This window comes from Cervus canadensis, chromosome 15 (genome assembly GCF_019320065.1).
Source record: "Cervus canadensis isolate Bull #8, Minnesota chromosome 15, ASM1932006v1, whole genome shotgun sequence".
NCBI lineage: Eukaryota > Metazoa > Chordata > Mammalia > Artiodactyla > Cervidae > Cervus > Cervus canadensis.
In genome coordinates, this window is record NC_057400.1 from 30,841,588 (window position 1) to 30,913,676 (window position 72,089).

Consider the following 72,089-nt stretch of genomic DNA (forward strand, 5'->3'; position numbering starts at 1 on the left):
GAGGCAATGAGAGGAACAGCAGCTGGCCTTGCTCTTTGGATAGCACATATTAACCTTGGGGGAAATGGAGGTTATAATGGGAGTAATGTCGGTGGCTGAAAATGATTTCAAAATGTTTGTTTTCAACAGAGTTTGAATCTTGGTGCCTTATATGTGGATACATAGGCCATGCTTAGAAAAACACAGTGCTATGGATGTTTAATAGTCAAATGATATCTTGTTATCAAAGCCACTTATAGGTACATACATTTTTAACTTGATTTGACTGCTGCAGTGGGACAAGCCAAAATTGAAGCACAGTTGTTTTCAGGACTTGGAAGTTTAAAAATTTCAGCTGCATGGTATTGACTTAGAATGAAATCATTCTTACAATGGCAAAAAGGAGAAAGCATGGAAAAATAGATCATTATTGCCTAGACTTATAATTTGATGTTCACATATTGCAAAGATCACCAGGATGTATTCAACAAGAAAAGAGAATAATATATTTTTTCCGGGGACACCCTATGTAAGAGGAATAGTGTTCTATTTAACTTGCATATAGAAAAATTGGTGTCCTTGTTTCCATAAAAAGAGAAATTGTGCCTAAATATAGGCTAATTGGTGGTGCTTAGTGAGAACATTTGATTGTGTGACTCATGATTTGGAACACCATTTCCCTATCAGAAAACTAGCTTAAGACCCTCCTATCGCTGAGAATGTGTTTAATTAGATGACAGGTTTTAATTAGATAGGACTATTTCAGCCTGCTTACTCTCGGTGTTTATCTCTCCATGAGCCATTTCCCTACAGAAGGATGCAGTAGCCATAATTATTCCAGTCATCTTAAAGAAAGTGTTTTGAAGTACAGTAGTTAACTGTCAAAAAGAGAAGGCTAATTTCCAGTTATGAGAGCATTTTCCCAATGGAAATCTTCCTTTCATCCTGGGTAGACATATTTGTGTTTGTTTTTTAGCTTTATTAGACTCCATTTTCTCCTTCCTAGACAGATAATTTCTCTTGTAGCTGTTCAGAATTAAAGGAATTCCTCAATTCCAGAAATGTTTCCAGCTGTTTTTAGCTCTAGCTATAGTCTGCTGTGAAGAGTTGACTCACTGGAAAAGCCCCTGATGCTGGGAGGGATTGGGGGCAGGAGGAGAAGGGGACGACAGAGGATGAGATGGCTGGATGGCATCACCGACTCGATGGGCATGAGTTTGAGTAAACTCTGGGAGTTTGTGATGGACAGGGAGGCCTGGCGTGCTGCAATTCATGGGGTCGCAAAGAGTCAGACACGACTGAGCAACTGAACTGAACTGAACTGATAGTCTGCTGCTGCTGCTGCGTTGCTTCAGTCGTGTCCAACTCTGTGTGACCCCATAGACGGCAGTCTACCAGGCTCCCCCGTCCCTGGGATTCTCTAGGTAAGAACACTGGAGTGGGTTGCCATTTCCTTCTCCAATGCATGAAAGTGAAAAGTGAAAGTGAAGTCGCTCAGTTGTCTCCAACTCTTAGCGACCCCATGGACTGCAGCCTACCAGGCTCCTCCGTCCATGGGATTTTCCAGGCAAGAGTACTGGAGTGGGGTGCCATTGCCTTCTCTGAGCTATAGTCTACATCACCTAAACAAGTATCTAAGAGCATGGCACATAAAAATTGCCCAGCAAAAGCATAATGGAACTAAATAATTTGAAGAATTTCCCATAATATATGGAATTTTAATAGATGTAAAGAAAAAAAAATGGCCAAATATTTGGACAATTATGGATGAAATGAGCAGGTTGTTTACTCTATTGATAGGTATAAGCTGTTTGGCACCAAACTCCCAGATCTTCCTATCTCCATGGTATTTTCATGGGAAAAGGATGCAAGGGGGTTTTCATTTGGTAATATCACACTTTTGTTTTCTTTGAAACCAGCCTATGACAACATCCTCCCTCTATATTCCCTATTAAAAAGTTTAAAGTCTCTGTGGTTCCCACTGTAAAGGAGAAAGGAGATTTGGGTACGTGCTTGTGAAAATAAGCTGGGCATGTGGGGATGTACTATCTTTGAGTTTTGGCCCCTCAGCCTTTATCTTTTAGATGGAAATAGTCATAGCCCAATGGGGTTATTGGGCTAAACAGTTGAAATGGTGAAATTTCAGCATTAAAAAATTATACAAATACAGTCTTTATTTGACATTATGTTAAAATTAGAGCATATATTGTTGAATTGATTATTTAGTGGGCTTCCCAAGTGGCACGAGTGGTAAAGAAGACTCCTGCCAATACAGGAGACATAAGATACGTGGATCTGATCCCTAGGTCAAAAAGAACTGCTGGAAGAAGGCATAGCAAACCACTCCAATATTCTTTTTTCTGTTGTTGTTGTTTTTAAAAAGAACTGTTTATTTACTGAACCTGGGGCAGATCAGATACAGAACCAATTTTAAATTTACATCTTTTAACTCAGTTTTGAAGTGTCTGGACGCACACACGCACACAAATTGACATGCAACAGTTGTCCTAGGGTAAAATGCAATCACCTTAAACTTGCAAGTATTTTGACCCAAGGTTGAAAAATTGTTTATCCTGGACATGAAAACCTGTAACAAATTTAAGTTAATTATACAAAACTCATTACTTGTAGTTTTCCCCTTGCAAAGATAAAAAAAAAAAAAAGTACAAGTAACCAATATACATCAGTCACAACATAATCCTGGATCATCCCCACACCAAAACCAGATGCTCCTTGAATTTTAAACCCATCATCAGAGACCAAAGAAAGTCATTTCATTTTATACAAATCAAAATTCACATGTGCCAAAAAAGAAAGACCCAAGAAAAACAAAAACAAAAAGCCTAGTACTGACAGTGATATTCAGTACCCTAATTAAACAGTGACCAAAATGCCACTGATCAAAAATAAATAGTGGCTGTGTATCACTGCAAAGAAATCCAAGAGGCTTTAACCCTTTGGCATCGGAAATCCAGATTTTTCCAATTACGTGAATGCCTATCTCCTACATGCCAAGAGTAGAGAAAGTGGATGTGCCAGCATAGAAAGAAAAAGAGTTGCCATTTGCTGAAACATGCAGAGAACTGGCTTTAATAGACTTCTTACAAGGTTAGGCAGAAACCAAAAAATGGTTATTAGTTGCTTATGGCAACAATTTTAAGTGGAGATGATTGAATTCTAAGGTTCAAAGTGAAACTTTGGGGGTGGGGGGTAAAGGTTGTTAGTTTAAGTCTTATCTTTAAAGCAAAAACAAGAGAGAGAAAGTGTAAAAGTACCAACCTGGTTACATACTCTAGTCACAGAGCTCTGCCATCAAGCTGCATAGAAAATGTCAAGATTCAGACTGTTGTTTCTCAACAAAATGAATCTTTCTAGTGACCTGAATTGCAGGATAAGAGATCCCAAGAATGCAGTCATTTTAGTAAAGTACTATCAGTAAAGTACTATCCTGAACAAACTGCATTTTATTATGAAAACAAAAGGAAAGAAAACCAAGGACTCAACACCTGTATTCAGCTTACAGTGTTTGAGTTTTGGAAGGGCCTGAATAATGGAGGCAGAATTCAAATATGAATTTATGCCAATCAAATGTCAAATTTTCACTATAGCTTTCCTTAAAAAAGTGTCTATTAATCTATTAATAGTATCTATTAATCACAAAAAAACAAAAGCTGTGAAGATACAGTTCAGAAAATAAAAACAGAAACTAGTGACAGTATTATGACCAAGATGTTTGGTAAACAGTGAATTATGAATTTGGGATTATGGGGAAAAGGCTTTTAAACAACCCTCCAGACTTCAAAGACTCTCTTCAGGTAGTAGATCTGTCCCAATGTCACAGTAACTAGAACAAGAACTTCAAAGAAGGACCAAAGGAGCACTCTGCTGTTTGTGTTGTCACTGATTGCTCTGTGTATTCTCTCTCCAGTTTCCATGTATTCCTGTTCACGCATCACAGCTGTCATCTCCACTGCCAGCTCGTTAATCATTTCTTCTAGCTTGTTCTTGTGAGCTTCTGTTTCCATGTCTTGTCATTTGGGGGCTTCCCGGATATCAGTGGTGAACATCACTATCTTTGGGAGTCATGGTGGATATCCTATTGCTAAAACAAAAGTTGTATATTCCATCCATGTAAGCAGCAAATGTGTTTTTCCCACTGGACTCCCAGTCTCCTTTATAAATTACTTTATTATCAGGCCCTGTAATCTCCACATCGATGTCCAGGAAGCCACCCTCGGCCACCTGGAAGATGAGGCCCATCTTAGTGCCCGAGGTGACCCGCTGGAGGAAGCACTCCTCTGAATGCGCGTCAGTGCTGATGATGTAGTCCAAGGCCGTGGCCAGGAGGGCAGCCAAGAGCACCAGCCGCTCAGCGAGCGTCACTGTGGCGGGGCTGGGGCCAAAGCCAGGACCGGACTGCGGCCTCCAGAGCCACTGTCGTTGTCGCGGCCACCATCGCTGCCTTCTCAGCCACCGCCGCCTCGGCTCCGCCCGCTCCAGCTGTGCCACCCGAGGGGGCTTCAGTATTCTTGCCTAGAGAATCTCATGGACAGAGAAGCCTGGTGGGCTTCAATCCATAGGGTTGCAAAGAGTCGGTCACAACTGAAGTGACTTAACACACAGGCATGCATATTATCATCTCATTTGCTAACCTGAAATTATCACAACATTGTTAATCAGCTATACTCCAATACAAAATAGAAAGTTTAAAGTTTGAAAAAAAAAGAAAAAAGGAAAACATAAGTCAGATAGCGTCCTTCTCCCTTCTCTACTTCAAATCATCATCAAATTGCTCCCTCTGGTAGGCAGCATTTAGAGCTGGCCCCCAAAATTCTACCTCCTCCTGTGTATACTCTGTGTGATTATTTGGAAAAATAAGCCCTTGAATATGAGCGGGGTTTGTAAATAGGATGGAATTTCTAGCATCTATTTCCTTCCATCTTTCTGTTTACATTATGCATCTGTTCTTGCATGTTGTACACCTTTTTGCATTGTACTTCCCTTATTGTTGTTCAGTCACTAAGTCATGGCTGATCTTTTCAACCCCATGAACTACAGCATGTCAGGCTTTCCTGTCCTTCACTATCTCCTGAAGTTTGAGATATCTCCTCAAATTCATAACCATTGAGTCAGTGATGCTGTCTACCCATCTCATCCTCTACTGCCCTCTTCTCCTTTTGACCTCAATCATTCCCAGCATTAGGGTCTTTTCCAAAAAGTTGACTCTTCACAACAGGTAGCCAGAGTATTGGAGCTTCAGCTTCATCGTCAGTCCTCCCAATGAATATTCAGCATTGATATCCTTTAGGATTGACTGGTTTGATCTGCTTGCTGTCCAAAGGACTCTCAAGAGAGTCTTCTCCAGCATCACAATTCCTTTAACATATTAATAATAGCTGCTTTAAACTCTGGTCTAATATTCCAGCATCTCTGCCATGTCTGTTTCTGTTCTGATGCTTTCTTTGTCTCTTCAAACTATATATGTATATTTGTCTTTTAGTATACCTTATGATTTTCTCTTGTAAACCAGACATGATGTACTAGGTAAAAGGTACTGAGGTAAATAGGTTTTACTGTGAGTTTTGTGTTTATCTGTTTAAAAGCTGGACTGCCTATTGCTTGCTCTAGCTGTTTGCTAGACTGTCTTTATTGTTTGCTCTAACTGTTGGTGTCAGAAGTTAAAATTTCCTCTGTTGCCCTTGTTTTTGCCTCTCCTGTTGTCTTTGGGTTTCCCTGGGGACTTTTTCTTAAATAGGTTCTGAGGCCTGTAGTTCTTTCCATAGTATCTACCTATTACACAAGAACCCTATTGATATTGTGGTAAGGGGCACGGGGAGAAAAAGCATACTATAGTTCCATACTTTGACTTCCAGGTTTTAATGAGTCTGTGCCTGTACCCTTGGGCTGTGACCTTCACTAGTGCTTTGCAATCCCCTTCACCATTAGTTTAGGCAGAAAGGCTGGAGGGAGCTGGAATTGGGCATTTCCTTTATTCCAGATCATTTAGGTTCTGATAAACTCAAGTTGATTAACTATGAGTTAAAATAGTTTTTACTAATAATTAAGCTATTAGTAAAATAGCTTCTCTTGAGGGCATGCCTTGCTAATAAAAAGGGAGTACTCTGGGTTTATTTCAAAATAGTTACTTTTCTCTCCTCCCCTGCTGGAAGCATCAGGGAATTTTTCTGTGATTTTCGCTGTGAGAACCTGGTAGGGCTCCTAGAGATATGTCTCACTAAGGTGTAGGGTCATCCTCCTAAGACTAAACCTGGACTTTTTCATTTGTCCATATTGAGCAATTCCATCAATTACTATTTAGGCTTTCTCAACCTACTCCAGTATTCTCACCTGGATAATTCCATGGATGGAGAAGACTGGCAGGCTATAGTCCATGGGGTTGCAAAGAGTAAGTCATGACTGAGAAAATGATTGAATATTGGTTCCTGTGGATGTTTCTACGTGCAGGTTTTTATTCCCATAAGTTGTGATTCTCTCTATCCACCTGTCTGTGTCTCCAATTTAGGGGGAATTTTTTTTTTTGTCCTGTGACCTGAATTTTCTGTTAGATCTAAGAAAAGTTGTTGATTTTTCATTTTTTCCAACTTGTTTTCTTGTGTGGAAAGGACTGGTGGCTTCCAAAGTTCTTAGATACGAGACTAAAAACTAGAAGTTGTAATGCCACTATTTCAACATGAGGCTTAAAGCACAGACACAGCAGGGGGAAACACCTCCGAGAACTGCACACTGGCTCCCCAGTTCTTCAGCCTGACAGTGACATATCATTTCTATTCATATTTCATGGGCCAAAGTAAGTCATATCATCAATTTTTGAAATGTGAGCAAGTATAACTTTCTAGTGTTCCTGGAAAAAGAGGGCAACCAGCAGTAATGGGGAACATTATTAATGTCTACTGGAGAACTCTAGGTAACATAGTATTTCCAGCTCCACCTACTATCCTGAACTCTTATCACATCATGTTTTCACCCTAGCACTTTATCATACATATTATACTATATATATTATATTTCATTATAATGAAACCTATATACTAGAAACCTATTATACTAGATGTTTATTGTTTGTCTTTCCCCTTCTACTCCCACTAATATGAGAATCAGGGGAACAGAGACTTGGTCTATTCTATTCTATTTGTCTCTTTTTATCCCCAGAGCCTGGGATATTCCAGTGCTTAATATGTATTTGGTGAATGAATTAGTGAATGGATTTTATTTAAAACTTGGTAACCCAGAAAAATAAACCCTTTACATCAGCCAAATCTGGCTCAGAAATTCTTTCCAACAGGGATGAAGCTGCATAGCCCTTGTGCAGAGCCTTTGTCAGGCTAGCTGGGTACATCCTATACTATCAGACATCAAAGACAGAAGGAAAGAGCCTCAGAAGTTCCCAGGAATGTGGTGCTATTTTAAGGCAAGTGTATGCACAGCTTGAGGGAAAATGAATTTGGAAATGAGCTTAGGCATTTCAACAACACAGGTAAAATATGTTAATAACTTGAAAAACAGGTGAATTTAAGAACCTTCCCATCTTAGGTTTATGTTTATAATTAAGGATAGTCAGCTCTCACTCCTCACTTTTTAAAAACCAAAAAGCTAAATCACCTCTTGAGTGTGAAATGTAGGTACAATGCTTGGAACATGCTCCTTCTCAGGGATTAGACCTGCCAGATTCTGCGGTGGTTGAAATGTAGACTTCCTGCTGGTTCAGGTACACCATCTTTGTGCTTTTTTAGGCTTATTGTTCACTCTGAAGTTAATGAGTGCATTCAGGCATGTAATGAAGAACAACACCATCTCACAAACAATTCACTGAAGTCCAAAGATAAGGTGATTTTATCAATTATATTATTCAGTACAGTACACTTGCAATTTATTAAATAATACATAGATTGAGTGGCATCTGGAACACTGTGGTGTTAACATTCATGATATTAGCATATGTATGTGCTGTAAAAAGAAATCTTAAATTGTTGGCATTTGTTACAGTGGGTATAAAGCTTTTGTTTTTCTACTCACTAGAGGAAAGATGAGAGCAATGCAGTTGCGAAGCAAAGGTCTTTCTGGTGTGAAATTCATCCCGACTAAGCTTAAAACATTTGATGACCAAAAGTATTGGTTCCTATAGCAAATGATTTTTATTTTCACCTCCATTAACCTTGGCTAATAGGATGAACACAGACTGGAAGAGGGGTGAATACCCCCAGTTACCCGAGTTACCTGAGCTAAGCAAATTACTTTCTTTTCTTCTCTTTCTTTTCTCCTTCATTTTATAAAGTATGTTACAGAGTTTTCAGAGTGTGTTCATATATATATATATATATATAATTTGATCTTATAAGAAACATTCCAGTGAGATTAGCTTGGTCAAGGATTCTCACTTCTGTTTCCAGATAAGGCACACTGTTGCTTGGAATCTTGAGTGGGAAGAAGATCGGGGTTTGACTCTAACTTCAATAGCTTAAAAAAAATTATACAACAATGATGCTCTGGGCCAGTTTCCTCATTTCAAACAAAAAGATAATTATAATTAATTTGCCAATGTTAGTTATGTGTATGACGAGATAGTTAAATTTTGAAATATTTTGATGAGTCAAAGCCTTATGTAATTGTAAAATAATCATCTTGCTTTTAAGTCCAAGGACTCTGTCCTTAGACCATAAAGCCTTCTTCACCACATTCTTCTACAGAAAAAAATGTCTAATACGAATATATGTGTTCAGCCCTGGAATTTCCATCTGGAAATTTTTAGAAATGAGCCTTCTTAATAGACGTGTAAAGAGTCATTAAGAAGCAGCCATGGTAATTCTGATTTGGCTCTCTCTCAGCAGTGAAGTGAAAGTCGCTCAGTCATGTTTGACTGCTTGCAACCCCATGGACTGTAGCTTGCCAGGCTTCTCTGTCCGTGGAATTCTCCAGGCCAGAATACTGGAGTGGGTTGCCATTCCCTTCTCCAGGGGATCTTCCTAACCCAGGGATCGAACCCAGGTCTCCCGCACTGTAGGTGAATTCTTTACTATCTGAGCTACCGGGGAAGCCATCTCTCAGAACTGCATCAAATTAATTTTTCTATATGATGATTTGTTGGTTTGTTTCAATGTTGTTCTGTTTTCTAGCTCATTAATAAAGACAGTCCTCGTACTTTTGACTAGGTTTTGCTACATAGGGTTATGATCTTCAAGGACAGAAGTATTAATACAATAATGAATGACTGTTTTATATTCCAAATTATGTTCTGACTCTTTCTTCAAATATATAGAGCAGGGGTTAGCAAACTTTTTCTGTAAAGGACCAATATCTGCAAGACATATGATCTCTGTAATGAATACTCAACTCTACTGCTGAATAGTACAAAAGTAGCCATAGGCAACGTGTAAATAAATGGATGACCATGTTCCAATAAAACTTTATTTTTGGATATTGAAATGTGAATTTCATATAATTTTTCCACATCATGAAATATTCTTCTTCTTTCTATTTTTTCAACTATTTAGACATGGAAAAACCAGTTTTAGCTTGTAGGCCATGCAACAACAAGTGATGGGCTGGATTGATCCATGGACAATGTTAAACACTGACCTAGAACACAAAAGAAACATTCATTGCTACTGTAGACACTACTCTGTTCAAATAATTCTTTGAGCTAGAAAATGTTTCTAGGGAGTCTATTCTCACAACACAAACTCCCAGCACTGTCCACAAAGGCAGTATTAAACAGCAGATGTCTAGAAGTTAGTCATCTTTGCACAGGAAAAATAGAAATGTTTCCTCATCAGAAATTTAGAGACCCCTGCTTTATATTCAAAGGAAAGAAATTAATCAGCACAATTTGGTACAGAACTTGCAAAATCTTAGGTCAAAGATATTCTCACAGGGCTAAGTACATTACCAGTCTCAATTTGGTGCTCCATAAATATCTGTTGAGTTAATTGGAATTCCTGCGAAGCTCCTAAGTTCTCACTTATTATGTAGAATGAAGTGAACGTAGCCTATAAGTGTCTATTTAGAAGACAAGGGGTTAATACAATGAACCTGTAAGTAGCACTCTTCACTGCTATTTATGAAGGGTGATTACAAAAGACTTAAATAACAGTGAAATTTTACAAAAGTGTTAGGCAGTATGACAAGGTGTACATAATATCTAAATGATTAGCTGTTACAAGCTTGTTAATACCGGTGACTAAGCTAATCTATGACTATAAACTGGATATCTATGGAACCTGCAAAATTCTTTCAGATTGCCATTGTGTAATTTAATCATAGTGAAGCAGCTAATTACTGCTGTGTTCCATTGCCTTGGAAGTTCACACATGTTCTCAACTCCTTTGCCTCATAGTCAATGCCAAAATAGGTTAGTACCTAATTAATCTTTAGTGTTTTTTCATGTATGCTACTTTTATTTCTATAAGTTGTAAGATTCTTTTCAGCAGGATCATATCACATGCTTTAGTAGCATAATGGTTAATAGCAGGACTGTGGATTCAGACTGCTGGGGTTCAAATTTTGCTTTGACATTACTAGCAATGCAGCTTGGGACACATTACGTAGTCTCTCTTTGCTCTCAGTTTATTTATAAATAATGATAATAAAAGTATTTATTTGCCTGATTGGATTGAATTGCTGTCAGAGTTAAATGAATCAATGCATGCAAGGCACTCAGAACAGTTGCTGGCACACAGTAAAGATTCACGAGATGCCAGCTAAAATTAGACCTTTGAGTCCCAGTCTGATGCTATAAGATTCTATTTATAAGCTGATGACTTTTCCAGTTCTGATCCCTCCATGGGACGCCACTTAAGTTATCCACTTGGAATACTTACACACCTCCACTTTGAAATAGAATACTCACCTCAAAATTATCATGCCCACAAAACACACTTGTCTTCTTTCCCATCCCAAGTCTATTCTCCCTTGTCTTTCCCTGCAATATGCAAGACAACTTCACTCTTCTAGTTTTTTGGGCTAAAATACAAATATGATCCTGAGGTCATTTTGATCTTTTTTAAAAATCTTTTTTTTTTTTTAATGAAATTCTTCATTAAAACGTAATTTTTAAATGAAATTATTTCTTTCTTTTTTCTTTGGCTGTACCATACAGCATGTGGGATCTTAGTTCCCTGAGCAGGGATGGAAACTGTGCCTCCTGCAGTGGAAGCAGGGAGTCCTAACCACTAATTTGTCTGGAAATTCCCTTGACTTCTTTCTTTTTCTTACATTCCACATTCCATCTATAAGGAAACTCTGTGAGTTCTAAAAGAAATATATCTAAATTCAACTAACACACCACCTTACTTATTCTCCTAGTTCACAATTACCTTTTGCAAAAGCTGTTATTGTAACAGTCTGCAAACTTGTATCCCTGCTTCTGTCCATGATCCCCTGCCGTCTAATCTCCGTGTACCAGCCAGGCTTCCACATCCACAGCACCTACGTTTATTTACTGATGCTTGCACATGGTCACCAATCAATAAATAAACTAGAGGAACACTTGATTGAAATATTTCAATGCTAATGGACTTATATTCTTAAAGTAAAGGAAAGATATACCCATCTAAATGCAGAGTTCCAAAGAATAGCAAGGAGAGATAAAACATTCCTAAGTGATCAATTCAAAGAAATAGAGGAAGACAATAGAATGGGAAAGACTGGAGATCTCTTCAAGAAAATGAGAAATACCAAGCGAATATTTCACGCAAAGATGGGTACAATAAAGGACAGAAATGGTATGGACCTAACAGAAGCAGATGATATTAAGAAGTGGCAAGAATACACAGAAGAACTATACAAAAAAGATTTTAATGATTCAGATAACCGTGATAGTGTGATCCCTCACCTAGAGCCAGACATCCTGGAGTATGAAGTCAAGTGGCCATTAGGAAGCATCACTACAAACAAAGCTAGTGGAAGTGATGGAATTCCAGTTGAGCTATTTCAAATCCTAAAAGATGATGCTGTGAAAGTGCTGCACTCAATATGTCAGCAAATTTGGAAAATTCAGCAGTGGCCACAGGACTGGAAAAGGTCAGTTTTCATTCCAATCCCAAAGAAGGGCAGTGCCAAGGAATGTTAAAACTACTGCACGATTGTATTCATTTCAGATGCTAGCAAAGTAATGCTCAAAATGCTCCTAGCCAGGTTTCAACAGTAAGTGAACTGACAACTTCCAGATGTTCAAGCTGGTTTTAGAAAAGACAGAGGAACCAGAGATCAAATTGGAAACATTGGTTGGATCATAGGAAAACCAAGAGAATTCCAGAAAAACATCTATTTCTGCTTCATTGATTATGCCAAAGCCTTTGACTGTGTGGATCACAACAAACTGTGGAGGATTCTTAAAGAGATGGGAATACCAGACCATCTCACCTGCTTCATGAGACCTGTATGCAGGTCAAGAGGCAACAGTTTGCACTGGACATGGAACAACGGACTGGTTCAAAATTAAGAAAGGATTACATCAAGGCTGTATATTGTCACCCTGCTTATTTAATTTATATGAAGAGTACATCTTGTGAAATGCTGGGCTGAAAGAAGCACAAGCTGGAATCAAGATTGCATGCTAGGAGAAATATCAGTAACCTCAGATATACAGATAACACCACCCCTTTTGGCAGAGAGTGAAGAGGAACTAAAGAGCCTCTTGATGAAGGTGAAAGAGGAGAATGAAACAGCTGGCTTAAAACTCAACTTTCAAAAATCTAAGATCATGGCATCTGGTCCCATCACTTTATGGCATCTGGTCTCATCTCTTCATAGCAAATAGATGGGGAAACAGTGGAAACAGTGAAAGACTTTATTTTCTTGGGCTCCAAAATCACCACAGTTGGTGACTGCAGCCAAAAAATTAAAAGACACTTGCTCCTTGGAAGAAAAGCCATGACCAACCTAGACAGTATATTAAAAAACAGAGACATTACTTTGCTGACAAAGGTCCATCTAGTCAAAGCTATGTATTTTCCAGTAGTCATGTTTGGATGTGAGAGCTGGTCTATAAGAAAGCTGAGCACTGACGAATTGATGCTTTTGAACTATGATGTTGGAGAAGACTCTTGAGAGTCCCTTGGACTGCAAGGAGATCAAATCAGTCAATCCTAAAGGAAATCAGTCCTGAATATCCATTGGAAGGACTGATGCTGAAGCTGAAACTCCAACATTTTGGCCACCTGATGCGAAGAACTGACTCATTGGAAAAGACCCTGATGCTAGGAAAGATTGAAGGCAGTGGTAGAAGGGGACAACAGAGGAGGAGATGTTTGAATGGCATCACTTCCTCAATGGACGTGAGTTTGAGCAAGCTCCAGGAGTTGGTGATGAACAGGGAAGTCTGGTGTGCTGCAGTCCATGGGGTCACAAAGAGTCTGACATGACTGAGTGACTGAACTAAACTAAGCTGTACAAAGATATGAACTGATGGTTTGAGGTGATCCAGAAAAGGATCAGGATATTTCCTTTTCTTCTTTAGCATCGACAACAGAATCCACTATTTCCTATATGAGATTTTTCAGAAAGGCATGGCAGGTGAGGAACTTTGACTGTTAATCTCAAAGCACAATTGATTCATCACTATTGATCTAAAAAGAAATATATATACAAATACACATGTAGCTGAATATAGGCAACAATCTGGTTTTCCTCCTTTATTGTAGTCTTTGGCTACTGGTGATCCTTCTGCCTTTCCATTAGGGAATGGGAAAGACAGAGAAGGACAAGAATCAGTGTAACATTTAAACAGCAGTGCTATGGTATCTGTGATAGCCATCTCGAAGTGATGTCATGAGTAGTTGCTGTTTCCTTGGCAACACTGCAGTGGTAAACAAAGATATTTTCTGAATGGCTAGAGGAAATGTGGCTTTTATCCCGTCTCACACACTGCTGTCCCCAACCCCCTACCATGGGTAGAAAGGATTTTATTTCCTTTTGCTATGAATTTTCCACCTTGGGGTAGAATAAGTGAGGTGAGCCACTGTTTTCTTTGTCTGTTTATTATTATGCTCCACAATTTTACAATGCTGGAAATTCTGTTGAAACACCCACTCAATTTACAGACTATGATGTTGCATAGCAGATGCTAAAATACCCTGTTGTGTGGAATTGCTAAGAATGCACGAAAGGAAATTCTGTGATGTGAGAGCTAAGGGTCATGACAAGTTTGACAAGATGAGCTTGAATGACCTTACCTTATGTGGCCACACAGCCGAATCTACTAGTAAGGTTCTCAGAAACAGATAAGGCAGCTGAGGAATGGCTCTCTTGAGACAAATGCTTAGCTGCTGTAACCGGAGTAGAAAAAGTAAATCTAGGACGTTTTAAAGTATTGCTTAACGAGTAAAATAATGTAATGTGAAGAATGATGGAGGACAAACATGGGTTTTTATAATTTCTCTATAAGATGCATAACAAAGATGACAGACAAATCATTTTGTTTTATAAAAACAAATAAATCTTTTAAAATTCAACTGGGAAATGAGAATGGAAGGAAACATAATGTGCCAAAAAATGCATTCATTAGAGTGTTTATTGGTGAACTGTGGCTGTTTTTCATGAGATAGTGACACCCACTCTAATATACAGAGAGATGGAATTTTCAAAGGTGTATTTGCTTGAGATATTTGCAGTATTTCTCACTTAAGAAGGACTAACTCCTGTGAAAGGAAGGTTTTTTATTAATCAAAATATAAATGTAGATAAGGTATAAATGTCCTTATCAGGCACATCAGCCTAGATAGCTTATTTCCTATTCCTGGGAGGAAATTAGATGCTTGGTGGGATGCAGAAGCAGGTGAGCACATTTTCATTGGGGTCAGGATTGGGAATCAGTGGTTGGGACCTAGGATTTGGGTGAAGATGAGTCTAAATGGACCTTGGCTAACAAGCCTGGGTTAAAGCCTGTGATCTGGAGAGAAAAAGTCCAAAGGGCAAGGAACTGGGGACCAGTGTTGTAAAGGAAACACTTTTGTTCAGAGATAAAGCCGATTTCTCTGTTAGCTGAACCATAGCCTGAAAAAGCGATGTTTGGTATTTATGAGCTCCGTTTCTCAGGCTACTGAGAACAAGTTCCATGACTGTGAGGAGAGGAAGAGAGAAAGAGATTGACTTTTGGCATATGAGAATACATGTCCCTCACTAACTCAATTGTGATTATCTGCCAGAGAGCCGAGCTCTCTGTCTATGGCAACTGAGAGGTTATAGGAAAAATACTATGGTGATGGGCAGCAGTAATGGCAGAGGGGAGATGAGAGGACCATGGAGATGAGAAGAGAAAAGGGGTAAGAGAAACAAGAAATGAATACTTTTTAAGTTTCTCATGTGTTTCTTCCTTTGTTTCCTTTCTACCTACTACTTCATGATTGCTGTAGGTATGTACATGGAGTACCTTGATTTGTGAGCATCTGTTCATCCGATTTGAATTTAATACTCTCTAGGGGAAATTCTGTAATGCAATGAGCATAAAATGAGTTGCAGAACCATTAGTTGCAGCAGAGGTGGGGAGGGGGTCTTTTACCTGAGGTGCCGCTTTGAAAATGTCCTTTGGTACTCATGGCTTTCCTAATTAAATGCTATCAACCCTACAGATGGTAAAATGATGTATGTATTCTGCTCAATTCCCTAAACAAGGAAGCTTTCAGCAGAGGAGTGCAATAAGAATATTCTTTGAAAAAAGAGAGAGCCCCCACTGGGATTCTATAAACTTAAAGTAAATGAAACCTGAACATTATTCTTAAAAGACTATATGAATCTTTGATTTATATTAAAAGATTGAAAATTACAAAAAAGAAACTTGTTTTTAAGGATATTTTAAAAGTTTTCCAATCCAACTCCCAACTCCAATCTTTTCCCTAATCAGTGAATTTAGGAAAAACCAGACATGTTCATAATTACTAATGATTTTTAGGGAAAAAATTAAAACCTATAATACAGTTATTATTACTATGGCTATTAGATAATTTATCAGCCAAAGTGGGGCATTTTAAAAAGTGTAAGGAGGCATTTTAAAAATAATTATATTAAGACAGCTTGCATAACCTATGACTGTCTTAAGCAAACCAGACAACTGAAGTATGACCTCCTAAGCCTTCATCCTACAGAAGTGCACGTTTAGTTCTGGAATCATTGCTGCAAATTTTTCTACAGATTGGAGGAGAGGTCACCATGGCATTAATTGGGTTCCCCACATTTTATGAACGTTTTATGAGACCCAGGAAAGTTAACTTCCTTGTGGACTCCTAGCATCCTCTGCACCATTTTTCTCTTATCTCTTAGAAGTATCCTTTCTGAAACTCAAGATCTTATCACCTCCCTGAGACTAATTACAACCATAGCAGTAACACCCCCGGGACACCGTTTCAAGGCTACAATTGTTTCCATAGCACTGTGCACTTAATAAATTTTTCCAGGCCCCAAGGCCTGATTGTCTGCAGCACGGTCATATTCAGAGTGGTATTCAGTATGAGGTTATAATATTTCTTTCTCAATAATAGGAAATAAACTAAATGTACCTTTCAGTATATCCATGGGGATGAAGTCTTTGAACAGGTTAAGGGATTGTAGTTGTAAACTTACTGTGTCTTGCCATTGTTTATTTGGTTGTTTAAAAGAAAAATTGGTTAATAACATTTTAACTCTTGAAAGGACTTTTCCTGAGTGCTGCCTTTTTCTGAGGTTAATGCCTTTCATGCTAGCTGTATTTCAGCAAGTGTCTTCATTAAGAAATTGCATAAATCCTGCTTTTGGAGTAAAGTTCCATACGGAAGATGACACATCTCTGTGATGTCATAAGTTCCTGAGGGGGTTTTCTAAAGACTTTTGCTGAAGGCAATAATATTCAATCTGGGTGTCCCCATTTCCTCTTTTTGTTTTATTCTGTGCAGCTGTGTTGGAAGCAAGCAGAGGAAGTAACCAAAAGTGGATCTGGATTAGAATGGTTCTTGAACTTCCCTTTCCAGCATCTGTCTTACTATGGGGCAATTCAAACAGGAGGCAGCCTCACAAACAGCCCTTTGTCAGAACTAACAGCATGTTTTTCTTCTGAGAAATGCCCTTTTGCCTAAAGTGAGTTTTAAAAACTGTGGCTCATCTAAAGTAGAAATGTTTGACCTTCATTGGAGTACACTGGTGGTGGTAATGTCCCCAGTTCCTCAAAGTGAAAACAGATGTTTGCAGTGAGAGGTTGACATTGCAAAAAGTATTTTAGATTCACGTAAAAATATCCTTAATAAAAGAATAGTTTTTTTTTTTTTTGAAGAAACAAAAAGCCCATGGCCCATGTTTTCACCATTTTCGCAGACTTTTCCATCTTTCTGATTCCAATGTGATAATTATTTAAACTTATGTTGACTCAGTGAAGCATCTTTGGTTGTTTTAGTGTTTGAAGGTTATTAGAAGATGGAAACATCTTGAGATGTTATGTTAAATTTTAGTCAGTCATCTATTTTTTCCCCATAATCTCATTTTCTTAACACACAGCATTCTTTTGATATTCAGTTGATTTCTTATTGTGACTTTTTTCAACTTGGATTAGCCAGACAAGATTTCACATTTTAGAATGCTCATTGTGACTTTTACCTTGTAAGTCTCATCACCTCTGTTTTCTTATGTACATTCAGTTCAGTTCAGTCGCTCAGCTGTGTCCAACTCTTTGCAACCCTATGGACCACAACACACGAGGCTTCCCTGTCCATCACCAACTCTCGGAGCTTGCTCAAACTCATGTCCATCGAGTCTGTGATGCCATTCAAACATCTCCTCCTCTGTTGTCCCCTTCTACCACTGCCTTCAATCTTTCCTAGCATCAGGGTCTTTTCCAATGAGTCAGTTCTTCGCATCAGGTGGCCAAAATGTTGGAGTTTCAGCTTCAGCATCAGACCTTCCAATGTATATCCATGATTTATTTCCTTTAGGATTGGCTGATTTGATCTCCTTGCAGTCCAAGGGACTCTCTAGAGTCTTCTCCAACATCATAGTTCAAAAGCATCAATTCATCAGTGCTCAGCTTTCTTATAATCCAGCTCTCACATCCCTACATGACTACTGGAAAAACCATAGCTTTGACTAGGTGGACCTTAGTCAGCAAAGTAATGTCTCTGCTTTTTAATATACTGTCTATGTTGGTCATAGCTTTTCTTCCAAGGAGCAAGTGTCTTTTAATTTTGTGGCTGCAGTCACCATCTGCAGTGATTTTGGAGCCCAAGACAATAAAGCCTGTCACTGTTTCCATTGTTGCCCCATCTATTTGCCATGAAGTGATGGGACCAGATGCCATGATCTTAGTTTTTTGAATGTTGAATGAAAAGCATTCAACTTTTTAATGCTCCTCTTTCACTTTCATCAAGAGGCTCTTTAGTTCTTTGGTTACTTATTTCTGACTCCTAATTCAGAAATTACTGCTTTGCCAAAAAATTATGTTTTCATTTTTGGTTGCTTTTGTTTGGTTTTGCTTTGTTTCCTTGACTATAGTTAAGACAATGATAGATGTTTATTTATTCTATGTCTTTGTCATCTTTGGGCAAATTCTGTAGCTGAACTACTCCCCACCAAACATGCATATACATAGATGATGGCCCTGAAGCATGTCTCTACTTCAGGGAGATATAGTTTTAACCAGTAACAAGTCTTCCAACTCAAAACACCTAGGTTGTTAGTCCTGCAGTCACTTTAATCAGTGGAGTTTCTCACAATCTGTTTCAGGGCCTCGTGGTTGGGATTGTATCTATGTATTAGCTATGCTGTGAGTAGCATACTTGCTGAAATATGTATCAGTGGCTTTGAGTTCCCTGATTGCATGGAGGAAGGGGAGAGAGGCGGTGAAGCTCTGTGACCATCTGATTCCCATGGAAGTTTTCCTTGTTTGCTGCTAGAGCACTATAAGGCAAATGCTACTCCTTTTAAGAAATCCCAGCTGCAGACAGAGCTGCTGACCACAATAGAGGCCGTTGCCAAAGCACTCTGTTGGAGTGCTGCTGTGGCCCAGAAACAGTTGCAAACAAGCATCAGTTTGCAAAAAAAGTTGGAGGTGGGTGGTAGAAATTAAAGCTTATGAGAAGTTTTAAGATAAATGGAATTGCACCTATGGTTATGTCTATATAAATACAGTTTGCAGGTTTAAAGACCAAGTCTGCGCTACTGTTCCTTTTGTTCAGGCTGGGTTGGGGAAACACGTCCCTTGGCTTTGATGACATCAGGTCTCATTGGTGGCTGTGTACTATTTTATTTTAAAAAACGTACATACTGTTAAAAAAACCCAGTCATTTATAGTTAATAACTTGGTTACTTTGTTCAGAGAAGGTAAAGTCTGATATTATAGCTGTGGGCAGGACACACAGGGTGTCAGGTTGCTTTCGTTCCATTTTATGTTGCTAGACTCTGTGTCTTTGGGGAAATACCTTCACATTCATTGTTTTCAGTTTGCTGTGACTCTAAACATGTCATTAATCTCAGGCTGTGAACAGAATATTGCAATGGGAGGGAAAAAGCATATGGCTAGATGTCTCAGTATCATGCTTCAAGCTGCAGGCATGACCCTGGGGTGATGACACACACTGATGGAAATCAGGATGCAGATCTTTCACTGCAAAATGAGTTAGAAGAGAGAGATTTTTGGTGAATAGCCATTAAGAGGCTTTTAAGGAATCAATAAATGACACTCCTTTTTTTCCCCTCCTGAGATTGGAACCTATTGAAAAAAAAGATAGAAGCCAAATAGAAAAAGAGACCAAAATAATAATTTTTATGTAACAAAGTTGCATCAGAGAATATAATTTACTGTGTGGCCAAATGGACATTTAATATTTTCTGTACTCTCCATAATGGATTTAATCTAGCACTCAAAACTGCTGGAATTCCTTTTGTAGGGATCGGGACAGCCCACATGGTTGAGAGCAAAGTACAATGCTCTCTTGTACAGCCAGCCAGCCCGGTAAGGGAACACAGCCCACAGGGGGCTTCTCCCAAACTCACATCACACTGACTCACTCATCCTCCCAGAGGGAAGTGTGGGAAAGGACTCAGGACAGAGGCCCAGGGAGAAAGAGGAGGAAGCTCCTCACAGAAATATGAGGCAAGAAAAGTTGAGACCCCTCCCCCTTAACATCCATAAGCAGCATAAAGAGAGAGGAGAGTGTGAATCATCACTGGTGCAGAGAGAAAGGTCAGCACCTTAGAAGTTCTAAGAGGGAGGTAGACAATGAGCCAACTGGATATAGGGGTAAAAACAGGTAAGAACAAGAATGTGTGGAGAATAGAAACCAGTGTTTATGGCCATTTTTGATGGTTCCCATGGGCAAGTAAGAGGCTGAATAGCACATATGATAGGTTTAAAGGGCTAAAAGTACAAAGAGTCCAAGTTCTGTTGAGGGGCAGATCGTGATGGATCTTGCTTATTTGGAAGCCAAAGGGCTGCACCCTAAGAGAAAGGGTAAACTAAATATAAACACGTTCTCAGAAGAACTGCAGCTCATTTTAAGATCCCTTTGAGCATGATCCCAGAATTCTGGTGATAACAGGCAACTGACAAGTGAACGCAAATACTTTTTGATAGATGATAACACCATCCTAGTCCTCAATTTATTTATACAAACAATATTATAAATAAAATGTCTTGTACATAGTAAAAAGTATCAGTGCATATGCAGAGACAAGATAACCTTAATAGGAGTGAATGAAAATACCAAATAATAGAAATAGATCTTTAGGATTTCAGATATTGGTATTATCAGATATAGATATTTAAGATAACTATGCTTTTTATTGTTCAAGGAGAAAAGAGAAAAGACTGAGGATTCTGGCAGGAAAAAAATAGGAACTTTAAAAAGTAATCATATTGAAGTTCTAAGTTTCAAAATACAATAACTCAAATTAGGAACTTAATGAATGGGTTTAGTTGCAGATTAGATGCAACAAAAGGAGGAATTGGTGAGATGGAATATAGGTCACAATAAATTATACAGAATGACTCAGGGAGAGACTAATGGAATTGAATAAACAGAAAAGATATTAAGAGAAGAAGCAATAGGAAAGTGAAAAATATGTAATTGAAATCTCAAAGGAAAAGGAGAGAGAAAACAGGACAAGAACAGTATTTGAAAAGAGAATAGCTGAGAACTTTTGAAAACTGATGGAAGAGACATCACATAGCCCTGAAAATCCTGGGCAGCATAAATACAAAGAAGGATTATCTTTTTACATAATAATAAAATCATTGATTAGAAAAGGCAAACGAAATTTAAATCAAGTGAGGGCAAGATTCTTGTCAGTTGTAAGAAAGCAAAGTAAACAAAGGATCAACAGTAGTGCTGAGAGCATACAGTAGAATCTTCAAAGTCTTGATATCTGATTGAAAAAAAAAGCAAAACTACCAACCAATAAATAAACTACCAACCTTGTAGAAACTATGCTTAGAAAATTAAAGTGAAATGAAAACATTTTTAGTTAAGCAAAAATAAAAATACTTTTCCACCAGCAGATCCACACTGAAAGAAATATTAGTGAGTATTCTTTAGACAGAAGAAAAATGACTCCATGTGGAAGCTCGGAGATTACTCCCAAGAGAAACAAAAATGGTAAATATATCATTCAATAAATTAGTGTTATCTGTGTAAAAATAATAAACTTTTATGTCATTTAATATATACAGAAAGAATTAAATTATAACAATGTCATATAAACTGAGAGAATGAAGTAAAGTGTTTTAAGAGTCTCACATTGTCTAAGGAGAGGGTAAAAATACCTATTAATGTATTTTATAAGTCTCTAGGGTAAGCACTGAAAAAGAAGTAAAAAAACATATAACTTCCAAGCTAATGGAGAGAGGTGGTAAAGTAATAGAAAATATTCCAAGAAGAAGAAAAGAAGCAAATAAATAACTAAATAAAACAAAGCAAAGACATGGAACAGGTAGGATAAATAGTAAGAAGCAAGTAATACAGTAGATTCAAATTTTACTTGGAAAGGTAAAGTTAAATAACAAACAATTTTGCTAAAGAATAAAGTGAGAGAAATTAGTCCACCTATTTCAAGACTTACTATATAGCTAGAATAATCAATACTGTCTGGTATTGGCATAGGGCTGATGTTTAGATCAATTAAACAGAGTAGAGAACCTAGAACCCACACAAATATAGGCAATTGATGTTTAACAAAGACACAGAAGCAATTCAATAGTTAAAGCCTATTTTTTTAAACAAATGGTGTTAAATCAATTGTATATACATCCACCCCCACCCCAATAAAAATGAACCTAAACCTTATACAAAAGTTAACCTGATTGATCACAGATTTAAATGTAAACATAAAATGATATAGAGGGTAGAAGTTAACATAGGATAAAATATTTAGGAGAGAGGGCCTTGGGAAAGTTCTTAGACATGACACCAAAAGATCCATAAAAGAAAAAAGGCAAAAATCAGTTACCTTTCATCACAATTAAAAACTTTTGCTGTGCAAAAGACAACATGAAGAGGATGAAAAGACAAGCTACTGACTGGGAAGAAATATTTGCAAACCATATATCTTACAAAGAACTCATATCTAGAAAACAGAAGAATTCTGGAAAACTCAAATGTAAAGCAATCCAATTAGAAAATGGGCAAAAGATATGAAGAGGCGTTTTCACCAAGAGGATATATGAATAGCAAGTAAGCATATGAAAAGATGTTCAACATGACTGGACATTAGGAATGTGCAAATAAAGACGAAGATGAGACATGACTACATACCTATTAGAATTGCAAAAATAAAAGAAAATAATGACAGCATCAAATTCTGGCAAGTATGTTGAGAAACAGATATCATACATGGAAGTATAATATGTTACAGCCACTCTGAGAGATTGTTTGGTAGTTTTTAAAAAATTAAGCATGCATGTACCATACCTGTTATCAATTGCATTGCTGGGTATTTGTCTCAGAGAAATGAAGGCATATTTCCACACAAAAATCTACATATGATTGTGCATAGCAATTTTGTTTGTGATAGCCAAAAAGTGGGTAAAACCAAAACATCCTGTGATAGGTAAGTGGTTAAACAAACTTGGTACATTCATACCATGGAGTCCTACTTGGCAATAAAGAAGAAGAAACTATTGATACATGTAATAATTTGCATGAATCAAGGGGATTATGCTTGCTGAAAAAAGATCTCAGAAGGGTTACACACTACATGATTCCACTTGTGTGACATTCTCAAAACGACAAATTTATAAAGATGGAAAGTAGATTAGTGTTTGCCATGGTTTAGGGTGGCTGTGACTGTAAAGAAGTAGCAAGAAGGAAACCTTTGTGGTGATGGGACAGTTCTGTTTTGTTTGCAACTGGTTGCATAAACCTATACAGGTGATAAAACTATATATTGTGTACACACATTGCACCAATGTAAAGTTCCTGGTTTGGATCTTATAGTTTAATTATATAAGGTATAAACTGAATGAAGTGTACAAGAATCCTTTCTGTACTATCTTTCCAACATCTTATGAATCTGTAATTATTTCAAAGTGTAAAGTTAAAAAACTGCACATAGTTATCAATAATTATATTAAATGAAGTGGATTAAATGCTTCAATTATGAAACAAAAATTACCTGACTAGATTTTTGTTTTTTTAAGCCAAAGCTTGTTTACAAGGGAGTATTTTAAAAACATTAAGATACAGAAAATTTGACTGTGAAAGGATGGACTCAGTAACTAAAGAAAGGTGGTATAACTGTATTATTATATAAAAATAGTTGAAGCAAATACTGCTTATGAATAATCATATGGTTTTAGAGATCTGTTCTTTTGGGTATTTGTTTTAAAGAATCTGCCTGCAATGCAGGAGACCCGGGTTTGATCCCTGAGTCAGAAAGATCCCCTGGAGAAGGGAATGGCTACCCACTCCAGTATTCTTGCCTGGAGAATTCCATGGACAGGGGAGGCTGGTTGGCTACAGTCCATGGGGTTGCAAACAGTCGGACACGACTGAGCAACTAACACTTTTACTTTTTCTGGTGTTTTAAAATTAGCCAGACAATAATATTACTATGAATGACATAAAAAAGCAAACAAACAAAAAAAAGCAAACAAGCAAGCAAAACAAGCAAAAATTCATGCCTCACTTAATATGGAATGCAACCATTTCCCTCTCTCACACACATACACCATGTTATAAGAGTTGAACATCAACTTAATTTTTAAGAACTTAAAAACTGGTACTGCATTATTGTGGTTCATCTCTTGACTGTTTCCTAACACTCTAACCTAGTTTATTCTATACAGATGAGTTTGTTTTGTTTTCTTTTCTTTTATTGTCTGGTTCTATTTCTATCTGCCCTATGGACTAAGTGTTCAACAACCTTTGGGGAATAGTATATATCCTATTGTTTTAAGCTTGCTTGTTTATTCTCCTGTTTTATTAGTATCCATGTCTAGATTTCATAAATGCCTCTATTGATTTTGTACTTAACACTCCTGGTATCGTAAAACTGTTCAGAAAACTGCGCTGTTATTAAAATGCAGAAAGTAAATGGATCTCTGGGAAGAAGAATATTCAGTGAACATCTAGAGAAGGAACTAGTCTTTATAACCATACATAAAAACAGCCATTTTGCATGTTAAAATCAGCTTACTCCTGGGCAATCTCTCTCATGGATAATATTTTTTTCCCCTGAGAAACTCTCTAATAATGATCCATCATGAAGAAATCCTATTTGAAAATGAAAGAGCAAAAAGATCCTCTGAGATTTAAATGCCATATAAATTTATCTTTATACTTCTACTGTTTAAATACCAACTGCTACTTCTCAACTCAGGAGCAAGGTGTTTACTGTTATTATTATTATTAATAATAACTTTAAGATAATGATTAATTAGACCATTTTATATTTTTGTTAAGTTTTATATTTCATAAGGCAATTCTCATAAACATTTTTATATTTGATCTTCACGATGTGCTAAGAATTATTCATGGCCATAGTTGTTATTCCCATTTGGAGAAGAGGAAACTAAGGTTCAGGGGTGTTGCCTGCCTTACTCTAAACCACACACCGTATTCAGTGGCAGAACTTGGTCTCAGATCCAGTCTTCATGCCTTCTGGCCCAGCAGTGTGTTTCCCTTGTCACACTGCCTTCCTTCCTTTAGTGATACAAGGGCAGTGGGTCCTGCTTTTTTAAGAGGATTATCTCAGGAAGAATGCACATACCCCTCTCTGGCACCTTCCTCATTCTATGCTCCTGCTTTAGGCTTCCTTTCCCTGGGAAGCCCATAGTGCATGGGGACCATACTGTAATTTGCCTGCTGCGAATTTGTCTTCCTTCAGCACATTATATGGTTGTTTCTGCAGCAGCATGTGGTCCCATTGGCAAATTCATGGCTGGCTGATTGCTATTTTTCTTTGCCTCTCAGTGTCAGTTGAAGCCAAATCGATTAAATAAAATCCAAATCAGGCAGAGTGCAGTGCCAAGCACAGCCCAGATGAAAAGCCCTGACTTTGAAAATAAGATTGGCCATGTTATCAACATTGAATATTCTGATAAAATTTCACTGATGAAATGCAATTAAAGACTGCTGAGGAATAGGAATGAAAACAAAGTGTTGGTTTTATTCTCAGTTTTAAAAAGAAGACAGCTTTATTTGGATTCACATCCTAGTCTAATTATTGATTTCATCACCACAAATGAAAAACAGAAGGGCTATAAGGAACGTAAGATCCAATAAAAACATAGCAAAAAAAAAAAAAAAAAAGTGGGGAGGGAGTGGAAGGAATGTGGAGAAACTGTATACAAGGGGTATAAGGAAGAGTCACTTTCAGAAGAACTTTTTGTAACTAGGAAAAATAGAGGCTGCAGTCACTTGCATTTCAAAAATTTCTGTGCATTCAAAGCCTAGTGCCTTTCTTAAAATGAAGCTTGAGAGTTTCACAATGACCGGGATGCAGCTAAGCTATTTCTGGACGATGGGATTCATCTAGCATCACAGGGTGGCCTTGTGCACACAAAACCACTTAAAATCATTTTTTCTCTGACTAATTTATACGTTAAAAATAAATTGCCTTAGAAGGGTCTGCTTTTTGGGGGTGACTTTTGGAGGGTCTGTGCTTTTAACAATTCTATAGCAGAATTTGCTATGTTATATACAAAGTCAGCCTTTGATATGTGTAGAACTTAGACAAAGTCAAACAGAACTTCAAAGCAGATGAATCAGGAAAGCAATTTATGAAAGTAAGGCACCAAGCTTTAATAAAAGGAGCTGAGGATTTTTGAAGGGAAGTTTGGAAAGTAGGGAGAGTTAGTCGTAGGAGTGTGAGGAAGAGTAGGTTAGACTAACCGCTGAGCTGGCCACTGCCCAGATCCCTTCAGTTGGGCTGTGTTTCCAAACTTCAGTCATTCTCAGAACATGTCCTTGATTTTTTCCACATCACCCTTGAAACTGCTCAGTCTTTTTATTTGAATTTCTTTAAAGCAATTTTATGTGACATATTGTAAATGGAAAACCATTAATACCTGATATAGACAGAAAGACGTATAAAAGGAAATATAATAACAGTTCCATTCAATTCTAGCAGTATATACTATTGTTTGTGGTAAATTCTAAGTTTGAGGCCTCACCTTTTTGTTCTTGCCAGAAAAGGAAATAAAGATGCAGCTGTTGTTGTTCAGTCACTAAGTCGCGTCTAACTCTTCGCATCCCCATGGACTGCAGCACTCCAGGCTCCTCTGTCCTGCCCTATTTCTCAGAGTTTGCTCAAATTCATGTCCATTGAATTGGTGATGTGGTAGAGGCGTTTTAAACTTATGTCATCATTAAACAGACTCTTTTTCTTTGATGTAGTCTGACGGTTTAAAGGAACACTGTACATTGAATAATAGTCTTATTCAGTGAATAAGTACTGTTCTTACTGTTTGGTGGTTTGATTTTTATTTCAAACAACAAAAACCATTATTAGGAGAACATGAAGTAAATGACTGTAAGTATTCATGTAAATAATATGAACTGATCACTGTAAAGTCATTTCCAAATATCATTGCTTGGGTGAATCAGGCCCACTCTCCACCCCTCCCCATGTACAATTTGCATCCTACTGATCAAGATTGAAAGATTCAAAGCAGGAAGCCTAATTGGCTTAGAGAATGCTTCCATTTCTTGAATAGTGAAGGCAGGGTGTTTGAGCAACTCTTCCCCAGGAGTGTGTGCAATAAGAGTATGATCTTCAATTTTGTGTGTCAACTTGACTGGGCTGTGGGATGCCCAGATAGCTAGTTATACATTGTTTCTGGGTTTGTCTATGTGAGTGTTTCAGCAAGGGATTACCATTTGAATTGGTGGATTGAGTAAAGTAGGTGACCTTCCCCATTGTGTGTAAGCATCATCCAATCTGGTGAAAGCCTGGATAGCGCAAAATATGGAAGAAGCTTGAGTTTACTCTGCAAATTATGTGATAATGTTTACATTATGACATTTAATGTTTTTTGCTGTAATAGTAACTATTGAATATAACTCCATTGCAATACTTGAAGATGATATATATACACACATATATGTATGTGTATATAAAATTCTTGGTTAAATTTGACAATTAATAATTCCAGTTGCCTTAGTCTCAGTGGAGGAATTCTCCAAATTGAATTAATTTAAAATCACCTAAGAACTATAATATTTAAATAAAAACTTTAAATTTGTGAGTAGAAAATAAATTATGTAACTTCTTAATTATATCAATATAATTAATGATTGTATTGAAAACAAGTAAAAATTAAGTTTTCTGGAAAGTGTATAATAATTATGATTTAGACCTTACTTTATTTTTTATCTATTCAAACACTCTCATTCCAGCACATACCCAAACATATGCAATAATATTTTATTTAGGCATCTTTATATTTTACTAAATTTCAGTCATATAAAACTCACAGATTTATAAATATTCTAAAATATTTGGTTCTGTAAGATTAAAGAAAAACCCAAATGAATGTTTTGGCCAACCCAATATTATTATTTTAAAGATATAATTTCCCTAAGTAGTATATTTCAGTCAATAACTATTTGTGACTTGCAAGTTTTGAATATGTTGCACTTTGAAATATTTGTTGTTGTTGTTCAGTAGCTCAATCTTGTCTGACTCTTTGCAACCCCATGGACTGCAGCATGATGGCTTCCCTGTCCTTCACGATCTCGCAGAGCTTGCTCAAACTCATGTCCATTGAGTCAGTGATGCCATCCAACCAACTCGTCCTCTGTCATCTCCTTCTCCTCCTGCCTTCAATCCTTCCCAGCATCAGGGTCTTTTCTAATAAATGGGCTCCTACAATCAGGTGGTCAAAGTATTCGAGCTTCAGTTTCAGCTTCAGTCCTTCTAATGAATATTCAGGATTGATTTCTTTTAGGATTGACTAGTTTAATCTCCTTGCAGTCTAAGGTGCTCTCAAGAGTCTTTTCCAACGCCACAGCTAAAAAAGATTAATTCTTCAGTGTTCAGCATTCTTCATGGTCCAATTCTCACATCCATACATGTCTACTGGAAAAACCATAGCTTTGACTAGACGGACCTTTGTTGGCAAAGTAATGTCTGCTTTTTAATGTGCTGTCTAGGTTGGTCATAGCTTCTCTTCCAAGTAGCAAGGGTGTTTTAATTTCATGGCTACAGTCACCATCTGCAGTGATTTTGGAGCCCAAGAAAATAAAGTCTGTCACTGTTGCCATTGTTTCCCCACTGTTTGACATGAAGTGATGGGACTGGATGCCATGATCGTGATCTTAGTTTTTTGAATGTTGAGTTTTAAGCCACATTTTTCTCTCTCCTCTTTCAATTTCATCAAGAGGCTATTTAGTTTCGCTTCACTGTCTGCCATAAGGGGGTGTCATCTGTGTATCTGAGGTTATTGATATATCTCCCAGCAATCTTGATTTCAGCTTGTGCTTCATCAGGCCAGCATTTTGTATGATGTACTCTGCATATAAGTTAAATAAGCAGGGTGATAGTATGCAGCCTTGATATACTCCTTTCCCAATTTGGAAACAGTCTGTTATTCCATGTTCTGTTCTAACAGTTGCTTCTTGACCTGCATACAGATTTCTCAGGAGGTAGGTCAGGTGGTCTGGTATTCCCATCTCTTTAAGAATTTTCCACAGTTTGTTGTGATCCACACAGTCAAAGGCTTTGGCATAGTCAGTGAAGCAGAAGTAGATATTTTCCTGGAACTCTCTTAGTTTTTCTATGATCCAATGAATGTTGGCAATTTGATCTCTGGCTCCTCTGCCTTTTCTAAATCCAGCTTGAACATCTGGAAGTTCTCAGTTCACTTACTGTTGAAGCGGGCTTGGAGAATTTTGAGCATTACTTTACTAGCATGTGAGATGAGTGCAATTGTGCAGTAGTTTGAACATTCTTTGGCACTGCTCTTCTTTGGGATTGGAATGAAAACTGACCTTTTCCAGTCCTGTGGCCACTGCTGAGTTTTCCAGATTTGCTGGCATATTGAGTGAAGCTCCTTCACAGCATCACCTTTACGATTTGAAACAGCTCAGCTGGAATTCCATCACCTCCACTATGTTTGTTTGTCGTGATGCTCCCTAAGGGCCCCTTGACTTCATACTCCAGGATATCTGGCTCTAGGTGAGGGATCACACTATCACGGTTATCTGAATCATTAAAATCTTTTTTGTATAGTTCTTCTGTGTATTCTTGCCACTTCTTCTTAATATCATCTGCTTCTGTTAGGTTCATACCCCTTCTGTCCTTTATTGTAACCATCTTTGCATGAAATATTCCCTTGGTATCTCTCATTTTCTTGAAGAGCTCTCTGGTCTTTCCCATTCTATTGTTTTCCTCTATTTCTTTGCATTGTTCACTTAGGAAGGCTTTCTTATCTCTCCTTGCTATTCTTTGGAACTCTACATTTGATGGATATATCTTTCCTTTTTTCCTCAAATATTTGGAGCAAGACTTCTAATAGAAAGACAATAGCAAATTTAATCGAAAGAAAGCAAAATGAAGGGAAAAATAGATAAAACAAGAAACTAGTAAAATAGAGAACAAGCCTACCATTTATTGGTCATTTTTGCCTTCTTTCATTTGTCTTCCTCAATCACATGAGGCATTTACAATTTTATAACCTTAAATGCCTCATGTGATTGAGGAAGACAAATGAAAGAAGGCAAAAATGACCAATAACAGATATAAGTGGAGACATCACAATGAATTCTATAAACATTAGAACCATGGTAAGGGAGTATTATGAGCAAACTTCAGATGAAATGTAGAAATTTCTAGGGAAAAAAAACTTAAGCAAAGTTTAATCAAGAAGAAATAACTGACTGAATTGTTGTTAACCATTAAATTCATTTATTTTGTCATTAAAATTATGTCCCAAAGGAAGTTATAGGCTTAGTTGGCTTCACTCATGAGTTCTACCAAATATTTAAGGAAGAAGTAATATCAATCTTACACAAACTTTTCCGTAGAAAAAGAATGTCTTTCCAACTTATATTATGAAGCTAACATAACCCTGGTTCCAAAACCTAACAAAGATATTAGAGAAAAGAACAATAATAAGGCAGTCTGACTCATGAACCAAATCCTGCAGCATATGAAAAGTGTAATACATCACAAGCAATTTTGACTTATTCCAGTAATGCAAGGGTGATTTAATATTCAAGAGTCAGTCATTGTTATCCATCAAATTAACACAATAAAGAAGAGAAATGATATATATTCATCTCAAGAGACACTCCAACATACCATTTGATAGAATTCAGCATCCATTTATGGTTCAAATGAATAATTCTTTACCGTATTAAGGATAGAAAAAAAAATTCATTAGTCTAATAAATAATGTTTACAAAATACTTAAAGCAAACATATTTAATGGTGAAATGTTGCAAGCTTTCACTCAGATAGGCATACAACTTCTATTCAACAAAGTATTTGCAATATAATAAGCTAATAAAAAGAAATAAAGTATATAGTATTTAGAGCATAAGTTAAGCATACTGTTATTTGTGTTTGATCTGGCTGCATAATTAGGAAAGCCAAAATATCTACACATGAATTATTGGAATAATAAATGAATTTAGTTAGCAAGGTTGATGTGTAAAAGTCAATGTATAAAACTGAATTATTTCCATATAACAGCAAAAAACTCAAAAAGAAATTAAATACCTTTACAATAGTCAACCCAATTACCTAACTGATGAAAGATTAATTAATATGAATTACTATGAAATTATATGGATTTTATTATATTCAAATAAATATAATTTATTACATAAAATATATTTATTTTTATATTTATTTTATTTATATTTATTTTTATATAAATATTTATATTTATAATAATATTTTTAATTTATTTATTTAATAATACTATTTATAATATTATATTTATTATATTAATATTTATATTTTATTTCTATTTCTATTTTATTTTATTTCTATTTTATATTTATTATATTATTTAAATTATATTTATTACATAAATTATATTAATTCATAAATTAATATAAAAGATTCCCTACACATATTTGTGTATGTATATTCATATATTATTGAGAGAAACTTAAGGAAACTTACAAAATGGAAGGACACATAATGTTTATGTAGAAGAAGATTCAGGATGAAGTCCAGAAAGAACAATGTATATATAGACACTTAATTTATGATATGTGATGTATAGGCTGCTGGGGAAGGATAAGCTTTTCAAAAAGTGATATTAGTTTATCTAGATATTTTTCCAAATAAATACACAAATATAAAGGAAAAAAGGAAAAATAGTTAACCCCTATCTCACACTGTACACAAAAATTAATTTCAGGTTCATAAAGATCTAAATATGAAACATAAACTAATGCAGCTTGTGTAGGATAACAAAGGAACACATTTTAATGTTGTTAGGATAGGAAAAGATATTTTAAAAAGGATACAAACATATCAACCAAAAGGGAAATAATCAATATATTTAATTTAAAAAAATGATTTCTATTCATCAAAAAATGCCATTAAGAAATGAAAAAGCAAGGCAATCAAAATGATAACAAAGATGTTATATTCAGAATATGTAAAGAACTCCTTCAAATGAATAAGAATTTCTGCCTAATAGAATGTTGAGCCAGAATCTTGGACAAGCACTTAGAAGTTAGATAAATGACTGTTAAACAATCCTGTCACTAATAAGGAAAATGCAAATTAAAATTATATCAAATATTGTACAAGAACTACTAATGGATAAAACAGATTACAAATATATTCCTACAATGAAATACAACTTAGAGATAAAAAGGAGCAAACTACCAGCACATGTGACAGTGTTCAGTTCAGTTCAGTCGCTCAGTCGTGTCCACTCTTTGCGACCCCATGAACCGCAGCACACCAGGCCTCCCTGTCCATCACCAACTCCCAGAGTCCACCCAAACCCATGTCCATTGTGTTGGTGATGCCATCCAACCATCTTATCCTCTGTCGTCCCCTTCTCCTCCTGCCCTCAATTTTCCCAGCATCACGGTCTTTTCAAAGGAGTCAGCTCTTCTCATCAGGTGTCCAAAGTACTGGAGTTTCAGCTTCGACATCAGTCCTTCCAATGAACACCCAGGACTGATCTCCTTTAGGATGGACTGGTTGGATCTCCTTGCAGTCCGAGGGACTCTCAAGAGTCTCCTCCAACACCATGGTTCAAAAGCATCAATTCTTCGGCGCTCAGCTTTCTTCACAGTCCAACTCTCACATTCACACATGACCACTGGAAAAACCATAGCCTTGACCAGATGGACCTTTGTTGACAAAGTAATGTGTCTGCTTTTTAATATGCTGTCTAGGTTGGTCATAACTTTCCTTCCAAGGGGTAAGTGTCTTTTAATTTCATGGCTGTAATCGCCATCTGCAGTGATTTTGAAGGCCAGAAAAATAAAGTCAGCCACTGTTTCCACTGTTTCCCCATCTACTTGCCATGAAGTGATAGGACTGGATGCCATGATCTTAGTTTTCTGAATGTTGAGCTTTAAGCCAACTTTTTCACTCTCCTCTTTCACTTTCATCAAGAGCCTCTTTGGTTCTTCTTCATTTTCTGCCATAAGGGTGGTGTCATCTGTGTATCTGAGCTTACTGATATTTCTCCCGACAATTTTGATTCCAGCTTGTGCTTCCTCCAGCCCAGCGTTTCTCATGATGTACTCTGCATATAAGTTAAATAAGCAGGGTGACAATATACAGCCTTGATGTATACCTTTTCCTATTTGGACCCAGTCTGTTGTTCCATGTCCAGTTCTAACTGTTGCTTCTTGAACTGCATACAGGTTTCTCAAGAAGCAGGTCAGGTGGTCTGTTATTCCCATCTCTTTCAGAATTTTCCACAGTTTATTGTGATCTACACAGTCAAAGGCTTTGGCATAGTCAATAAAGCAGAAATAGATGTTTTTCTGGAACTCTCTTGCTTTTTTGATGATCCAGGAGATGTTGGCGATTTGATCTCTGGTTCCTCTGCCTTTTCTAAATCCAGCTTGAACATCTGTAAGTTCACGGTTCACTTATTGCTGAAGCCTGGCTTGGAGAATTTTGAACATTACTTTACTAGCATGTGAGATGAGTGCAATTGTGCGGTAGTTTGAGCATTCTTTGGCATTGACAGTGTTGGATGAATATAAAGAGCATTATGCTAGGTGAAATAAGGCAGACATAAAAGACAACATACTATATGACTTTGTTTCTGTAAAATTCTAGAAAAGACAAAATTATAGTGGCAGCACATCAATGTTTGCTCAGGTCTGTGGGTGGAGGAAGGAATTGGCTATAAAGGGACATGAGAAAGCTTTTCAGAATGTTGGAAATGTTCTATATTTTGTGTGTGGTGGTGGATACATGACTATTTTGTTAAAAATCAGTGAAAATTCATACCACAAAAATTATAAGCAATGAAAATAAATCAATCAATATACCAATATCAATGCATTTTAAAATGTAATGTTGAGAAATAATAATAATAAGGGCATTTATATGATAAACTTAAAAAAACTCTACAATATTTTAAGTCATGATAGAGGTCACCTTTGGGCAGAGGGAAGAGAGTAAGGATTGGGAAAGGGCATGAATTCAGAGAGGGTCTCCTGGGAATTGGCAGGGTTTAGTCCTTCACCTGGTAGTAAGTTCATGAGTGTTCATTTTTTGATGAGTTTCTGAATTATTGTTTATGTTTTCAGTATTTTTCTGATAATTATGACAAGTGTCTGGTGTTGGAAAGGTGGGAAGTAGGGACATGATTAAATGTGTGGTTTTATTTTATTTTTATTTATTGTTTTGAGAGAGGAGGTACTTGAGTAATATTACTTTTTCATGAGACTGATTCACAGAGAAAAATAGAAGGTAAATGATTTGAAGGGATCATTAATACTGCAAAATCCTTGAGGAGAGAGGATTTAGAGTTTAGCTGAAAGAATTGCCCTTTGATTAATCAGAGGAAGGAGGAAAGTGTGCACATGTAAGTTTGTGGTTGGGAAGCAGGGGGAGTTCCTGCCTCATGGCTCTATTCTCTGTAAATTAAAAATAGGGTGACTTTCGGGGAGCAAGTAGAAAGATGAGTAGATTTGCAGTTTGAGAAGTGTAAAGAAGTTTGGAAAAGTATTTGCAGAGAGGAATGTGAGACTGACCTGGAATTCACTTGTTAGTGTTACCAGCCCAAAATGCCCTGGTGAATTGAATATATTGTTGGGGGTCATATGAGAAGGACCCTTGTTCTGGACTCAGACTAGCAGTGTGTAGTTTGGCTTCTTTAATACACTTACCGTGGCTAAATTCCTGATCTCTAGAGGCACATAGGTCATACATGAAATCACTGTCGCTGTAAATAAGTAACCACAACTGGTTCTGGGAGTAGCTCACAGAGTTGGAGTCATAAATGAGATCTGCACCTAGTGTGGGCAAGGTGAGTGAAAAAGAGGATCATTTGCCAACAATGACAGATATCTTGACAACAGAGTGTTCTTCAAATACAGCCTATGTATAAAATTAGAAGAAACATCCTCATACCTGAGTTATTTGTCTAAGTCATAGAATTAAAAACCAAAGAACCACCAGAGTATGAGATTATCAGAAGTGGCTAGATGTGGATATTATTTTGCCTAATATGGATTTTAAATTCCTAGGGAAAATTAGCAGGAAAGTGTGAATGAATCAACAGGAGTAGGTCTCCTATTTATATCTACTCTTTGAAAGTAATTCAAAGCAGTTGTCACAGAAGAGGATTAGCCAGTCTCTTATTCTTGTGTGTATAATCATGTAATCTTGTTCTTAATAATATTTATACTAATCTTGTGTATTGGAAGGGATATCATTCCTTTGAGAGTAATTATAGTTACTTTATCAAAATAAAGTGACACCCAGCTCAAACTATTAGGCAACAGTAAAAGAGATGAACATTTACTATAATCCACTAAAATATATATAAAAGCAAGTAAAAATTTTAAATAACCTCCTGGCATTGAAACCTTATTACATCTGTATTTCGTTTCATCTACACATTTTCTTAGGGAACTATTGAGAAAAACAAAAGTAAAAATAGGTAATCAGATAAATGACAAGCAATAATTTAAACACATTTTTCTTTTTCCCATTAGCTCTTTCTTGTATAAGTTGACAAGTGGATAAGGGAGAAAAAGAGGCTTTGGAGAAATGTAACGCAAAGACTCAATGTCAGGCTCAGATGGAGAGCAAAAATTGGTAGATCCACTTGAAAGTAGGTCTTCAGATTTAGGGTTAATTATTAAAAAAGAAAGATTATAATAAAAGTTTGTGTATAATTAGTGATCAACTATGCAGTCAAAGACCTTAGATGCCCAGTGAGAACTTTGAGTTCATTTTGCTAACTGAATTTGCTTTATTTTATGACAGCAATATTTGATTGTTTTTCAAGGTTAAACAAAAAAGTATATATAAATGAAAGTTAATATCCTCAACTCTCTTTATTCCACATTGAGCTAATCAGTGTTAAATGTTTGCGTCTTTATTTTCAGATATTTCAGTGTTTATTCAACCATATACAAACAGGTGTACTCTCTGTTTGTGTGTATTTAAAAACAAACATGGAATCTACCTGAACAGATTACTCTGAAATTTGGTTTTATCACTAAAAATCTATTATGGCCATCTAGTCCAACAAGTGGGTATAATTTTATTCATTCCCATCAGTATTTGCAGATTACATAATATGCACATGTACAATTAGCTACTACTATCAATATATTCTACTACCAACATACATGCAAGTTATTTTATTTTAAGAAATTGGCTCCTGTGATTATTGAACTAGACAAGTCTGACATCTTGGACAGGGTGACAGGCTGGACACCCAGGGAAGAGCTGATGTTAAAGCTCAAGTCCAAAGTCAGTGTGGAGGCAGAGTTCCTTCTTCCTGGGGATACCTCAGGTTTTTCTCACAAGGCCTTCAACTGACTGAATGAAGCCCACCCACATTATAGGCTTTTCTCAAAGTCTCCTGACTTAAAAATACCACCTAAGTATTAATACCATTCATTCATGGCAATATCATGACTGGTGTTTGACCCAAAACTGGGTGCTATGGCTTAGCCAAGTTGGCATATAAAATTAACCCTCACACTATGTATATTCCTCTGGGATTTGCTTTTTTCATTCAACATTTTGTTTTCCAAATTCTTCCAGACTGTAGTTTTAATTCATTCAATTTTTGTGCTATGTAGTATGCCATTGCATGAATGTATTACAATCTATTTATCCATATATTCCCATTGACAAACATTTGAGTTATTTCTTCTTTTTTTTTTTGGTCACAGTGTTGCATTGAACATTTTTTATTATAACTCATTGTTCAAGTACATGAGTTTCTTTACATTACATACCTAGAAGTAAACTTGCTGGGTTTTAGGATATGCACATATTTAGTTTACACAACAATGCCAAATTGTGGTTCAGAGTGATATGCCAGTTCACACTCCAACCACCAGTGAGAGTTTTGCCTGTTGTATCTCCTCTTGGTCTTGTCAAACTTTTAAATGTTTGCCAGGGTTTTAGTCAAAAATGGGACTCCTGGATTCTCTCATGAAGTCTGCCAAATACTAGCTGTGTGGCTACTGTCACAGAGCTCTAAGAATCCTGCCAGCCTTCAATTATACTGATTCCAAACCCTCATCTTAAACTACTCAGGTAGATAATGTCAGGAATCAAATCAACTTCACACCAACTTACTGTGTGCCAACACCAAAGACATTTAATTTAACTTGTTTCAGGATGTTTGCTGGGTTAATGAGCTAGAATATAAATCAAGCTGTTGGGTGTCAGTTTCTTTGTAAGGAGCCTATATGGCTGTTTTTACGCAGGACATTTGAGTAGGAATGGAATTACAGTTTGCCTGCGGCAATAAATAGAATAGTTGCCACTGAGTTTTTTATGTTAAACAGGTGTTATAAAGTCATTTGAAATAGTACCATCCACTACAGGTTTCTTACTATTTAACATATTTTCTATTGGTGGACTGTGAATTTAAGGGAACCAGGGACAGCTGAATGAAGCCTGAAAATTTGAGAGCTTTGTTTTATCAAGTGTGATTTAAAGAAGCCTTTTATGGGAATTTTTAAAAAGCAATTTTCTCAATTTCTTATTTCAAAAGGCATAATTTCACAAGCTATCTTTTAGCATGAAAGCCTGTGCTATGTAAGCACACAAAAATACTTAAGGTAAGAACATTTTTGGACTTCAAGAAGAATCAGTGATTCCATTTCAACCATCTCTTAACTAGTGTCCAATGGAAGGAATCTAGATGAAAAGGTTTCCATATGAGTGATACCCATAGGGATGACCATCAAGAAGTTGGTATAAAAGTTGACTAAAAGAAGCCTGTGTGTGTGTGTGCTCAGTTGTGTCCAACTCTTAGCAACCCCAGAGACGGCTGCCTGCCAAGCTTCTCTGTCCATGGGAGCCTGAGTCTCCAGGCAAGAATACTGGAGACAGTTGCCATTTCTTCCTCCAGCGGATCTTCCCAGCTCAGGAATTGAACCTATGTCTCCTGTATCTCTCATGGTAGCAGGCTGATTCTTTACCACTAAGTCACCTGGGAAGCTCAAAAGAAGATAAACTCTGTTTTGAGTTAGACCAGGGTGAGCATACTTCTCTCTAAAGGGCCAGATGATAAATATTTTAGATTTTGTTGGCCATGCAGTCTGTTGCATCTGTTTATCTCTGACATAGTAGCTTGAAAATAGCCAAAAACAACACATAAATAAATGAGCATAACTGTGTTCCAGTCAAACTTTACTCAAAAAAATCGATGGTGGACTGGGCTTAGCTTGCAGGTTGTAGTTTCCCAACCCAATTTAGGCCTTGAAGGAACTGATATTATTTTAAGCATAATGCACAAAACATTTGTGCCTATATTCTCTCCTCTTGCCAATAAAGACTCTGATGGTCTGTATCATGAGGTAACCCTTGCTGTTCCTTCTTATGATTATCTTTTCAGAGGATAATTGCACTGGGTTTTGTTTTGAGCTATTGGAACTGCATTTAAAAAGGTTAATGCATTCTTTCTAAGGACATAGTGCATTTCATGGGATTGCCTATAAGCAAGTTTTGACTGATTAAATCTGTTTATTTTTTGATTGTAACAGTCCCTCCATGAGGTAGGAGAAAGTGCTGCTTAGCTAGGCTGGTTAAGGCTACAGATTTGGCAGGTGTTTAAGTTTTTAAGTCAATGGCCTGCAGGGAGTGGGTGAGCCTTTCCCCTTGCACCTGTGTCCTGCTGGCAGTAAACATTCCTCCCACTGCTTACCACATGCCATCTTTAGGAGGCAAAGTGCACACGTCGTGACTTACCACAAGCAGTTCCTCTCCTGCCTCTTTCGAGATCAACCCAGCACAGTATACTACACAGTCTATGAACCTGAACTGACAAGTCAGGAAATTTAGGGCTAATAATCATGAGGAGTGATCCCAGACTTTTCATGGGTATTCAACTGGTGAATGAAAGCCAGTGGCTGTATTCTGCTGGACCATGGTGTATATACCATGGGATGTGGTCTGGAAGGAGGGTGATGTGCCCTTATATCTCTCAGGAGCCCTTTGTCTTCTTTCCATCTTTGTACCACCACTCACCATCTTTCTCTTAGACCCCTAGAAACCTACTAAATCTTCTCACTTCCCTCTAATGTATTCTCTACACAGCAGCGAGAGTGACCATTTAAAAATGCAGTTCTCATCATGCCACTGCTTGACTTAAATTTCTTTTTTTACTTCTCATTGCCCTTAGAAGAAAGCCACAATTATCATGACTTTCTCGCAAGATTATGCATGTTATGACCCCAGTTCACCCTGGAACTTCATTCAACTCTACCACATCTGATGCTCCTGTGTTTCTGTTGCACTTGTGTTATTTAGTTCCTTGAGCTAAGTCTTCAAACTGGCTCCCACCTCTATATATGCTTTTGTCCTATTGATCTTCTGTTTACAGTTTTTATTTCTTAAGTGGAGAAGAGGGTACAACCCACTATAATCTGTTTTATCCAAGTCACATTGTATAGGATCTCAACTTGTTCTACCAGTTACTGCAAGTCTGATATGTGGCTTATTAAATTTAGTAATTATTATTTTTGGCAGTGGGTCTAGAAATGTAGAGAAGAAATTCAGTGATTTTAATCAACAGGATATATGTACATCATCTTATGAAATATCAAGTAAAGAGTACTTGAAGCAGATGTTGCCAAAGGCAGTGACTTCCAAAATTTGGCAAATCTGGAAATTTCCCTGATAAATTGTGCTGAAAAAACAAAACAAAACAAAACAACTTTCATGTAAAATGTATAGAGATTTCAGACAAATATAGGTTTATGTTGGCTATAATTTATCTTGTGCATGGCTTAATTCCCTTATCTGAGAAACAAACAATATTACTTCAGCTCCCCCAATCCCTAAATATAGGGTTCATGCTGCCTTGTAGCAGATTTTTAAGATCACCATAGGCTTTTATGAAAGCACAGAGATTTCAACCAACATAGTTTCCAGGATTTCCATCCACAAAGAAGTATGGCATCCAGGTTTTTGTTGTTTAGTCACAAAGTCCTGTCCAACTCTTTTGCTACCCCATGAACTATAGCCTGCTAGACTCCTCTGTCCATGGCATTTCCCAAACAAGAACTAGAGTGGTTGCCATTTCCTTCTCCAGGGCATCTTCCCTACCTAGGGATTGAACTCGCATCTCCTGCATTGGCAGGCAGGTTCTTTCCCCCTGAGCCATGGGGTAGGAAAGCCCGTGGGATCCAGGTGGGAGATTGTTAAATTCTGATTTAGTCTAACACTGAGGGGAGCCATTTCAAGAAGGCAGTCTCATACCCAGGTGACTGACTCACCAACAGTGGTCCTACTACAGACCTGAAGATAGCTCTGTACCTGAGAATTTGCCTACAGCTCCATCTGGCCTTGGTCCTATTACCAGCATTGTATGCTTGGGGACCTGGGAGGAGTCAAGCCTACCAATGAATCATGTAACAGGCATACAGACTTAGTCCCAGCTGTGAACCCTAAAGTGGTCTGTGAACCTTCTCCACCCCTTTTTAGCTGCAGTCCAGGTGTCCCTAGAGGTAAGCCCACCAAACTTGGTCAGACTGTAGATTATGAAAGGGCTCTTAATTTGGTTCCAGTCCTACTCACAGTCAGCCAGCAATCTTGCTAGCAGGGAGACCTGGAAGGAAACGCTCCTAAATAAGACCCAGAAAATCCTTAAAGTGTCCTTTAAAGACATTTAACTTCAGTCTCTTGAATTGCAATCAAGAGCAGTCCAGCCAGCCCAGCCCCCTGGAGGAAGACATGCCCATCTCTGCCTCCAGAGCCAAGTCTGCAGACCTCAAGCTTGGCTGTGGAACCTGAAACAGTCCTGAGGCTTTCAGCCACAGTCCAGGGCCAGTCCTACCCACTCAGGGACCCATCCAGTGATCAGCCAGAAACATTCCCAGGGACCTGGCTAGACCCACATTCATCCGAATACCTGGTAATAAGGTTAGGCCCACCATCTGAGAACTCATCTTTGGACGCTGAAGCAGACCCTTGTTCCAGTGCCACCCTACAGAACAAAGTACTGGAGGCAGTATCCTCCACCCAAGGATGAGACAGAATCCATGCCTTCCCGGATGCCTGAAAGCAAGCCCACCAACAGCAGAACTACTGTACACCCAGAGACAGCCTCATAACTGAGTCCAACCCAGTATGACTTCAATTCCAGAGATAATCCCTTCAGCCTAGAGAACTGACAGAAGGTCTTTACCTTCTGAAAACAGTCTAAAAAGATTGGAACTTTGCTCCTTCAAATGCAGACACCAATGCAAGGCTATATGGATCGCAAAGAATCAGGCAAGTATGATACCATGATACCACCAAAGGAAACTAATAAAATTCCAGTAACTAACTCTAAAGAAATGGAGATCTATGATTTCATGACAAAGATTTAAAAATAATTATTTTAAAGAAACTAAATGAAATGCAAGAGAACATGGATAGACAACAGAATGAAATCAGGAAAGCAACACATGAACAAAATGAGAAGTTTAGTGAAAAAAAAATAGAAACCATAAAACAAACAAACAAACAGAAATCCTGGAGCTGAAGAATACAATGAAAAAATGGAAAAAGTCAATAGACAGATTTAACAACAGACTTGATCATATAGTAGAATCAGCAAACTCAGAGATCATTTAAAATTAGCCAATTAGAGGAACAAAAAGAAAAAGAATGAAAAAGAGAAAGCCAAAAAACCTATGTGAACTTTGGGATGCCATGAAGTCAATAAAATATATTTAAAAAAATAATAGCTGAAACTTTCCCAAATCTTGGGAGAGATACCAATATCCATATACAGGAAGCTCAAAGGACCCCCGGCAAGATTAACTCAAAGAACATTAGTCTAAGACACACTATAACCAAAGTGGTAAAAGTCAAAAACAAAGAGAATACTGAAAGCATCAAAAGAATTCCCTCATCACAAATAAGGGAAAACTGTAAGACTATCAGTTGATTTCTCTACAGAAAGCTTGCAGGCCAGGAGGGATTGGGATGATATAGTCAAAGTCCAACAAATTGGATAGCCTAGAAGAAATGAATAAATTGCCAAAAATATATCACTTATCAAGACTGAATTATGAAGAAATAGGAAATCTAGACAGACCAATAACAATTAAGGAGATCAAAAATCTCCCAAAGAAGAAATGCCCAGGACCAAATGATTTCACTGGTGGAATATACCCGATATTTAAAGAAGAATTAATGTTAATTCTTCTTAAAATCTTCCAAGAAATTGAATAAAGAAGAACACTTCCAAACTCACTTTATGAGGCTGAGACTACTCTGATACCAAAGTCAGATAAAGACACTACATGAAAACTACAGACCAATATCCCTAGTGAATATAGATGCAAAAATTATTGGCAAAATACTATCAAATTGAATTCAACAGCATATTAAAAGAATCATACACCATAATCAAGTGGGATTTATTCCTAAGATGCAAAGATGGCTCAACACACATAAATCAATAAACATTATGTATGTGTGCTTAGCCGCTGACTAAGTGTCTGACTCTTTGCAACCCCATGGACTGTGGCCCACCAGGCTCCTCTGTCCTTGGGGGTTCTCCAGGGAAGAATATTGGAGTTGGTTGCCATGCCCTTCTCCAGGGGACCTTCCCAACCCAGGGCTGTAACCCAGGCCTCCCACATTGCAGGTGGACTCTTTATAGTCTGAGCCACACACACAGGGAAGTCTAAGAATACTGAAGTGGGTAGCCTATCCCTTCTCCAGGGGATCTTCCTGACCCAGGAATCAAACCGGGGTCTCCTGTGTTGCAGGTGGAGTCTTTACCAGCTGAGCTACCAGGGAAGCCCAATAAGCATGATATACTACATTGAAAGAATGAAGGATAGAAACTATATGATCCTTTTGACAGATTCAGGCAGAGAAAGACAAATACTGTATGTTCTCTCATGTGGAATCTTAAAAAAGCTGAATTTCATAGAAACAAAGAATAGAATGATGGTTGTCAGGGCATGGGGAGAGGTGGGGAAATGGGAAGATGTTGGTTGAAGGGTACAAATTTCCAGTTATAAAATAAGTAAGTTCTGGGGATGTAACATATAGCATGGTCAATAAGTATATGTAAAAGCCCCCAACTTCATTAGTCATCGGGGGCACATATATTTAAACCTCTGTGGTTTGGTAATCACATACCCATAAGAATGCCTAAAAATTAAACAGACTGACCTTATCGAGTGTTGGTGAAGAGGTGGAGCAATTAGAACTCTCATTTATTGCTGATAGGAATGTAATTTGTTACACCTACTTGGGAAGACTATTTGTCATCATTTACTAAATAGTAAATATGCTCATACCCATGATTCAGCATTTTTCCTTTTGGAATGTCCTCTATAGAATGTTTGTATAAGTGTATCAGAAACATATACAAGAATATCCATTGCAAAGTTATTTGAATTATCTCCAAACTATCTGAATGCCCTTTAATAGTAGAATGATTAATATCTTTGGGCCATTTATAAATTACTTTTATAAGTAATGTATAATGTTACTTTTCAGCAATGAAAATAAACTACAAACATATATAAAATGGATGCTTTTCATACTCTATTGTTGAACAATAGAAGCCAGGCACACAATCACATGTATAGTATAATTCAGCATATATAAAGTTCACAGAGTGGCAAAATTAATCACTGGTGCTAAAAATAAGCTACTGTTACCTTTGAAGAAGGAGGAAAAATAACTGACTCAGAAGGGGCTTACAGGAGGCTTCTGGTGGGGGGGGGGTGATAATATTTTATTTCTCATGGATCCATTTTGTATTTTCACTTTGAGAATTCTTCAAGTTGCTTACTTATACTATGTCCTCTTAAAAATACAGGTAAATTTAACATTAAAATAAAAAGGAAAAGCTGTTTCTGAATCCTACGTTTTTGTGTTTTCTATAATGCGTGTCTAATTTTATTATTTATTTATTTATTTTTTTTGCATGTCTAATTTTATACTAAGTAGATGGAAGTAATTGATTGACCTTGGATGTTCAGTAAAGTGATGACACATTCCCTGACATTTGTGTTTGAAGGTTAAATTTGAATTTAGATCTGCATCATAAGCTTGAAACACTGAGTGCGTGCAGGTTTTCAGTGTTTTTCTATTATTTATGCCATTTCACTCCTTTTCTATTTCTTTTAATCAATAATTTTATGAAATGATTGACGCAAGGACCTAGAAAATCTTCGTGTAAACTGAATTGATGATTCTTTCCTTGCTGTAATAGAGGACATCATTCTTCTTTTATAATGCTAAATGCCATTCAAAGACAGGAATATTTATACTTTTGAGCACAGCAGTTGGTGCTGTTATAGGTTCAGATTATTCCTCTCATCTCTTAAAGGTTATGGTCTGGACATGGGGATCTTTTTCAAGACATACATCTTAGTTGACTGTCTGAAGCAACTGCTGAATCAAATAATCATTTTCCAGCAAATGCTTTGAAGCCTTTAAATAAAAGCATTCCTATTACTGTTAAGACAGTTATAATTTTAATTATAAATCTAGACCTGAACCTTAATAAAAAGCCACTTCCATGCATCTGAATTTTCCAGGGTTAAATTACCCTTTATAGTAATATGTTCCTGGTGGAGTATGTTATCTGGATTGGATTGAACTAAATTTTTCTGTTACAATGCATCTTTGTCAACTTATATCTAATATAAGCATCATGTACACTGTGAACAACTAATAAAATATTCACTGACTGACTGCTGACATCACAGAACTGTGTTTTTGGCATTATTTCATTATTTCCATTAGCCTTCAAATTTTTCAAGCAATAAATATACTCATAATTTCTTCATATATGATAATTTGGAATATTTGGATTTATAAACAGCAGTGCGATAGCATGTAGGTAAAAGAGACAATGTTGTTGTTTGGTCACTAAGTCATGTCTGACTCTTTGTGACTCTATGGACTGTAGCCCACCTGGCTTCTCTGTCCGTGGGATTTCCCAGGCAAGAATACTGGGGTGGCTTGCCATTTCTTTCTCCAGGGAATCTCCTGAACCAGTGATTGAACCCATGTCTCCTGCATTGCAGGTAGATTCTTTACCACTGAGCCACCAGGGAAGACTGAAAGAGGCAATGGCCTACTTAAAATGTAGTAGACTTTCAGAGTGTTGGGAGAAATCCTCCTACCAGTATAAACCCAAACATTGACAAGTTATTTTTACTTTAAGTTAAAACAAAGGGTTCACAGAGAAGGTAATTGTTAAAGAAAAAATATTTTTATCCCTTAGAGGGTAACATATTTATTTATTTTCCTTTTGATATAAACCTAGTTTACAGTTTAGAATAAGATTTAAAATTTGGTCAAGGTGAGGACTCATGTGTTCTACTCCACTGTTGGAACTCTTCCTTGTCAGTCACTCCCCCATGATTTCCTAAACTCACACCTCCCACCTGCAGGCACACAGGGCATGCTGGTATCCAGGGTGGGTGCAGGACTTGTGGATATTTTACTTATTCTCTGCTTCTTTGCACTTGCTGAAATCTCAACCAGTGTCAGAAGTGAAAATACATAAATAGAGAACATCAGAATATGGGAAATTGATTCTGAATGAGGACAACATCCTGTGACTTTAACCCAGACGACTTTGGTGTTGGGTATTTTATCGCATTTGACTAGAATGCTTTTGCTATTATCTCAGTCAACACTTATCTACCCTTATCCTGAATAATTATTGTATTAGTAGCTGGCATTTGTTGGGTGCTTTTGACATACCAAAGACAGTGCTAGCTCTTTATTTTGCCCTATTTAATTCTTTTGAAAAATATGGGAGCTTTATCCCCATGTAACAGATTGGGGAATTGAGGATCCAAACAATTAAGGAATTTGACACAGGTTTTCAAGAAGGTAAATGGTGAAGCAGCAAATTGAAATCAGGTCAACTTCATCCAGATCTGGAATCTCTAAACCTCACATACACTGTCTCTCCAGTTCTTTTCCAGACCGAAAATACAGGTTCTGGGCTTCCTTTTTCTTTATATACCTTGCACCTGTCTCATCGCTGAAACAACTCATGTTCAGCAAGTGATTAATGAAATGGAATCCTACCGAGAGCTGCAAGCTCTTCATGAGAAACTGCTTGGTTATGGTTTATCAGTCGTATTCTATTTGCCGAGGCTGCCTTAATCTAGAAAACACTTGGTTTATGAAATCTCCCGTTGGGCAAGGCTTGGCAGTGGCTTCCAATGACCAACCAAATGTTTCCCCCTTTCCCATTTATCACTAAGGAATAGCATGGAGGGCTTCCTCGGTGGTTTAGTGGTAAAGAATCCTCCTGCAGTGCAGGAGATGAAGCAGATGTGGGTTCGATCCCTGGCTCAGGAAGATCCCCTGGAGGAGGGTATAGCAACCCATTCCAGTATTCTTGCCTGGAGAATCCCATGAACAGAAGAGCCTAGCTGGCTACAGTCCATGGGGTCGCAAAGAGTTGGACCAGACTGAAGCGGGTGAGCACACTGCACAGTAGCATGGAAGGTCTCTGGGGGCAGGTATCCAAGAGCTTTTCCTTCTCGGGTGCTTAGAATGAGGACAGAGGAGAAAGGTGAAATAGTGGAGTGGATGGTGACACTCAGTGCTGGTTGACCTTTGCACTTCAGACTGGGGAAAAGAGGGCATTTTATCGGGCCAGAGGGCATAGCTGTCTCCTGAAGACGGTTGGACTGACAGGGCTGAGTAGCAGTTAAACAGTCAGTAGTTACTTAAGTTCCCAGTGATCTGCTTGCAGCCCACTGATGGCTTTTCCACTTGCATGCCTTCTCAAGCAGTGGCTTTCAGAAAAGAAAACTCAAGAGTAATTATGTGTCAGAAATACCTGGCTTCACAGTGGGGTATGATCAAACCTGTGAACTGCACCTTAATCCATTTAACCTCCTTTTTCTCTTGGTTGCATGAAACCACGCTCACTGGAAGAGTCTTTTAAGTCATTCCCTTTTATCCCCTCACCTTACTGTCCTCAGACTCTCGTAATCCTCCTTTCAATCTCCTTCGCCTTTGAACCATGCCTCTCACTACCTCAAACGGAAATATTTACTCCACACCCAACCTTTCAGAATTACTCTTTGGCAAATATTAAAAGTTTAGACTCTATAGGCACACCTGTTATGGGATGTTAGTGATAAAGGTTTAATGAGATTCAGTAGAGAAATTCACTGAAATACACACTGGAACTATTTTAGCCTGTGTGGTTAAACTCTGGCTCTGAATCTATTTAACGATCCCTTTTGTACTAAGTCCAGCTAACTTCCATCTCCAGTAAACCAAGTGTTGATTTGTTACTGTGGGTTTATTGTCCTATGTGTGATTTTTAAAATTCTTATTGGCTGTTTTTTAGAAGAAAGAAGGAGGGAAGCACACTCAACCTATAGAAGCCTGAGTCAAAGGTTAACTCCTGGGGTAACTTTAGGCCGAGGACACAAAAAAAGCATATAGAAAAATGTGATGGCTCTTTGATTTTCACACTTGGCCTTAAATTGGTGATTAATCATGCTCAGACTTTCTTTGTCTCTTTCCAGTGCATAGATGGCATTCAGTAGGGTGTTAAATATTTCATTGTCCTCATAGTCACTGCTTTCCTTAAACTTGTTAACATCTGTAGGGAAGAGGCTTCATAATCTCGATGCTTATATTCTTCTTACAAACACATTTCCTATCCCTTTGGTAAATGACGTGTCCTCCCAAACCTCTGATGGAGTATCACCAGGTGATTGGTATTCAGGTGTTACACTTGATATGCCCATTTGCTCCATTTGTTCTACCACCCACAGCCGTAGTCCTGAAATTCCTCCTTTACTTAGAGTGGGCCATCACTTTCTCCAAGTTTCAAAGAGCTATTGTAGTAGCAGCGTGTTATTCTGATTTTCTGGAGTTCTTGTTAGGATGTTAAAACCCATAGTACATGAGAGTGTCCCCTTAATGATAAACCATCCCTTGTCCATCTCTGTATCCTGAGCCCCTCCCCCATACTGACCCGACACCTTCAAGGCCCAGCCCCATACAGACTCCCAGCCCCATACAGATCCAGCTCCTACTGGCACATATTGACCAGATCCTGTGGTTCCTTCAACATATCATCTGTTTTCTCCCTTTGCAGGCCCAGCATGTCCCCAGGTTGGTTCATATCGTGACATGACCCAAGTTATTGGTCTGGTGACAAGGAGAGAAAGCAGGGTGAATCCTAATTTGGGTGAGGGGCAGCATGTGTAGTCTTCCTAGGGAAAGGCCTTTGTATTGTCTTCAGTCAAAAGCGAAGACTAGCTTTGCAAAGGGAGAAGCAAGTCCCTTTTACAGGTCCAGATGGCTCAGGAGACTTTAGGATTTCAAGTTTCTTGAGTGCATGGATACTGATAGTTCTACTGCAGTCTCAGAGCCTTTCCTAACCATTGCCCTGACCTTGGCCTAGCACTGACTGGAAATGAGAATTCAACTTTCCCTAGTGCTCCAGTACCCTTGTAATTAAGTTTTGGACCAAAGGCTTAGCTTATTCTGCCCTCCTAGAGATCAGAATCATCATATGCTGCCAGCAGGCTCTTTGATTTTCACACTTGGCCTTAAATTGGTGATTAATCATGATCAGACTTTCTTTGTCTCTTTCCAGTGCATAGATGGCGTTCAGTAGGGTGTTAAACGTTTCATTGTCCTCATAATCACTGCTTTCCTTAAACTTTTTAACATCTGTGGTATTGCACCCAGGTGTCACCCCCCTTCCAAAGGTGCCACTGCATTTCTGTTGACCACCAGTGAGAGTTGTAACAATTGTATTGCTATAGCATGCCATGGAATAACTTTAAATACTCCTCATGTGTAGTGAGGGCTTCCCAGGTGGTGCTAGTGGTAAAAAAAAAACAAACAAAACCCACCTGCCAATGCAGGAAACATAGGAGACCCGGATTCGATCCCTGATGGGGGGAAGATTCCCTGGAGGAGGGCATGGCAACCTACTCTAGTATTCTTGCCTGGAGAATCCCTTGGACAGAGGAGCCTGGTGGGCTACAGTCGATAGGGTCGCAGAGTTGGACATGATTGAAGTGACTTAGCACCCATGCCCGTGTATAGTGGTGGGGTCCACTTTTAAAGTCTAGTTTTAGGTTTTGCTTCCTTGAACCACTACTGGCGCCAACCTTCTCAAGTTGAGTTCCTGGGGAAACAGACTCTGTGAGGGAGACTTGCACTCATTACATTCCTTGTTGTTTAGCAACAACCTCTGTGAGGAAGTAAAGGCAGCAATATTTGGCAGAAGTACAATTGCAAGGAAATCCTCACTCCTCCCACTACAAGCTTTGGAGCTAGGCAGCCCTTTAGGGTTGTCCTTCATGGACATGAGCTCTGACTTTATACCTCTACACTGACCAGTCATTAGAATTAGGATGCCCTAGGGAGAGGCATGTTTCTTGGGCAGAGGGCCATTCCTGGGTGGAGTTTTGTCGGCAACATTCCCTGCAGCTGGCAGAATGAGTATGTCAGTTTCAAAGGGGGATCTGCCAGTCCACCTTGACCATGTCTGGGCAGTGAGTAGACTGATCAAGTAGTAAGGGACTTTGGGGCCAAAGGAAACCTTAAGAAACATCTAATGTTATCATCTTTGCTTATAGCTTCTTCATCATGGGCACATCTAGGGCAAATGAAGGATTCTTGATTTACAGTCCAGGACTCTGCTCTTTTTACCTCATGATGTTTACATTGTGTGTAGGTTATGCTATGTACCATAAGTGTAGGGAAGTAGATGGGAAATAATCATAATTCAATGTTACATTGAAATAATTTATTAAAATATTTTAGCTTTTGCCATTGCTAGGGAAAAGATAGAGTTTAATTTAGGCAATGGACATGCTTCTAAAACATCTAAACAAGAATCACATTCTGAAACAACTGTCTCTATTGTCCAAAGGGTTGCTGCTGCCCCTAAGGGAACCAAAGTAAAACAGACAGATAACTGGATGCTTTTAATATGTATCAACATCACCCTAGGGATGCAATCCAAGGCATTCATGGCTCATTTATTTCTCGGTTCTACACTCCTCTTCCTCCCATTTCTGGAAAAATTTCCTTCTACACTTTTGACATTTTTGTATTGGTGTACTAACTTAATTTCACCAGATCAAAACATGTTTGAAAGTATTTATTATTTTTAAAAGGAAAATATTCATTGAAAGGATGACAATATTAGTTGTTCTTTACTGCGAATCAACTGATAGTTGTTTTTGCCACTTGACTGAGGCTGTCTCCACTGAGAGAATGGGGTTTTGAGTAAAAAAAAAAAAAGAAGCCGCTCATGATCACTGTTATGGTGAGGGAAAGGTGAAAGGTTGGGCAGGTGCCTTGGAGAAGGACATGGGCGGCTGCTGCCTAAGGTGAGAGTTGAAAGAGGTGGAAGAAGAGTACAGATGAGACGTCAGTAACTAGCAGTGACTGTAACTGTCTAGGGTCATGAGTGTAAGTGAACTAACTTTACCTCTTTCATCTCTTTCCTATACCACTGAGTCTCCTACTCCTAACATCCTAAAATCAGGCCAGTGTAATTGCTACCAGTTTTCAGCCACAGTGGGGGTTAAATAGGTCTTTCTGGGATAATCTGAGCACTAACTACTATTTATTTGATAAAAATATAGCCTGAGCTCCAAACCACCAATTTACAGACTTTCATCATGGACATCAACAGAGGAAAGACTTGCAGAATCTTGTTCTTTGCACTGAATTACATTCAGGAAGTTTCCATCTTGTTCCCAGATTGACATCCCAGTGCAAGGTGTATCTTTTCTTCATGCTTCAGATGCTCTATAAACAGCTACAGACAGTAGAAATATTACTTATTAAATAAATCCTGTGATGAGAAATATTATTTCTATAATTTGAATACAATACCTAGTTGTGGATGTGATGGGTGATGGAAGTAAAGTCCAATGCTATAAAGAGCAATATTGCATAGGAACCTGGAATGTTACGTCCATGAATCAAGGCAAATTGGAAGTGGTCAAACAGGAGATGGCAAGAGAGAACATTGACATTTTAGGAATCAGTGAACTAAAATGGACTAGAATGGGTGAATTTAACTCAGATGACCATTATATCTACTACTGTGGGCAAGAATCCCTTAGAAGAAATGGCGCAGCCATCATAGTCAACAAAAGAGTCCAAAAGGCAGCACTTGGATGCAATCTCAAAAATGACAGAATGATCTCTGTTCATTTCCAAGGCAAACCATTCAATATCACAGTAATCCAAGTCTATGCCCCAACCAGTAATGCTGAAGAAGCTGAAGTTGAATGATTCTGTGAAGACCTACAAGACCTTCTAGAACTAACACCCAAAAAAGATGTCCTTTTCATTATAGGGGACTGGAATGCAAAAGTAGAAAGTCAAGAGATACCTAGAGTAACAGGCAAATTTGGCTTTGGAGTACAAAATGAAGCCGGTCAAAGGCTGACAGAGTTTTGCCAAGAGAATGCACTGGTCATAGCAAATACCCTCTTCCAACAACACAAGAGAAGACTCTACACATGGACATCACCAGATGGTCAATACTGAAATCTGATTGATTTTATTCTTTGCAGTCAAAGATGGAGAAGCTCTATACAGTCAGCAAAAATAAGACCTGGAGCTGACTGTGGCTCAGATCATGAACTCCTTATTGCCAATTCAGACTCAAATTGAAGAAAGTAGGGAAAACCACTAGACCATTGAGGTATGACCTAAATCAAATCACTTATGATTATACAGTGGAAGTGACAAATAGCTTCAAGGGATTAGATCTGAGAGTCAGAGTGCCTGAAGTACTGTGGACAGAGATTCGTGACATTGTACAGGAGCCAATGATCAAAACCATCCCCAACAAAAAGAAGTGCAAAAAGCCCAGATGGTTGTCAGATAAGGGCTTACAAATAGCTGAGAAAAGAAGAGAAGATAAAGGCATAGGAGAAAAGGAAAGAATACCCATTTGAACACAGAGCTCCAAAGAATAGCAAGGAGAGATGAAAAAGCCTTTCTCAGTGATAAATGCAGAGATAGAGGAAAACAATAGAATGGGAAAGACTAGAGATCTCTTCAAGAAAATGAGAGATACCAAGGGAATATGTAATGCAAAGATGGGCACAAATAGGACAGAAATGATATGGACCTAACAGAGCAGAAGATATGAAGAAGAGGTGGCAAGAATACACAGAAGAACTATACAAAAAAGATCTTCATGACCCAGATAATCATAATGGTGTGATCACTCACCTAGAGCCAGACATCCTGGAATGCGAGGTCAGGTGGGCCTTAGGAAGCATCACTACGAAGAAAGCTAGTGGAGGTGATGGAATTCCAATTGAGCTATTTCAAATCCTGAAAGATGATGCTGTGAAAGTGCTGCATTCAATATGCCAGCAAATCTGGAAAACTCAGCAGTGGCCACAGGTCTGGAAAATGCAGTTTTCATTCCAATTCCAAAGAAAGGTGATGCCAAAGAGTGTTCAAACTACTGCACAGTTGCACTCATCTCACAGGCTAGCAAAGTAATGCTCAAAATTCTCCAAAGCAGGCTTCAACAGTACGTGAACCATGAACTTCCAGATGTTCAAGCTGGTTTTAGAAAAGGCAGAAGAACCAGAGATCAAATTGCCAACATCTACTGTATCATTGAAAACGCAACAGAGTTTCAGAAAAAACACCTACTTTTGCTTTATTGACTATGCCAAAACCTTTGACTGTGTGGATCACAACAAACTGTGGAAAATTCTTAAAGATATGGGAATACCAGACCACCTGACCTACTTCCTGAGAAATATGTATGCAAGTCAAGAAGCAACAATTAAACTGGACATGGAACAACAGACTGGTTCCAAATAGGGAAAGGAGTATGTCAAGGCTGTATATTGTTACCCTGCTTATTCAACTTATATGCAGAGTACATCATGCAAAATGCCGGGCTGGATGAAGCACAAACTGGAATCGACATTGCCAGGAGAAACAACAATAACCTCAGATATGCAGATGACACCACCCTTATGGCAGAAAGCAAAGAAGAACTAAAGAGCCTCTTGATGAAAGTGAAAGAGGAGAGTGAAACCGTTGGCTTAAAACTCAACATTCAGAAAACTAAGATCATGGCATCCAGTCCCATCACTTTATGGCAAATAGATGGGGAAACAATGGAAACAGTGAGAGGCTTTATTTTTTGGGGTTCCAAAATCACTGCAGGTAGTGACTGCAGCCATGCAATTAAAAGATGCTTGCTCCTTGAAGGAAAGCTATGACCAGCCTAGATGGCATATTAAAAAACAGAGACATTACTTTGCTGACAAAGGTCCATCTAGTCAAAGCTATGGTTTTTCCAGTAGTCATGTATGGATGTGAGTGTTGGACTATAAAGAATGTTGAGCACCAAAGAAGTGATGCTTTTGAACTGTAGTGTTTGAGAAGACTCTTGAGAGTACCTTGGACTGCATTGAGCTCCAACCAGTCAATCCTAAAGGAAATCAGTCCTGAATATCCATTGGAAGGACTGATGCTGAAGCTGAAACTCCAATAGTTTGGCTACCTGATGCGAAGAACTGACTCATTGAAAAAGACCCTGATGCTGGGACAGATTGAAGGTGGGAGGAGAAGGGGATGACAGAGGATGAGATGGTTGGATGGCATCACTGACTCAATGGACATGAGTTTGAGTAGGCTCCAGGAGTTGGTGTAGAACAGGGAAGCCTAGTGTGCGGCAGTCCATGGGGTCACAAAAAGTCTCACATGACTGAGCGACTGAACTGAACTGATCTTCTCATAGCATTTGTGTGAGAGAAAAAAACATTGTTTTTAGAGATAGCAGTTACTTCTAAAAGATGACATTGTTAGGAGAGGAATAAACTCTTCTGATGGAGAAAAATTCCAGTGGTTTTGAGATAAGCACTTTCTCCCTCCACCATGCCTAGCGAGGCTTGCAGAAGATTGTATGGAACAGGGAACAAAGAACCAGCTTTCTTCTTAGCTTGCAGTAACAAGAACTTGGGTATTGAATGCAAGCCACTTGGGTGTGGGGTGCCAGGAAAGTGGTAAGAGACAGGGGAAGTGTCTCTGTAGAGAAAAGAAGACTTGTACTTTGGCAGTAGTTAGAACTCAGGGAGACAAATGGCTTATGAGAAACTCCAGACTGTGGTAGCTATGGAATATCAGGGTTGTGATGTCTAAAATATAACTTAAAGTTTCCTTCCTTTCCCCTCACTTATACTATACTCAGGCTTCAGTAGAAGGTGACTATGTACACTTGGCTTGTGTACTGGTCCTTTAGGAAAGGTCAGAGGAAGGACAGGGGAAACAGAGGGAAACAAGGACAGCAGTTGAGGAAGATGAGTCAGAAGAAGAAATTTGGAACAAGTGGTAATCAGAATACAAGTTCCTCGGAAATCCTTTAACAACGTGGAGGCCCTGATCTCCCCACAGCATGTGAGATAAAGGCTTGAATTATTTGCTTTCGGGCGTTAAAGGACATTTAACTCCAGGATGCTGGAGGCCTTAGAAAAACAAGTTACATTTATAAATTTTATTTTCATATATTGAGTTTTCAGCATTAAAAAGTTGCATTTTGATTATAAAGCCCATATTTCTCCATTCATTTGTTTTGGCACCTCTTCTCTAGAAGAGATTTTCTGAATCTCTCACTTCCCAAATCCAGGCTGAATGGATTATTTCTCTGCAGTCAATATGGGGGCCTGAGTATTTAATTCTCTGCCCAGTACTTTATGCTGTGCAGAAATAGGGGGCTAAGAGGCAGCCCAGGTTCCGGGACCAGACAACCTGAGGTGAGTCCTTTTATTTCCTCCACTTATAAAGTGTACAATCTTGGGCAAGTTACTTAACCTTTCTGTGCCTCACAATTTCCCCATTTAAAGGAAGATGGTATTAGTACCTATAGCATAGAGTCTCTGTGAGGATTCAATGAGTAACAAACACAAAGCACTCGGAAGAATGTCTGACATACAGTAAATATTAACTTACTATCATCACAAAATAAAAGTCTTATGGAAATATTTATTGAGTGGGTAAGTACAAGAGCAAGTGCTTGAATTCCAGGAGTTCTTTTCTGTCTCTGTGCATGTAGGGGGATCCACAAATGTGTTACCTGGATTAAGAGATCCCTGAAGTTGGGAACTGTGCCTTCCCAGGGGTGTTATTACAGGACTCAGCGCTGCCGTGCACAGAAAGGAGAATGCTTGCCACTGTGTGATGATGAAAGTAGCCAGCTTCGGCTGCTGTGGTTTTGGTCTTGTGGAGTGTACAGAGCAAGTATATTGTTTATCATGATCCAGAACTCCCAAGAAGTATGGAGGAGAAGAAGAGTGTCCTTAGATAGTAAGACAGTCGATTTTCAAATGCTGTTTCTGTATTTGTGGGTGTGTGTGTTTAGTCTCTCAGTTGTGTCTGACTGTTTGCCTGTAGCCTGCCAGGCTCCTCTGTCCATGAAATTTTTTAGGCAAGAATACTGGAGTGGTTGCCCTTTTCCTCCTCTCAGGGGATCTTCCCAACCCAGCGATTGAACCTGCATCTCTTGTATCTCCTGCATTGGAAGGCAGATTCTTTACCACTAGCACCACCTAGGAAGCAGTGTATTTGTGGGTAATATGTATTAAACAGGCCAAATTCAAGACAATCAGAACTTGCGGAATACAGAGCACTGACAAGCAAAAAAAAAAGACATGAATTCAAGATTGGACCTGTTCTGCTATATACTAATTCTGAGATCTTGTGTATTTCCACCCATCTATCTATCACATGATTTGGAAGCAGCTTACAAAATATTATTTAAAAGAAGTCAAGGTCAAAGACAAGGGCAAACGGGGAAAAAGACCATTGTGACTTACATGACAGACAAAGTTCACATCATTGACAGTTAACACTCTGACAAAGTAATGAGAGAAAGAACTACCCAAGAGGTAAATGACGTGAATGATCAATAAGAGGAAATATGATATGAAATGATATCCAATCTAAATAATAACCAAAGAAATACAAATTAAGACAAAAATGAACTTTGAATTTTCTTTATTAAGCTGATACTGTTTTTAAAATATGAGGACAACTAACTACATTCCCGGATAACAAGAGGAAACAGAAAATAAGCATTTTTCTAAACTGCTGATGGGAATAAAAATGATTGCAACTTTTCTGAAAGACAATTTGGCAACATTTATCAGAAGTCTTGAAAATGTACATACTATTTGACCCAAGAATTCAACTCCTAGGAATTTTTTCTAGAGAAATAATAGGACTAATATGCAAAGTAAATCACACCAGAATGTTCATTGCAGGTTTGTGTAATTAAAAATTAGAAATAACAAATACAAATCACTGGCAGATTGAATAAATTATGGTATGTTCATACAAATTTTAAAACCATTATATTATTTATTATATATTACACATGATTCAACATATTAATATTGCTAATATATAAGCATTATTATAATAGTAATTAAATTATTAATATGTAAATGATTAATTTGGGCTTCCCAGGTGGCTCAGATGGTAAAGAATCTGCCTGTAATGGGGAGACCTGGTTTAATCCCTGGGTTGGGAAGATCTCCTGGAGGAGGGCATGGTAACCTACTCCAGTATTCTTACCTGGAGAATTCCCATGGACAGAGAGGCCTGGTGGGCTACAGTCCATCGGGTTGCAAAGAGTCAGAGATAGCTGAGCGAATAAGCACACACACACAAATGATTAATTATACTGATATATTAAAAATTATTTATAATATATGATATATATATTACAGAAAGATCATACTATATTACTAGTTTAATGAAAAAATATTAGATTACAAAGCAGTATGCACAGTTCTGTCCTATTTTTTTTTAAATATGTGTGCCCATGTACACACACAAAAAATAGTGCTGTTATTAATGCCTATTTTTGGTATTGAGATTATAAGTAATTTTTTTGTTTCTTATTTAAACTGAATTCTTTTAAGGCAGCATGAATTACTTTAATAATTAAAAAAATACTATTTTCATTTTGATAAATAAAGCAAAAAAGGGAACTAACAACCCAGTACTAGATGCTACAACTTCACATTACTACCTTGCTTAAAATCCACAGCAACACCTACAGTAGCCACCAGTTAAGTCTTTTGAATATCTCACCTTGGTCAGGGTGTACCAGTCTGCAAGGAAGACAGCCAACTTTTCCTTTGAGGTGAATTCTGAACACCCCCATGAAGAAACTGCTACTAAGTTATGCAAAACTGAGTTCATTAACAGCATTATCATCCTAGTCTTTGGTCATATTTTTTTTTCTGTGCACTTCCTAAGGTAGCAAACAATCCACCAGAAGCCACTTTCAGGTTTGTGATGGGTTCCTATGCAACTCCACTCATTCAAATAAAGCAGGGTGGGGGAGGGAAAATCTTTAAAACTAAAATAATTACAACCTTCTTCCTGCTAGAATTTTAATGTTCTCCAAAGACCCATTAGTACACAGGCTTGCTAGAGTCTAGTGGCATTTGACCTAATTCTGGGAGAGTCCTGAGCTCAGGGACCCTCAATAATCCTGCTGAGGCCTATGTGTCTTATTTATAGAATCTCCAAGTGGGATGTAGGATGCTCTATACATAGATTCAGAAACTGTATAATGAGAAGTTTTAAGTGCTTAGACAAGGTGATTATCATTTTATTTATCTGAAAATGTAAGGAAAGACTCTTAGCACTTTACAACCCAGAAGCCCTCAATACACTAGATTTATAACTGAATAGTTTGTAGAGAAGGAAAAGCTGACACTGAAGGAATAAATTCAGTAACTTTCAGGAAACTTATTTAGTGCAGACAGTATTATTGATGATTTAATTTTCAAGGTGATGCCTTAACTGTGTCATGAAAGAATTTAATAAAGAGAAGCCTTAAAATAGCACAGCTTTTAAAAAAATGTAGTTTAAATTTTGTTCACATTTCTAGGATATTGATTATTAGCTAAGCACAAAAAGGAATTTCCTCTTGCTTCATGAAAAAAAGTGAATTTTGTATGCAACTCACCTTTGCCAGCAACATTTATGTAAAAATGTTCTGTAGCATAGGGTTACTTCTTTATGAGAATTTACATTAATTTTTAAGTACAGGTAGATTCATTCCAATTATTCTTAATCCAACCATGCTTTCCTAGCACACAAATTTCTGTTAAAAAAGAAAAATCAAAGCATTTTCATGAAATCCTCTAGGACAGAAAACATTTGCCAGTTTAATTGTGAATAACAACATCTGTAGTTATTTGGAATGTAAGGGAGATACTGAACAGTGCTTCCGGGAAAACCCAGAGTAGAACTGCTACTCAGACACAAAACTATTTTTTAAGTAAACTCTATGCCAGTTGGTGCTACAGATTTGGAATGCAAAGTTTTCTTGCATTAAACTTAAAAATGTATTTGAGCCAAGTATATTGTTTCCATCTTAAAATATTTCCTCTTAAGGTTTTTTCCCCCATATTTGTTGAATCAAAATGTCATTAGATGAAAATTTCTTAATTCCGTTTTTTAAAACTTCACCTTCTGTTCTATGTCATAGATTAACTGTGGTTACAAAGCTTTAATTTGAAATGAAAAATTTAAAATTCTACTTGTTCTGTGAAATATATAAGTTTGAAGAACTTTCCTCCTTTGCTTAAAATGTGCAGTAAGGTTGTGCAACTTTTCTGAATTCTGCCCTGACCTTTAATCTTCTGGGAATTGTTTGTTTATTTGTGGCAAATGCAGTTCCTTGTTTGGAAGACAAAAGTTCATAATGATTTATGAGAAACACATTTAGGTTTCTAGATCATGCCACAGGGCTATCTTAATAGATATAGAGTAACAAAATTTTTTGTGAAGACCAATAAAGAGAGAAAAAGGAAGGAAGGCATAGCCAAAGAGAATATTTTGGGTTTTCCTGACACAGACAGTTTTTAACAAATGATTAACAGTGTCTGATAAGTTCCAAATATAGAGCAATTTGTTTATTCTCTGATCACACACATTTCCATTAGCTGTGCAACAACAGGATGTTTTTCTTTTGACTTTTCCTCATTTGTGCATTACTGTCAGAATTTTTGTTAAAATAGCTTTGAGATGAGAATAACAATGGAGTGTCATCTCTGAGTGAGCTGGTTTTGTCTCGATAGGACCTTTCCATTTGAAGATTGTATACACTAGGGTTATGGTTTTGCAAACTAGGTAAAATGTCTCTCCTGTTCTTTGCACTAACTTTTAGAAACCTCATCTTTTAAAGTGAGATTACTCTGAGTGAGGCCATGTGCTGATTTGTTGAACAAAGTGGGAGAAACTTGGAGTGAACCCAGAGGGAGAGCAGTGCCATTTATTTGCAAAATGTATTAGCTCCCTGGAAGATGGGCACATTTCCAAACCACCAGGCAAAAATGACCGGACAGGGGTTTCTATGGATCGGTGTCCCCCTGACTGGTAGCTTGTTTTGTGGGGCCATCATTGGGTGGGGCAGAAGCCTAATTTACTGCTGCTTTTTCTCTTCAACTCTGGGGAAAATTTACTGTGCATGCAAAGCAAAAGCTAAGGTTTTCTTTGCATAGTTACAAAGCAGTAATGATTTAAGTTTCCTCTATGGTTCACAGCTTCTCTAGATTTGTTTTCTTTCTAAGGGCCTGATAAAACTCTCTAGTTTGTATCTCTCTGGATCCTTTATCTCAAACAATAAAATCTATTAGATATCTGCTGTATATAAGACACCACGGGCAGATGTAAAGACAGTTCAGCTATGGTCTCTGGCCTAGAAAGAATTCATAATCCAGACAGAGAGGTAAGACAGACACTGTCTCAGGGGTTCCTAAACCAGCAAGAGCAATGGAAAGTTGAGGAGTCCCTAAATCTACCTGTGAAGAGTAGCAGAACATAGCATCCAGATGAATGAACGGTTAAGTCTAGACTTTGTAAAGCCAGAAGCAATGGATGAGGAACAATGGCAACAAAAACTTGAGTGAATCACTTTACCTCTTGGAACCTCAATTTCTTTACCTATAAATCTAGATTTGATGATATTTTATAAACTTTCCAGCTCTAACGTGTTACGACTCTATAAAATGGGATGGATTGTTGAATTATGACAAAAGTACTCTTTCATTTTATATGACCTTAGAAAAGAACAATGCCCTCAGATGATGTGACATTTTCCAGCTCTAACTTGCCTCATTAATTCAGAATTGAAGCAATAACAGATGGGATTGACAGTGAAATTGAAATTGAAATTAGCACATAAATTACATAGAAAACTATTAATTTAGTATAGCAAAGCCATGGTTATTCACAAAGTTTGGGATAATAGTTTTGTTGGGAAAAGTTTCTTCAATGGTTAAAACTGCATGAATCTCTTTGGCTTAAACTAATTACTCTTGAAATTCAAACTAATTGAGGAGTTTTCTATAATAATTATTAAAGACTTCATTCAAGTCTAACACAGAGAATAGGAACTCAGTAAACAGGAGTCTCTGTGCTTCCCTTTATTCTTTCTTGTTCCATCATAACTCCCAGTTTAAAGGCATTGGAGTCTACAGAACACATTAGTTTACATGACCCAGTACTTTGCTGAGCTTTTCTGTAAAAGGAAGAAAGTCTCAGAAATGAGCTGAAGTGATCAAAAGCCCCTTCTCAATAATCAGCTGTGATCTGCAACCCATCAGAAACTCCCCAGCATGGGGGCTGTCAGCTAAAGTATGGTCAATTCCAATTTTTCTAAACTTTGTAAAGGATAGTCTGCAGCGACCTCAAATTCAGTCATACTTTACAGCTTAGGGAATCAGTCATCTGCCTTTATATGCCTTTCACAAATATTAAATACCAATGTAGCTCTCTAATAGCCAATGGAATTTATTGAAAGTTTGGAACATGTAGCAAAGAATACTTCGTATGAATAATTTTCAAAATCCATGTTTTGTCTGTTTCAAGAATATCTGTTGCAATTATAGACTCAAAATCTGAAAAAAAAAAAAAAAGTCATGATTTTCCTCTCAACTGAAACTTTTTGTCACTGTGTTCACAGAAAGTTGGCTAAGGGTAAACCGTTTATAGTATGTGGTTATGTATAGCAAAACAATATCGAGTAAAATTACATAGCAGCATCAGTGTGCTATTGATTAGCTAGTAGAGCATAACGATGCTTACCGATGATACATAATGGCACAGATGAAGTTTAACATCAAGAAAGAAAACAAAGTGATTCCAAGGACCCCTTCCATCAGCTACACAGAGAATAGAGATTGCAGCTAGTGGAAAAAAAGAAATTAAGAGAAATGTCTGCTAGACCAAGTAAAATGACTAAAAGTTTCCCAAAGATCAACCAAAAAATCCAGGAAGCCCATGTTTTGTATAAGCACAATGGAAAGAAATGAAACCTTCCAAAAGAGAGCACTTACAGTGAGTTTTGAGCACTTGCAGATGCAACGATTGAGGATTATGTAAATATTATCTCCAGGGACCTGAAATGTGAAAAAAACAACCCATCACCAAATGAAAAACTGCAGACCTATAGGTCTTACAGAAGAGAATAGCAACAAGGGAGACGAGGTAGCATGGGGTATGGATGCTGTCACATAATCTAGTCCTCTTCCCCACCGAGGCGCAAGGGAGGTCAGCACCAATGCACTGAAGAGTGTTTTCAGTCCTGATGGTTGGATTACATTACTGCATGTTAAGACGGAATGCTGGTCAGAGATCTCACAAGGGAAGGAGCCCAGGTACTTGTATGTGAGCACGGTTTCTAGAAAGGTCACTCAACTCTAGAGAAACTTCTGTAATTAAGCCCCTTGGAGCTCACTCATGTGTGTAGGTGAGACAGCCCAGTGAGCATGCCCCCATAGTAATAAATACTCTAAAAATGTTCTTCACTAGTTTTGGGAAATGAGGTATGTAAAGTTAGAGCCCAAAATAAATCACCAGGATAGCAGAGAAGGTAGCACCAGTGGGTTTTCCTTCTTAGTTCTTCCCTCATGCTTTGACTCTGAATAAAATAATTGAACAAACACTTTTAAAAGATCTGTCTGCAGTTGAAGCAGCATGTTCATCTGTCTAAGGTGCCAGTGTGTCTCCTTGTAGCCGTTGTAAAATGCACACAGCTCTCAGTTCAACACTTGGTGTGAGTCACTATCAGCGCTCAGTCATTTTCACGAAGACACCCTAGAGGCTCTGGTGTAGAGCCCTTCTGGTTTAGCTAGCGTGCCGGCTTCCTGATCAGCAGTGGCAAGATTCCAGCACCCTATAAACCCAACTCAGATAAAAATACAGTCGTTCAGCCTATTTCCATCTGGAAACTACAGTTTTCATTTGTGTTTCATTAACTCTTTTCTGCTTATCTTACTCTCGAAACATCAAACATGCTTCAACTGGTCTTATCGGAGTCCCTTGAAAAGAGTGGCTTATAAATATTTTGATAATATCTCACCTAGAAGGGGCAAATGTCTGGTGGCCAATGAGTCCCATCTGTTTCCAACATCTAGTTGAACAAAGAAATCATTAACAAATTATTTATTCCTACAAACACAGAGATTTTAGTAAATTTATTGCTATGAATCTATATGGTATGTATATGTGTGCATATGTTTAGTACTACACATTATCAGAAATCACGAGCTTGTGGACAGGAGTATATGTTATAGAACAATGTCCTGAGCAATAAAAAAGAGTAATTTTATTACATATAAGCTGATAGTGTACTTCAAATTACTTAAATCTTCCTAGCCTATTCTTTTGTGAAAGACCAACAATGCACCTGCTTACTCTCAAGTATGCTTAGCATTGGACCATGATGGAATTCCTGCTTTCTCAGAGACAGGCATGCAAGAGGATGGGTATGTGGCCACCTGTATGGTCAAGCTGTTCAGATCAGTAGAGGTTCCTGCTAGGCATATGGGTGAGACTGTCCCAAAGTCTCCCAAAGAGGAAAAAGTATAAACCAATGTTCACACTGAAATGTGACCAGTGTGAATGTTGAGCTGCTCCAAGGAGTCATGGCCAAAGAAAACAGAAGTGCAAGCCCCGTTCTCCACAAGTGATCAGTGGGAGGCTTACTTCTTTCTCTGATCTTGGGCTTATGATCAACAAATGCAATTTTAGAAAGACACTAGCTTTCCCCACCTATCCCCGCCATGTTGCCTGCATGTCAAATTGTTTCCAAGTTACTCTCCTTGATGAGGGATAGACACATGGTTCACATGGTTCACTCATTGATGGGATTCTGAAAATGAGAAAAATAATTCCAGTTTCTTTTTATAATTTAAAAATTAACTTAGATACCCCTCAAAAAAGAAAAAAAAGTGCACACCCATGTGATGAGAAGAAATAGGAAAGTAGCTGAGTTCTGTTTTTTTTTTTTTTTTGCTTTGCTCAGCTCTGCTACCTTGGGCCTCAAATATGTATTTCTGTTAAGAGTTTCAAGTCTTAGATTTGACTAGGAAATTTATAATCCCATGAGAGGAAGTAAACGGAAGTGATTTAAGAGAACACTTTGAAACCAGACTTACCTGATCCATAGCCAAGTCCTACCACTTCCTAGTTGTTGTTGTTCAGTTGCTCTGACCTGTCTGGCTCTTTGCAACCCCATGGACTACAGCACACCAGACTTCCCTGTCCTTTACCATCTCCCGGAGCTTGCTCAAACTCATGTCCATTGAGTTGGTGATGCCGCCCAACCATCTCATTCTCTGTTGTCTCCTTCTCCTGCCTTCAATCTTTCCTAGCATCAGGATCTTTTCTAATGAATTGGCTCTTCACATCAGGTGGCCAAAGTGTTGGAGTTTCAGCTTCAGCATCAGTCCTTCCAATGAACATCCAGGACTGATCTCCTTTAAGATGGACTGGTTGGATCTCCTTGTAGTCCAAGGGACTCTCAAGAGTCTTTTCCAACACCACAGTTTAAAAGCATCAATTCTTCGGTGCTCAACTTTCTTTATAGTCCAACTTTCACATTCAAACATGACTACTGGAAAAATCCAACCAGTCCATCCTAAAGGAGATCAGTCCTGGGTGTTCCTTGGAAGGACTGATGCTGAAGCTGAAACTCCAATACTTTGGTCACCTCATACGAAGTGTTGACTCATTGGAAAAGACCCTGATGCTGGAAGGGATTGGGGGCAGGGGGAGAAGGGGATGACGGAGGATGAGATGTCTGGATGGCATCACCGACTCGATGGACATGAGTTTGAGTGGACTCCGGGAGCTGGTGATGGACAGGGAGGCCTGGCGTGCTGCAATTCATGGGATCACAAAGAGTCGGACATAACTGAGAGACTGAACTGAACTGAACTGGAAAAACCATAGCTTTGACTCTATGGACCTTTGTCAACAAAGTAATCTCTATGCTTTTAAATACGCTGTCTAGGTTCATCATAGTTTTTCTTCCAAGGAGCAAGCATCTTTTAATCTCATGGCTGCAGTCACCATCTGCAGTGATTTTGAAGCTCAAGAACATAAAGTCAGTCACTGTTTCCATTGTTTTCCTCTCTATTTGCTATAAAGTGATGAGACCAATGCCATTATCTTTGAATGTTAAGTTTTAAGCCAGTTTTTTTTTACTTTACTCTTTCACCTTCAATCAAGAGGCTCTTTAGTTCCTCTTCACTCTCTGCCATAAGGGTGGTATCATCTGCATGTCTGAGGTTGTTGATATTTCTGCCAGGAATCTTGATTCCAGCTTGTGCTTCATCCAGTCCAGCATTTTGCATGAACATGATGTACTCTGCATATAAGTTAAATAAACAGGGTGACCATATACAGTCTTGACATACTCCTAGTTGTGTGACCTTGAACGTTCACTTAAACTTCATTTTCCTCACCTGTAAAATATGGATACTGTTAGTATCTGTCTCTTAGAGTTAGAATGAAGATTAAATAAAATAGCCAATATAACATGTTAAACATAGTACTGGGCACATAGGAAAAATCAATATATATGCTGCTATTATTATTTTCAATTTGGCAATGGGTTTTTTGTTTTTATGCTCAGGTTCCATCTGATCATTAAAGTATCTCTCTGCCTCCCCTTCCAAGTCCCTCCTCCTTAATTTTGAATGTGGAAAGTCAGAGTTACAGAATGGTATTACAGAGAACGGTGCTATGGAGACTTGGAGTTTGAGCTCCAGTGAGGTGCAGAAGCAAAGGAAGCCAGGGAATAGAAACAGGAGCATTTCTCCACTGGTCTGAATTAAGCCACAGAACTTGTTAGTCATGATAGTCTGTGAAGCCCCATGGGCATTTCACTCCCCTTTTTTTGTCTGATCTCAAGTTAAAGGTGCCTCCCTCTCCTTCAAAAATTAAGGCTCATTGTCACAATGTGAATTTTCAAACTACGAGGGTCTGATTTTGTGGCAAGTACCGGCAAGTAGCACACAGTCTCTTCAGAGAGTGATATCTTGTTATAATTGAGGGAATGGGCAGCTTTGCTTCTCTTGCAGACATAGCCATTGCCAATGAAATGGTACTGTGTATAGGACTAAGGAAATAAGCAGATACTTATTTATGTTAACTGTGTTCTGTAAAGTCACTGCAAACACTGAATTGAGGTATACCGAACCACTGCTCCTAGGAGAAACAGGGTTCCTAGGTTCCTATGAGCCTCCGGTCACAACATTTTCATCAACCAACAAATATATTGCCCTATTTAATATGTTTCTGTTGAAAGACACCTTATTTAATATATACTGTTGATTCATTCATATTTAACTCATGGCCAGCAGCAGGCTTATCTAACACACCTATTTCCCCCATAAGACCCATCACAGCCTGTTTGCACTTAGGAACAGTGGAGAGGACTTTAGCACTATCTTTAAGGGCCATGTTAAACAGCAAAATCACCCAGAAAAGGCACAAAATTGTGAAAAACATGGCATTAAATAGATTGCAAAAAGGACTCTTGTTTACAGTGAGAGGAGCTGAAACAAGAAGGCAGAGTGTGACCCTTTCAATGTCAGCTGGGAACATGTGCCTCAGACAGCTCAGTTTCCAGCCCTGTGCACATCTACACATGACTGCAAAAGCAGTGTGAGTGTTGGTTTGGAGGCTGCAAATAAATTTAGTGAGTAGGTAAACTCACAAGTACAGACTCTATGCATGAAGAGGCTGGGCTACACTAAACTGTTTGCCAGTTTACATCTCTTCCAGCAGTGCATGTGAATTCCACGATTCCACATTCTCACAGCACTTGGTCGTTTCAGACTTCCATTTTTACAATTTGGTGAATGCATGTACTTCATGATAACCCTCAATGCCTTGAACATACGTGGCACAAAGTAGGCACGTGATATCTTTTCAGTGAATTAGTACACAGCTAGCCCACAGAATCAGATTAACTTGCAAATTAAGATAGGTTCCATAAAAGTTCATTTTTTTTCAGGCTCTATCAGAACACTGTGATATCTTTTTTAAATGCCATAGGTGAATAGATTTAAGAACTCAAAAAAAGTTCCTCAACACAGATATATAAAATAAACACAGATGTATAAGAACTCAAAAAAGGTGGGGTTTTCCTGCCTTACCTAGTCAGGTCAGTCACATCTTTCAAATTAACAAAGAACAAAAAGTACTTTAAATATGTTTACATTATTGTTTTGTAATTTTTTTTTCTCTTTACTCTTTTAGAAACTTTCAAGTGATTTATACCTAGTGCACACAAAAATGAAAATGCCATGGTATAGAAATACTATTGCCTCTATTTATTCCATCCAGTATCTTTTCAGGACTGAAAACAAAACTGCTTAAGTTTCAGTCAAGTTTGAGACGCACCAAGCTTAACCAGGAGGAATGAAGTCTAATACATAGCACATGCCTGTTTTATATTCTCCTGTTTAATATAGATTTTTTGACCTGAGCTTCAAGAAATGATTGATTAGCTTTTATTCATGAACATTTACTTTCTTTCTAAATGTGCTTTTGAGTTTTGTGTCCTAAGTGCAGTTTGGACGTTTCTTCCAAGACCATAGTATTCATGTTCCAAGTCTCATACCAGCCTTATTTGTTTAATTGCTTGAAATATTTTATAGCCATATAGTATTTAATTTGGCAATTCCATACTGGAGCATAGAAAGGAAAGTTGCTCTAAAGCTTCACTATAATGTTCCAAGGCAAGTCAGGGCATCCCCAACTTTTCAGCCTTCTCTAAAATGGCTTATTTACATTACTCTCCTCTATGAGAAAAAGCAGGACTTTTTTTTTTTTTAAGTTCTTTTGTTTCTAAGAAAGTGGATTAATTAACTATTTGAGACATTAGCTAATTAAACTGATAACATGCTTTCAACAAGTAAAGTCGCAAAAGCTAGGATCTAAGAAGTTTCAAGGCTCAAGGGCATTTTCCTCTAGGACCCCTCTCTCAGTGAGATGATCCTCCACTGTTGCCCATGGAAGGTACTGGAGAAGTGATTGTTGTTATTGTTATGCTTTTCCTGACCTAGCGTCTTCGTCTGTTTGGACTGCTATAACAAATTACCATAGACTGTGTGGTTTAAAGGCAAACATTTATTTCTCACAGCTCTGTGGTCTCAGACGTCCACAGTCCAGGGGCTGGCAGACTCAGGGTCTGGTGAGGCCCTGCTTCTTATGCTCCTGTATTTGGAACAGAGGCTCTTCAATTTCTTAGACTGACTCTACCTCGTTCACTTCTTTGTGTGTGTGTGTGTACTAATTTTTTTTGAATTTTTTAAATTGTATTATGTTATGTTAGTTTCTGCTATACAACATCATGAATCAGCTATAGGTATACATATATCTCCCTTCTTGAGCCTCCCTCCCCACCCATTCCCCACCCACTCCCTCTAGGTCATCACAGAGCACTGAGCTGAGCTCACTGTGCTATATTGCAGCTTCCCTCTAGCTATCTTATTTTACACATGGTGGTGTGTAGAAGTCAATGTTATTTCCCCAATTCATCCCTTTCTCTTCTTCCCTAGTCTGTTATTCAGTTTCATTCACTTCTCATCTGGATAGTGATGCTCAGTCTCTCACTTGTGTCCGAATCTTTGCAACCCCATGGACTGAAGCCTCCCCAGGCTCCTCTGTCCGTTGGACTGTCCAGGCAAGAACACTGGAGAAGGGCATGCCCTTCTCCACTTGATAGTGATGTTTTCCAATCTGTTGGTTGCCTAGGTCCCTTCATCTGGCTTCCCAGGTGGTGCTAGTGGTAAAGAATCCACCTGCCAATGCAGGAGATGCGAGAGATGCAGGTTCGATCCCTGGATCAGGAAGATCCCCTGGAGTCGGAAATGGAAACCCACTCCAAAATTCTTGCCTGGAAAATTCCATGGACAGAGGAGTCTGGTGGGCTACAGTCCATGGGGGCTGCAAAGAGTTGGACACTACTGAAAGACTGAGCATATAAGTCCCTTTGTCTCATTCAGCTTATTCTCCATACTCTTCTTCTTATACCCACTGTTATTTTAAACATTCCACAAAGTTTATATTCAAGATCCTTAAGAGGTACTTCTGTGTTTTCCCTGACTGGCATAGCACAAAACTTCACACCTTTCCTTTCTTTTTTTCTTCTTCTTTTTAACTCTGGCACCTGTTCCCAATAACTTTACTAATATGACTTGGAATATGACCTCTACATAAGGGAATATTGCCCCACACCATTTCCACCACTGAAACATAATTTATGTCTCTTAGAGTTTTAAACATTACTAGATTCAAATAGCTGACAACCTCCAACTCCACCTAAAGTCTTTCAAGGGTTGGAAGTAAGAAAGTTTATTTTCATCACAAAATATGGACGATTATCTTTCCTATATGAACTTCTAAAAGATGCTGAATATTTTTGGTAGTACCGTAACCTGCATTGATAACTTATTATAATTAGGAATGTCTATAACCCTCATTGGAACAAATCTTGAACAAAAATATATAATGATGTACTATATCCTCTGTTGCAATGTGTAGAAATCTAATAGACATTTGATACACATATCTTCAATAAATGAAAGAACATTTACAAGATTTTCCAAGTCAGAGTATTCTGGACAATGCAAATTCAACTAATAATGAACTATGCTTTGCATCTATTAGACTGGTAGTAAATTTTAAAATAAGGGATTCTCTGGTGGCTCAAATGGTAAAGAATCCACCTGCAAGGCAAGAGACACAGGCAATGGTTCAGTCCCTCGGTTGGGAAGATCCCCTGGCGAAGGAAATGGCAACACCCTCCAGTATTCTTGTCTAGAGAATTCCATGGACAGAGGAACCTGGTGGGCTGTATAGTCCATGGGTTCACAAAGAAAGATGCCTATTCTTATGGAAGATGTTAAGAGATGATATTTTCATGCATTGTTTATGACAGTGTGGACTGTTAACGCCAATTTGGAAGAAACTTGGCCCAATCTATTAAATTATAATACACGTACCCTTTAGTTCAGCAACACAGTCCTGAGACTCTGTCTCTCAGGATGACAGAAATCACCTATAAGAACATGTATTCTTATAGGTAGATACATATGAATATAGGTTATGTATATGTACATGCAATAAATATGTAATATGTATTTTATGTTCACTTGAGGGAAGGAAAAAAAATCTGAGTATTCTCCAGGAGTGAAATATTAGATAAATTATTATATCTAGTATAATATTGTACAGTTATTAAAAATATAGTAGACCTGTATCAATTGACTTGGAATTTTTTCTGTGAAATATTACTAAGTGAGAAAAGCAATAGAGAAAAGGCTGCATAATATAACCTCTATTTGTAAAACAAGCCTTAACAAAAATTTCTCTTACATATGTATGCATTATTATGTAAGCAAGGAAAAAGTAGACAAAGATACACACCAGGTTCTTACCATGAGTTACCCGGTGGCAGTGAAGATATGCCAATACTGATGGAGTAGACAACTGCATATGGCCACACAGATTATACATTGTATAATTCCAGGGGCATCTTTTATATAAATTGTGGTGGACAGAGTTTTAAATGCCCTCTACGATTCTCACTTTCTAGTATTCCTACCCTTCTTTGATCTGTTATATGTAGGAGGAATCTGAGATTTGCTTCTATAATATAATGTAACACAGCAAAGGTGATTAAATATATGTGATTATGTTAAGATTGTAGTGCCCATCTTTCTAGAATCTCTTTTACCCTCCTTGGCTGTGAGGAAGCAAGTAGCCCTATAGTGGAAACCCACATGACAAGTACTGCATGTGATTGCTGAGGATGGCCTCTGGCCAACAGCCACAAACAACTAAAGCTCTCAGACCTGCACCCCTAAAGAGCTGAATGCTGCCAGTTCAGTTCAGTTCAGTTGCTCAGTCGTGTCCGACTCTTTGTGACCCCATGAACCACAGCATGCCAGTCCTCCCTGTCCATCACAAACTCCCGGAGTTTACTCAAACTCACGTCCATTGAGTCAGTGATGCCATCTTATACTCTGTCGTCCCCTTCTCCTCATGCCCTCAATCTTTCCCAGCATCAGGGTCTTTTCAAATGAGTCAGCTCTTCCCATCAGGTGGCCCAAATATTGGAGTTTCAGCTTCAGCATCAGTCCTTCCAATGAATACCCAGGACTGATCTCCTTTAGGATGGACTGGTTGGATTTTCTTGCAGTCCAAGGGACTCTCAAGAGTCTTCTCCAACACCACAGTTCAAAAGCATCAATTCTTTGGCACTCAGCTTTCTTCACAGTCCAAGTCTCACATCCATACATGACCACTGGAAAAACCATAGCCTTGACTAGACGGACCTTTGTTGACAAAGTCATGTCCCTGCTTTTTAATATGCTGTCTAGGTTGGTCATAACTTTCCTTCCGAGGGGTAAGTGTCTTTTAATTTCCTGGTTGCAATCACCATCTGCAGTGATTTTGGAGCCCCCAAAAATAAAGTCAGCCACTGTTTCCACTGTTTCCCCATCTACTTGCCATGAAGTGATGGGACCAGATGCCATGATCTTAGTTTTCTGAATGTTGAGCTTTAAGCCAACTTTTTCACTCTCCTCTTTCACTTTCATCAAGAGGCTCTTTAGTTCTTCTTTGCTTTCTGCCATAAGGGTGGTATCACCTGCATATCTGATGTTATTGATATTTCTCCCTGCAATCTTGATTCCAGCTTGTGCTTCATCGAGCCCAGCATTTCTCATGATGTACTCTGCATATAAGTTAAATAAGCAGGGTGACATTTAATATATATATTAATATATATAGCCTTAACAGACTCCTTTTCCTATTTGGAACCAGTCTGTTGTTCCATGTCCAGGTCTAACTGTTGCTTCCTGACCTGCATACAGGTTTCTCAAGAGGCAGGTTAGGTGGTCTGGTATCCCCATCTCCTTCAGAGTTTTCCACAGTTTTTGTGATCCACACAGTCTAAGGCTTTGGCATAGTCAATAAAGCAGAAATAGATGTTTTTCTGGAACTCTCTTGTTTTTTTTGCTGATCCAGCAGATGTTGGCAATTTGATCTCTCGTTCCTCTGCCTTTTCTAAAACCAGCTTGAACATCTGGAAGTTCACGGTTCACGTGAAGCCTGGCTTTGCAATCAGGGAAGCAGATGATTCCCCAGTCAAGTCTCTAAATGATGCTGCAGCCCTAGATGATACTAGGTTATAGGCTTGTGAGACCCTAAGCAGAGGGTCCATCTAAGCCACACCTTGATTCCTGACCCATGGGAACTGTGAAATAATAAATTTGTATCATTTTAAGTTGCCAAGTGTGTGGTAATATTGTCATGGAGCAATAGAGCTCTCAATGTGATCTGATGTTTGCAGTTAGCAATTTGTACAACCATGCATGGCAGCCCAGGGTTGAGAAGAAAAAGAGGAGAGAGAAAGGGACAGAGGTTAAAAAAGAGAAGACTGCTCAGATAAAAAATAAAACAAAACATAAAACCCCACAAACTTTATACTGTCCCATTTTTGTTAAAATTACATGAGTATGCATTAATAATTAGAAAAAAAAGTTGAATAAAAAGAAACTGCATAGTAATGAGTACATAAGATTATTCATTTTCATTACAAATCAAATAAAAAAGCAAGCATAGCACAATTTTATATATGGATAAATACATGTATAGATGACTGTGAGCCCTTTGGCCCAATAATGTTTAGCTCTTTACAGCACAGATGTTCT

At 38.1% G+C, this 72,089-nt stretch overlaps 1 pseudogene; it reads right to left on the bottom strand.

Moving 5' to 3' along the window:
- Window positions 1-3,710: 3,710 nt before the first annotated feature.
- LOC122454032 lies at window positions 3,711-47,043 on the bottom strand (annotated as a pseudogene).
- Window positions 47,044-72,089: the final 25,046 nt, after the last annotated feature.